General features: G+C 38.0%; 1 protein-coding gene across 2 annotated transcripts; it reads right to left on the bottom strand.

The window, feature by feature from the left end:
• Window positions 1-16851: 16851 nt before the first annotated feature.
• On the bottom strand, window positions 16852-62507 carry PIK3CB (phosphatidylinositol-4,5-bisphosphate 3-kinase catalytic subunit beta). 2 transcript variants are annotated; one of them, XM_009484300.2, is made up of 22 exons: window positions 62355-62507; window positions 59289-59514; window positions 57414-57637; window positions 54457-54639; window positions 54044-54214; window positions 53064-53141; window positions 48637-48888; window positions 47976-48072; window positions 46939-47069; window positions 43358-43411; window positions 41160-41348; window positions 35838-35959; window positions 33573-33716; window positions 32512-32611; window positions 29899-30077; window positions 29146-29255; window positions 28747-28825; window positions 21094-21261; window positions 20485-20608; window positions 19262-19407; window positions 17581-17713; window positions 16852-17092 (listed from the first exon to the last, which is right to left on the bottom strand). In XM_009484300.2, the coding sequence occupies exons 1-22, from the start codon at window positions 62505-62507 to the stop codon at window positions 16955-16957; spliced, it is 3201 nt and encodes a 1066-aa protein (XP_009482575.1). In that variant the 3' UTR covers window positions 16852-16954. The 2 variants fall into 2 exon arrangements, with proteins under 2 accessions (XP_009482575.1, XP_075572420.1); XM_075716305.1 differs by lacking the exon at window positions 43358-43411.
• Between the last annotated feature and the right edge of the window lie 9582 nt (window positions 62508-72089).

Below are 72089 nucleotides of genomic sequence, written 5' to 3'. Positions count from 1 at the left end.
TGCTTTATTTACAAATGCTCTCATAAACACCTACATACACCAAGACTGAAATATACACAGGTTAAGTTAAATGTTATCCAAGTTACTGCTTTGTGTCTGAACAGCTCAGATTGTATAACATTGCAGCAGTAAACTCTTGTATTAATCATTGAAGAACAGCCCACATACAAATAAAAGTATTTGATGTCATCATCTTGCTCTTGATATAAACACAGCTAGGCAACAGAAGCTTACCATGAACTGGCTTTCACTAGATAGAATTCAATTCAGTGCTTATACAAGGAATCTGCTTCTATATAGCATTTTTTTTCTACTTCTAAAGAGTTCCCTGCTTTGCAAACATTTTAGACAACATGTACAAAAGCTTATTGTCCAAGATATTATATAGGAAATAGCATTAAAGAAAAAAGCCAACATTTCAGAACGTGTGATTGTAGACTCTGTTTTGAAAATGCCTCATGAAGAACAGTTCATTATTGGAAATACTTTAAAGTAATTTAATCATAGATTGCCAGGACCATTTCCACTCCTCGTCTTGTCTGAATCAGTCAAGCTCCAGTTCTTCCACGACCACCAAACACCAGCAGATATTTGATCCCATACGCCCCGTGCGAGTGACTGTTTGTTTTAGACATCTCTGGCTGCCCCTTAGGAGTCGCTGGGAATGAGCAGTAAATTGAGACGACAGTAAAACGATGCATTTAGCTACCTGAATTCTTTTGTGAACAAACAGGGGCCTGAGCAATTCCTACTTACCTCAGCGCACTTCTGGTTTCGGAATTGAGTTTGGGGGTTTCATCACTGCCTAGCAGAGCACATTAATGCTTTCATTAATGCTGCGCGTAAAGACTCGGAAGAGAGATTTGAAGAGATGCAAACAAGAAGGAGCAGATTATTATCAAGCGCTGCTGACGGGAAGCCATTGGTACTGGAGATGGCGAGGCTGAATTGATCAGACAGCTAGTATCTGAGGGAGAACGTTTCATTAAACAGCGAAAATAAAGAGGACCCAGCAGCTGCGGATCAGCGGCGCTGCGTGACTCAGGCTGCCGAGCAATCCTGACTTGAACCTGTTGAGGATCTCGGCCCAGCATTTCCCTTCGAGTATTAACGCGAGTTAGAAACGCGTCGGTAACGCTGCGTGGCTGCTGCCTGGCAGCCAGGTAAACAGCAGCGGGAGCCCCACCTCAGCGCTCGCAGGTGGGGCAGGGGCAGGGGCAGGGGCAGGGCAGGGGCAGGGGCAGGGGCGGGCAGAGCCGCCCGGCTGCACCACGCCGCCCAGCCCCGCGCCCGCCGCGCGGCTGCCGTGCCCACGGGCGGCGGCGGCTGCAGACATCTTATCCCCGTCCCCCGCCCCACCGCGCCGCACATCCCACGGACGCCAAACCGGCGCCGGGCCCCCAGCGCTACCCCCCGCGCCGGGCCGCGGAAGCAACAGGGCGAGCCCGGCCGCCGCCGCCGCCGCCGCCGCCGCCAGGCCCCCGGGGCGGCTCCTCGCCCCCAGGGCGGCGGCCGGCTCCCCGCGCGCGCTCGGCCGCGGGGCCGCCCGGCACTCACATGGCGCGCGGCGAGCGGGGCGCGGCGGCTCGGCGTCCGCCGCCTCCCTCCGGCGAAGACGGCTCCGCGGCTCCGCTCCCGCTGCCGGCAGCCTCCTAGCACCGCCGCTGAGCTAGGAGGGGTAGGCACCGGCTACTGAGCATGCCTGGGCCTCGCATCACCGGGTAGGAAGTAGAGGCGAGGCCCGGGGGTGCCCCCTCCCCACGCTGCTGCCGGGCGGGGAAGGTCCCGGAGTGGCTCAGGCCGGCGGCTCCCGCCCGCCCCCGCCGCCTCCCGCACGGAGCGGGCAGCGCCTGCCGGGGGGGCGGCCCCCAGCGCCCGCGGGGCGGCATGCGGGTGGCAGCCTCTGCGTCCGCAACCACCTTCCTTCTCCCTCTCCTCTCTAGGAAGGAACAAGAAGGCGGGCGGCGGGGGGGAGAAGGAAATCACGAGAGGTGGTGCGGTTCAGTCCGCGCTGTCACGGGTGAGTACTTGCGAATGAAAAAAAGCAAGCTGTCAGGATCCTAATTCCTGCCCGTAACAGCGCAAAACCAGGCAGGTAAGCTGCTAGATCCACCGCCGCTCCTTAAGTGACTGTGCCTCTCGGATAAAATACGGCCCTTGCCAAGTCTCTGTGCTCCTGGCTTTGACTCCTTGCAGCCTTCACCTCGCACTCAACCTAGGTCTACGCATCCAATCTCCTTGAATCCCTGTCATTAACATTAGCACTCCTCTTGCACGTCCCCCGCCACAAAACTTCGGAAGCAGAACGCGCGCCTTCGCACTTAAACCAAGGCCATCGCATACTCTAAACAGAGGCCCAGGAAGAAGAAAGCCTACGCAGCCGGTTTTTCAAGAAATGGGAACATAACATTGCTGTCCCCAGTGATACCTTGTTCCATTTTACTTGTAGAAAGATAACTCCTTTGGAGTATGATGGAAGTCACTGCCTTCGCTGACTTTCCATCAACGTCGGTGACAGCTGACACAAGGGCACAAGCCTTTAAAACCAGGTATCCACCCAAGTAAGGCAAGGGCTTACCCAGAATGCAGAGGAGCTTCTACAAGTATCTAGACCTCAGATCTTGGGGTGCCTGTTGGGGATAAAGTAGAATCATAGAATGCTTTGGGTTGGAAGGGACCTTGAGAGATCATCGAGCCCAACCCCCCTGCAGTAAGCAGGGATTAGAACCTGCGAACTTGGCGTTATTAGCGCCGTGTTCTAACCAACTGAGCTAACCCAGCTGGTTTAAGTACATCACTGATGTCAGATCAGATCTGTATTTTCTGCACATGGAAGCCAAAGAAAAGACGAGTTGTTCCTCAAAGCAACCAAGGTACAGGTACTACAGGTGAGCAACGCATCAGCCCCAATTTCTAAACTTGTTATCAACCAGTTGAATATTTTCATGGAGGAAGAAAGTAACCAGGGAGTGAGAAGACACCCACAGCAGCGGTACACAGCCCAGACAGACACTGGGAGACAGGGTTATTGCCTAAATCCAGGCTCAGATGCTACCACAGCCTGATCCACATGCAAGCCACGGGCTATCAGCTCTGAAGGGGAGCCAGCCCCTTGGGAATGGTGGAACACCTCAGAGCAACTTCGTCACGGGAACCTCTCTTCCTCCTCCCCCTACTGCCTGCGAGCTTGCTCACTGCATTAAAGACTCATCATACCTACTGCCACTGGAAGGTGATTCTGTCTCTTCTACTGAAGCTAATTATTTGCATACATAAATAAACATCACTTAGGGCAGTACTTCGAGCCTTAGTCTTCTACATTTGACCACATCACTAAGGGCTTGCTCACATAGTACACTCGTAACAGCCTAGCCCTGGGAAACTTCCTGATAGAAGTAAAAAAAAAAAAAAAACAAAAAACCCAAACAAACAAAAAAACCCCACTTCAAACAGGATTTTTTTGGCTGGAGTTTCAACCAGCCAAAAAAAAAAAAAAAAGCCGGAGTTTCAACAATTGACATTCCCTGATGACAATCGGAAGATTCCTGACTAGCTTTAAGCTTTACCCATCCACAGACCACTTAGCTCAGTACTTCTCATCTGGAATTCCTTTATAACTCTTACCTCCTGAGGACAGTTTTCAGATATCCTAGACAAAGACACATTTATATGATACCCCTGTAGCATACAGCCACACCAACAGCCACACATAGACTTAAGCCCAACATTGGGACCACCTGCTACCAGCTACATTACCATCTTCATCCTCAAACCCAAACCCCATGGAATACGGAGGAAGTGAAGAGTCATGCATGGCTGGCGTGGCCAGGAGCTGGGGCAGAAGGACCTGCTATCTAGGCCTTCCTGCCCTTTCTGTGGTATCACTTCATGTTCCTACTACATGGAGGGTGGAACAAGTAACTATTGTTGCTAGAGCAAACCTGGTAAGACTCAAAAAAATCCTGGAAAACCCCAAACCCAACATGAAACGGTTTTAATATACAAACTATCCAGAGCATGTGATACAGTGTTTATGGTGACTTCATGCCAGCTTTATCCTGACTGAAGGAGAACAGAAAATACCCACATAAGCATAAAGATAAAATGGCAGACATCGCCTGCTTTAGCCCAACTATGCCAGTACAGGGATAATGCTTCAAACTTTGCGAACATAGTACAGAATGAGCTTAAGCTAGATCAGTGCACCACATCATATGGCCACAGTTTTCTTTGATCTGATACGGGAGAGCTCTCAAAACCAAATTAAATAACATCCTTAGACTATAGCCTTATTTGCTGAAGAAGAATTTCCTACCAGCTAATGAAGGCATCACCATTCCATTCCAAGAAGGCTCATAATCCTGAAGAAAATGCACAGCTAAGCTGGGGGATGTTTTCCTTTAGACCTACGTTCCCTCAAGACTGCAGCTTGCCATTAAAGGCTACCAAAGCCTTTGGTGTAAGAAGAGATGAAGAGACACCCTGTGGTGGCAAAAATATGATGATCAGAAATAGTTCAAACAAATTTTATTTAATTAAGACACAGAACTGGATCAGAAAAGCTGCATCCTGGGGACACAGAGAAATCTTTCCCAAGTTGCTAATCATGTCATTTCCTCTCTCCAGACCTCCTTTCCTGTCTGGCATCTTTTGCCCTGTGAGTTTGCATGACACTCCCTGCCACAAAGATTTTACCTCTTGTTCTGTTCAGTTCTTTTACCCCAGGGGATATCAGCTGGGTCAGGGCTGCTGTGTGCTGCTGCAGTTGGAGGGATGGCTGTGGAAATGCTCTGTTTCTGGCAAGTAGTTTCCTGCATCTTTAACCTGCCAGACCTGGGTAGGGAAAACTATCAGTCTCATTTGCAAATTGTTGTGGCGTTTGGGGTTTTTTTTTTTTTTGTTGTGGTTTTGTGGTTTGGTTGTTTTTTTTTTTTTACCTCATCCATAATTCATATTTTGTCCTGAAATCATATTTACTAATATGAAGGCAGTTACAGAGGCACCAATATGCTGCTCAGGTAGTCCAGGAATGAAAGCAGTCAAACAGCAAGCATCAGTGCAAAAAAAAAAAAAAAAAAAAAAAAAAAAAAATCAGTTTTGACACCTGAAGTCTTGCAGGTAACTAGACCTTATTTATAATTAACTAGAGAACCTACAGATACAACAGTGAGGTTCCTGAAAACGCTATCTGCTGCTGTTATGTGATCTTCATCTGAAGGAAATATATTTTCTCCCAGATCTACAAGTAGGATTTCTGTATTAAAGAGTCATTATGTAATCTATAGGCTTACGGACTGACCACGTAATAAAGTAAATCTCAGGGCTAGGCACAATAACACTATTATTGGTTACTTGAGCTCACAAAACAAAAAAACACTATTCCTGTTCCTAAGTAAGAAAGGTGAAGGCAGTTAATTGGTATACTGCAAGCAACGGTAGTCAAGTTTCACAAGATTTAAGTGGAGAAGAAAAGCAAAGCAAAGCAATCAATTATTCAAATACTGGGTATTCAAATCCTCTGACCTGGCAACACATTTAAACATACAGTTAAAGTATAGGAGGAATTCCCCCTACATCATTAGGATTAATTACAGTAGAAACTCAATATAGCCAGACAACTTCATCTCTAAAAGAAAGGAAATTAAATACTACACATGTCCAAAGTACAATTTTTAAAAAATTATTAACTGAAAGGCTTTAGAAAAGACCCCTTCTGTGCATCTTCAACTCTTTGTCACCAATTTCCACATACTTACATCTGTACTTTCAGTGTTACCATTTTCCTCTCTTGCTGTTATAGACAAGATGAATTAGCACTGAGAGATCCTGCAGTGAGAAGCCTTTGAAGCTCACTTCTCAGAGGTAAGGTAGATTCCTGCCTCCCCAGTTGCTCATTTTTATTAGCCACAAATCGGTCTGTTCTGGAAAGCTTCACCCTAGCACTACTGTATGCCTAAAATGGATCCTGAACTTGCAGATTATTTTGTCACAAATAAAAAACTGAAGGGGAGTCTATAACTGAGGTGTGTAATTTTCTTTCATTCACAACTTTTATTCATTCCTTAATAGCACAGTAATACTTTAGTAACAGTTTCCTTTTACAGGTCAATGAACTGTTTGTAATTTCTTTCATAAAAAGTCTTTTCTGCCATTTCTGCGGGAGAAACAGGTCCAACTTAGCTAGGTGCTGTTAAAAAGCTGGGTGTCTCATTAACAAGCATAAGTAGTGAGGTGTGTCACTGTTCAAGGTATTTATAGTTTCTTCTTAATGTGTGTCAATATATAATTTCTGCAAATAATTACAACACAATGAAAAACTGTTTCAGGGTATGATCCTGCAAAGCATTTGCACGGTGAGCTCCCGCTGCCTGTGTATATCCTACTGTAAGAACTGCTGAAGGAGAACTGTCCTTAAAAGGCTGGTTTGGGGCAGGAAGAAACACAAAGAGTAAAATCAGAAAAGTGCGTAGTTCAAAATGGTTGTCAATTTTGGTTTTAAGCCTACAAACTTCGTGTGACTTGGTTTAGATGATTTGTGGAAAATATTTTGAACAGGTAGGAACAGACAAGTGCTTCCAATCATTAGGAGGGGGCGAACGCGACCCTCCAAGTCAAGCAACCAAAAGTTAATGCAATTACTAAGTAGCAAATGCAGAGCAGAGAGACTAATTCAATTGGAGAGGCCAAAGGGATAATTCTCAGAGACAAAGCAATGCAACGCGGAAATGCAGACTAATCAACTGCTTTATCAAAAGCGAAACAGTTTCCAAGCCTTAACTAAAACCCTGAGTTGGCTCTTCATCTTTCCAGGGTTCTGGTTTTTGCTTTGCAGCGTTTGTTCCATCTCACATTTGGTTTACTGCTTCTGTTCTCTGCGCAAAACTGTTTCATTGGCTCCTCGTTCTTTGCTTTTATCAAATGAGCCGCCTCCTCTCTTGGTTTTCAGCAACTAGCCTAATCATGAAAGAGAGCACGTAGAGGGAAATACTTATTATATTTAACGTTCAAGCCTACTTTCCATAATTATGTGGAATAGTGGTTGAGTAAGAATATCCAGAGTCGCCTTGCGTCTGCAGGATTTTTCAAAGCAGGTATTTGCTCCATCTGATGATAACTCTCGCTGCTGCTCGTTGGTCTCAACTAAACCTGCATAACCAGGACGCTTACAGGTTTGTAGAGTAACAGATCCAGACTTCACCAGGTGCAACGCAGTGAGGCAGAGACTTGCGAAAAGCTACTCGGACTTCTGCTTTCATCTCAGAAGGTGCTGTTGTTATGACAGATAAAATGAGCTGGCAGAAAGGAAAGAATGAACTCACAGAAGAAAGCATAGGAGATGGGAAGCACAGCCGAAAAAAGCGAGAGCGACTATTTAAGAAGAGATTTTCTGGATTGAGCCTCTTCTCTAGGTCTCCTAAGAATAAACCGTAAGTACATCCAAGATTATATTTTGGATACATTTTTAACCAAGACATTTTTTAAGTGTTTCCAGAGCACCTTTCAAAAGACCCACAGGCACCTTTGTTATCTCTGCTGTATTAACTATTTCACAAACAAGGAAACAGTTACGGGCTAATTAAACAACTTGACCTAAAAACTAGGAAGTCACTGGCAGAAGTAGGTATGAAATTAAGGTCTCCAAACCTTGTGTGCCTGCATGCTTATCTTTTAACCATTTCCCTATGCTTCCTCCCACCCAGCAAGAGAGATTTGGAGGGGCAGCATCTCTATCCCTCTGCATACACACACGCGCTGCCAGTTGTGACAACCCAGGACACTGTTTCTAACACGAACATTGCTGCAGTTTTTGTTGCACCAATATCCCTAGCTCCAGGGTGTAACGGACAGCGGTAACCTATGGGCAGCAGCCAAAATCACTGTTCAACAAAGTTAGTGCTACTAAGTTTCTTGAATCAGAGCATAATTATTGCTTATGTTCCTATAATAATGCCTTTACGCTTACTACTTTTTAGATCGAAGAGAAAGAAGGAAAAAAAAACCCCAAAGACAAGCAATGCAGAACTATTCTTTTTTTAACCAAAGTAAGCAAAGAAGCAAAAATTAGTTTGAGATTACTGCTTTGTGTGTGTATTAGCTTTGAGTTTTCGTCATCATTCTTACAGGATTTGAAAGACTCTTCTTGGGTCTTTGTACTTGATATTATTCTTCCTTAACATGAGGTAAACTTACTGTATGCATCATGCTAAGATCAGGAGTATTTTCCAAAAAGTATCTTTTCTCATCTGTTAAAAGAGCTGTTTTCTACACAGATCTCCTGAAAAGAGTCTGTCTTTGATAATTATCATGAAATTACCATCTTAGCAGGAAGTGCAAGTCTCAGCAATTACTCAGCTAACTACATTAAGCTTGATAGCCACAGCAGCTGGTTACAAGCTCAACATAAGATTAAAATACACTACCCAGAAATGATCCTGAGTGCCAGATTCTTCTCTCGGACTGATCCAATTGCAGAACAACTAATACCAAGGGCTCTGCTTTGGGATTTATCTTGCTGCACTGCTGAGGAACTGGACTGGAAACACAGCTGAACATCCAAGGAGTTAGGGAATTACAGCTGTGAGTTTTCTCTGTTGTCCATAATTTCATCGCAGCATGCATTCGTGAGGCAGACAAGTGCAGCTGAAGCAGTAAAATCCTGCTTTCTGGGCCTTAATCCTTATTTGTGATGAATACAGATCCCCCCTCCCCCCCAAAAAAAAAAACCCAAACCCAAACCAGTAATATAGCATCCTCCTCCCATGGTACTCTCACATTAATGGGCAGAGAAATCAGTCTTCAGACTTCACTGGCTATGTTTCTACAGATACATAGCATGGCAGTAGTTCTTAAAAACATTCAAGTCATCACAGCCTACAGAACTTTCAGTGGTGTAGCCAAATCAGGTCATCTCCGCAGCTCAGCGCTGATTTGCAAGCTCTTGTAAGGGAATACGCAGGTTAGTGTCTTAATTTTGAAGTACTGTTTTATATAAAATACAATGGTATATAATTCAGTCAAGAGTGCTTTTCTTTCCGCCCTTCCATCTCTATTCAAGGCTAGTGCAATATAGCGCTTAACTACTAGCCAGCATAATTAAGTGGAAAAAGAACCTTTATGATAGTGTAGGTGAGGTCTACCAGGTCAGAAGCCTGTAATTTAGATACAGAGCTGTATAAAATTTGTCTTCATGCAAACACGAGGCTCATGCCACGATCCCCCACAGAAAAGCTGCATATTAAAGAACTGAGCAGAAAGCTCTTACCTAGCTAGTTGACTCATTTTTTTACGTTTTTGTTTAAATGGTGACAATCCTTTTAATAATTCTATGTTCGAAAACTAATGGCTCGTCACTGCCATCACAGCACCAGAGCTAGACTCTCCTTTTTCTGCCCATTCCTGTTTTCTGCAGGTGACCACACAATGCACTTGCTCCTGGTGTGTCATAGGTAAAGCCTCAGGAAGGGTTCATAAACCACACAGTAATCGCTTCTGTTGGTCTCATTCATCTAGGAAGAGCACAGGTTAAATTGTCACCTTTCTCTCTGACTGTTCTAGCCCTCAAGGAAGAAGTCAGCTTTTTGAAGACAAGAGGAGATGTTTACACAGGAAAGGTTCCAAAAAGCTGAAGCCAGCGCGGGAGGAAATATGTTCTTTAAGGCAGCCACACTCTGGGAAAATGTGTCCGAAATGTGAAATTCTCATCTGCCAAAAATGTGAGACACTGCATTCAGAAAGCAGCTTCATTGCCCACAGCCTGCTTGATCACTACGACAGAGGAGGCGGCGCCAGCTCTACTACATTGATTGCAGAAAGTCAAGTACATAGAGGTGATTAAAGATTTGGCGTGGGTGCCTTGTCGGTACCTGACTACAGCCAAAACGCTAAAGCTTGGATCCATTCAGGCTGACTAGATCTTCGGTCTGCGCAATCTGTATGCAGCATCAGCAATTACCATACTGTAGTTCACACTGTAAGTAGCAGATGCACATTCACTAAGTTAACTAGCATAAACTCTGCAAGCAAAGATTTCTAACTAGGAGCTAAAAGTTCCTCAGCTATTAAGAACAGGGAATCGTTTCAGAAGCATTTTCAAAGAGTGTTCTTTTTCCTCTCAAGGAAACAAGATTAAGCCATTGAGCTGCAAAAGAGAAAGCGAATTTTAACATTACACTTATTTGAAATGCCTAGATATGTTTCAGTGTTGTTTGCCATCTGGAATATTAAACTTGTTATTTATTTTTAAATTAACTAGCATGGGTATGCAATTTGATGGGGGAAGGGGGCTTCTAAAGGCTATCCTGGCCACAAAAATTGCAGATCACATTCAAATTCCTTTCTAGAATATCTGAACTTTTACAGACTTTCAACTCCTAACTTATGATCCAGCACCTCTCCTTAAAAGGAGCAATAACGATCGCAACTCACAAAGTATTTTAGCCTTCTTTGGGTTTAAGATCTGTGTAGTACAGCACCAAACAAAACAGTATTCAAAGTTTAAGCATACCAGTGGAACCCACACCTTGCGACGTCCATCTCCATCCCCTTCGCAGCGCAGGGAAGGACTTGCCCAGCGACAGTCGGGAGAGCAGCATGGTGGCTAGCCAATACACAATGGTAGGCGGTGGGTGGCATTAAGGTCCAGGCACACGCAAGACTATTTACCTTTATGGAATTCATAAATACAGGTTAAGGGTGGAAGTAGCCTCTGGAGCAGATTACCCCAAGCAGCATGCATCTTTTCCTCCCATGCCAGCCGGCACAACTCTACATGCAGGATGAATTCCTTGTTATTTGGTAGGGAATGGGCTCAACAGACTTCATCTCCCATAGCCATTAATAGTAAGGGTTCTTTTATTTTAACCAAGCAGACAGAACACGGGCTGGGAAGTTTGGACCTCTGTTTCATCACTCCTATTCCGAAGTTCCCAAGCCACTAGTCCATAGGGGAAAGGAGTCTGTCTCTCTGTCCTTCCCGCTCCCCTTTTGGAGCTGTTCCATTTTTGCTCCAATGAATGTTTGGTAAGGGGACTGGAATCCAGATTTTCTTTCTATCCCTAGGGAGTACTTTAACTGAGCTATGTCATCCATTCTTGTGTTGCTCCCCCCCCTGCCCATGGAAAACGGTTGAACAGGAGGAATTCAGAGCCATGTATACAACATTCCCGCACTCCAGAGTATCCTGAGCAATACTGCTCAGCTCCCTTTGTGATACATCAAACGAACACTCAATGCTCCTTAGGCAAAGGAGGTAAAGAGACAAATTTCAGAAACTAGATTGAGCTGCTTTCCCCATGTCATACGGGTGGTCAGATCACAAATGCGCACCCAGAGAATGCTCACAGGGCAAAGCCCGTTAGGTGAGATATGTAGGAGAAAACCTTAGGCAGGATTCACAAATAGGAATGATCCACTATCAGGTTCCTCACTTCTGCCCAGACTTTAGTGGTTCTGGGCACTCCCAGCAAACGCCCAGACTTCCTGCCCAAATGCAGACTTCTAAAGCCAAAAAGTAGATCTTACAAACATCCTTGCACTACAAGGGTTGTAATCCCTCAAGAAACCACGTTTCCATGGTGCTTGATTGTTGCTTCCGCTTATTTGCTTCATAAAAGCCAAACAATGCCTCGCAAATCAGAATTAACCTTTTACTTTTCTCTATGACTGCTATTCTTAACCCGGGGTCCTTCACAGTTTTCCCAAGAACAAGCCATGCCATTACTTTAGAAGTATATATTCATCCCCATCCCTCTTCATCAAGCAATCCATGGGGAAACTTCTCCAGATAATCACCTGAGGAGAAGCAAGGTGACAGACTGAAAGGATGAAGGACTAACTCATCACAGCAGCATTATTTTAAAACTGACAGTGCAATACAGCAAAACCTGCTAAAATAGGTTACACAGTCAAGCCAGGTTTTAACCCCAGTGTTCTAGAGGTGACATAACAAGTAAAGATCTATCAGCATCTGACTGGTACAATTTTCCCTTGTGGTTTGCTAGAGGACAGACAGCAAGTTCCTCATGGGGGCTATTACTTGGAAAGGCATCCAAGTAATAGTAGTATGCAAACCCAGCTCATTAAAGGAAAAAGCGTTCTCTTCACCAACAGTTAATGCTATTTTGCTACGCTGTTTGAGGAACAGCTAGTAACATGAGCAGGACAAATAAATTCTAAGCATGGTACTGAAGTTTTCTCAGTAGCATTAGCTGTTAAAATTACCGCCCCTTTTCTGGATTGGCTGCTGAAATCCACTTCAGAGATCTGCTTGGTACTGCGTATTCCCGAGACCATGTTTGTTCCTTCTGCGCACTCAGGTTTACATGAAAGAGTCTCAATGCCCCCATGAAACATTAGAAAATCCAGCTCTGCTGACTCCCCAGCCCCTCAACTAATGGATATTTAGCTGTGCTCCTTAAGCGACCCATGTGGGCATGAGGTTACGCATGCTGTTCCCACAGAAGATGTCAGAGGAAGCTTTCACATCCACGCCATCTAAACAAATTTGCTGAGGAAAGGCAAAGCTAGTTTTCTGAACTGACATGCCAAAATATGAAATTTGAAATTGAATTTGAAATTGAAATTGAATATGAAAATATGCCAAAATTTTATGATTATGATCCTACTGTGACTGATTTGCAAAGATATTCCAGTTACAGAAATAATTTCACTACCAGCCTTATGCCCAGACTATATCCACCAACAGTCAGTGACAGACAGATGTGCCTCAAGCAAAACAGAGTTTTGCACTGGAAATAGTCGTCAGTGTGGTATTGTGGTCAGGCAATAAAACCACTACCTTGAGCTTAGTCTGACTTTTATTTCAGGAGCCAAGGCAGAATGAGGTGCATTTGTCTATTAAAAAAAAAAACAAAAACAACAAAACCAAACCAACCAAACAAAAAACCCCCACAGCCATATGTTAACTGTGAGGTCCAACAGCAATGCACCATTGCCATCTCATATGGTAGCACCTACTAAAACTTGTGTTCCATCGAGACAGCTCTATTCCCCCATCTCTCAGCAGTATTATGCCGGACAAGTTATTTTAAAAATTCTTTTAAGAAAACTTGCCAAAAACTGGAATGCATTATGTAAGCACAGGATTTCAGTTTTAGATTTTAAAGCCATCTCAGACACATAATTATATTAATGCAATATATTGTGAAAGAGTAACAGTAGAAATACTGATTACATACTTAAAAGATTTAGGCTTGAAATCATTCCTAAAGAATAAAGCTATGATCATAGCATGACATATTCATTATTAAAAGCCTGTACTATTTAATTATCTGATTTCAATAGCTCTAGGAAATTAAAGAGGAATATTGGACCCTATTATATTAAATATATGAATAGGCTCTGTCGAAGGCATTCACTAGAACGTGAATGACTTAACAATCAAACACACCACTGTCAATAAAACAGATACAAGCACAAAAGGGAAAGGAAGCAACTCCACTGGTGAGGAGCAGATCCATGGGAGCTCTTTCTTGAAATCAAACGCAGGACAAGTAGGAGTGTAAAAGCAGCAGTTGCCACCATTAGTCACAAATCAAATGATACAAGGTAAAGAAAGGAAACACATCAAGTAATTGTGCAATCAAAAGAAAAATGGAACAAATTTATACAATATACAGACTACATATACCCAATTTCAATTGTTGTTTTTAAAGCACTCTAGGTATCTTTTTTCCCTCCTGTCAGATACAATGAAGGCGTTGAGAAGCAGAGTTGGTTTAAGAAAAATCATTTTTCCAGTGGAAATGTGCAGACCAGATTAGAAGTAGACTTGGAGAAAAGTAATTAACATGAGACCATCTGAACTGAAGGTGGTTTATACCAAAGTCGTAGCTTAATGTTTCTTTTCTACAGGTGCCTAAAGCTACATCCTTTCCAAAGATTCCACATTTAAAAAGGTTATGTTCCTACTCACTGTTATGAAGAAAATCTTTAAACTCTTGTATTATAATCTGACCATTTGATGCCTTCTGCAAATGGTCTAAAATAATGGCTCAGAAGAAGAAAAAAAATATGATCCCATTCAGCCCAAATTAACCTACTATTTTAACACTATAGCTGGATATTGGGAAGTAAGTACAGAAATAATTAATGGACTGATATGACAAAATTCCAGTATTCTCCTCTTGGATGACAAAATGTGGAGGACAGACTGTCTCTCCTCCTACTTTTCACAAAGCAGTTCATTCATTTACTTACTTACTTACTTTCTGAATTAAAACCTGTATGTCACAAGCTGTAACATGGATGATGGAAACCCTGGGAAAGGGGTGATCTATTTACTAATACAATTCAGCAAACCAGTGCTCCACTCAAAACTTAACATGAAGGTATCACAAAATTAACCTGGGTGACCTTATAAACACTGCTTCATGGAAGGTTCATCCCCAAGAGATCAACCTGGAAAAGCAGTCTTGTGAGATGTGCTATCCTCTCAGCTATCTGAAGGCCAAGGAAGTTCAATTTACACGAGGAAAACGCATCATTTTCTTTTGCTGCCAAATATGAAAATACACCATTTAACAAGCCTCTAACTTTCTTTCCCCGTTCTTGCCAATAAATTGTCAAGAGTAAGCATAGCAAAAGTAAAGACAACCAAATACCCCACACCCCATTCAAGGACTATTAACCAATGGAAACACTGAGCAGAAGTAGTATTTTCTGATCATCTCTAACCACTAGCTATCTCAAAGAAGATGGTGAGGAAATCACCTGGCCTACCTCAAGTATTTTTATAACCTGAATTAAAGTGACATCCAAAAAAATCTCACAACACAAAACATCTTTACTCCATGCAATATCCTGATAGTAATAGAGGGAAGATGTTTCTACATCTGGAAGTCAAGGTTACTTCCTCCATTTTGTAAATGGGAATCTACAGCAGAGACTTGACTGACTTGTTCAAAGCCTCATAAGAAGTCTGGGGTGGAACATGGAACTGACTTGCCTTTTTAGCTACGGATATAGACATGCCATCATGCTCCCTCCTATCACATACCTTGCACACCAGCCCCAAGCAGCCAAGGTGAACTTGCCAACTTTGTCTCGAGTTCTGGGAAAGGTTACATCTCCCTCAGCAAGACAACATACCAGAGATGTCCAAGTACTCTGTCTCACAGAAAAATATAACATGTCCAGGAATGGTTACTTATGCAAATATATATGCTGTGAATCAGCCGAGGATGAAATTACTTTTTTCAGAGTTGTCACCTGCAAAGTAGTTTCTTTTTACCCTTCCTCCCGTCTGCTTTAAAAATAAATTTAAAAGGGAGACATGGCACACTTTAAATGCCACTATATTATAAAAAAAAAAAAAAAAAAACCAAACCAAAACCCAAACCAAACCACAAACCACTTGTTACTTTTACAATATTCTAGAAGCAGAGGTCTTTTCAGACAGATGAGCCCCAAGGGTGAGGACAACAGAATCAAAACACTACATAAAATCCTATCCTGGCTCCAGATAGGTTCTTGATCTTTAAAAGAAACAACAAAACCCCAAAACAACAACAAAAAATAATAAATTGCTCTCAAAGTAAAACCACCTTTAATTAAATTCCTACAGAAAACAACATTTCTATGCAAAACAACTGCTTAGTCAAAAAGTAAATATATATGTTTAATTCTCTTTCAAATGTCAACAACAATTGAGAGCTACCAGTGTTCCTTGGAGAACAAGCAGTAGTTAAAGTCTATCTTGCTGATGTTCAGAAACAGTATGTTACATCTTGTAACCAGCAGTTCCCTATTGCACGTAACAAATTTGCTCTCCATTTAAGCACCTAAAAGCCTGGTACCTCACTAAATAAATTAAAACAAATCCAGTTTCTTCAGCAACCGTCTTCAACATACATATCTTGGTAAAGCGACATTACTGGAAGCTTTTAATAAATACAGAAAGAAAAGATTAACAGCTTCTCATTGGTGTTTTACGGAATGATCTTTTCCCAAACACACCTGCTTCTTCAAACATGTGGGGGTTTTGGTATGTATGCTGTAAAAATCACTACAGGTAGTATATTTAATGAAAATTTTCCATACGTAAGTCAGTACATTTGCATGGCACAACTAATCCAAGATATGAATTTCAATGTAAGGCTGTAAGGAGCTTCTTGCTGAGCCTTAAATGAACGTGCCCCTTAAGGAGTTGAAAACAAAGCCCCAGAGGCCAAATGGGAGACCATTACCAATGAGGGATTCTCAGACACATTTGGAATTGGCCTAACTCTCCTCTTACTGAAGGGTTTCTTCTACATTTGTTATGTCAGGGGAACAAAATTGTGGAACCCTGAACATCTATCTGGATGCTGCATCATTTTCAAAGGTCTCTCTCCCTCCCATCTTCCCCCCCCCCCCCCACCTTACAAATAACTACTCTTCTTTCGGCAGCAGTACAAGACATTAAGCAGCTCCCTGTAGTACAATGATACTGTGGTTGCTATTTACAGTAGAATTAATGCATCTGTGCCAGTAGGGCAGAGTTCATATGAAAAATATACACAACATGGTCATTTTTAGCCAGATTAGATATAAAAAAAATTTTTACTCTTCAAGTCCCAACTTTAAACAAAGAACAGTTCTGTCAGAGGTCTTCAAACCTCCTGAGTATGTTAGAGTACATTACCCTAACATACAAGAACAAATATTTACACCTCCATAAAGTACCGAAGAATTTTTAAAAATGCCTAGTAGCTCTCAGCGTGCAAAGTCAGCAGGAACTGATTATCCAGGATGTTCACGATTTGTAGAGACAGTCTTGGAATCAAGCATTCAGAAGCAGAGTGCAAGAGACTTGGGAATTATTTCAGCCCATTTCTTTTTGTTGTTGTTTTGTTTTCTTTCTTATTTAAAATAAGTTTTGTTGGTCCATACTACAGTTCTCCTTTAAAAACACTTATCAAGGTAACATTCAGCTTAGTGCAAATGCAAAAATCTTCTAGGACCTGTAATCTTTTCGAACAGTGTGAGCCATCCAGTTCACTTTAGTAGTCCAACTTTCCCGGAGTGCTTCATCAAACTTTTGCTTAAATTGTTTTAGTGCTTCTTCCTCACTCTTCCCTAAGGCGAGAGAGTCCTAAGATTGACAGGAAAACAAGCACTGTTAGGAATTTGAGAAACCACAGTTAAGGCCTCCTTCACCTTTCAATACAAACCACATTCCATTTTTTTCTCTTTTGACACTTGTTCCCTGTTATTCATTGAGCAATACATTAGTGGTATTTTCTGGGTTTAAAGATAAAACTAAAGAAGAATTAAAGCAAATAATTTTCACCTTTACAGGTCTATGCTTGTGTATGAGCCAATAAGTAAAACACCCCTGAAATGATACAAGACGCAAGGATGCTGAACTCATTATAGAATGGTTGAGAGGAACATATATTCATAGTTTCCTTTGACCGCTAGGACTGACTACAGACCTTGTTCTACAGAGCTGAAAAAGAAAGCTTTGAGAACCATATGGAAATTTTGAGACAAATGGAAAACAAAATATATTCATCTTAGAATCAAAATTCACGTACTGGAAAAACGCTAAGTCCTGCTGAGCTGTAAATCTTACTTTACCTTGAGATACTGGATGTCCTTGACAGAGGTTAGCTCTGGAAGCCCTGCAGTTAACATCAGTGCAAAGAGTGTAATAAATAGGTTTCCGTGTTTTCGCAGAATCAAGTATGCTTCTTCACAATACTGGCGGAACCTTCATGTTCAACCACAAAGCACATGCAATGAAAACAATACATGAGAACTTACACAGTTGACAAATGTATGTAACAATTTCCAAAAATTGTTATCTGACCTAACACATGTATCGTAGGAACACAATAACAAGAGGGAAAATGGATGTCTACAGAACCTCCAATGCATTCCCACAAAAATATCCCATGCCTCTCCAACAGGCCCTTAAAACACTGGTACAAAAGACCAAAAGCTCAGAAAAAAAGTTCAGAAAGAGCAGAAAATGCCAAAGGTAATGCCAGTGTTCCATCTCCCTGAGAATTTGTTAGGTGAAGTGCCCTGATGATCCTATATAGCCAACCTACAGAGGAAAAACAAAAGCCCTATAGCAGTCCCTACCAATCCAGCCTGTCTCTGTAAGGTAATTCTTTCCTGCAAACACAGTCAAAAATTGATCTGACTCACAGATCTGGCATAAAGAGCCATCATGCAGACACCTGAGAACTTGCTCAATGTCCCCAAATGTGCCATTGCCCAGTGTCTAATCTGTACATTTCTGCATGAAACAGGAAGACCCCTTCAGACTAAGACGACAAGGTATACTTCAAAGAATAAATTCTCTCCTGGGGCATTTTTCAAGTGAAAGTGGAACCCTACTGCCATTTAAAATACTCCACATTCCACAGCTCTTGCAATAGCACAGTCACCTAATAGCCTTTACTTCATGGTTTTAAAAATGGAGCTACAGGTTGATTTGCTCACTCTCCAGGAGAGACATGGGTCACTGGCAGTTGTTTTCCATTTTTCATATACACACCATTACAAATATATGTACAGCTTCTTCTACCAGAAGTAGCCATAAGGTTTGTCAAGCCATACCCAAGTACTTAATTTTGTATCTCCGTCAATAAACTCTTCCTGTGAAAATTGACAGCAAACTGAGAGCAAAACATTCAGAATGACCCTCCTGTCAATTGGTGAGAATGATGCAGAAGGGAAAAAGAAAAATCTGCCTCAACAAGTAGGATCACAGAGGGTAGTTTTCCCTTGTCATGTGCTTTTGTGTTCCATCGTAGCTCTCTAACCCAAGATGGGAAGCGGCAGGCAAAAGTGTTGGATTACGAGCACATGGCTGTATGTGTCTAAGCATCCAAGTAAGGCCAGGATTGATTAGCACACTGAATGTGCACTGACAGACAGAAAGGGCAGAAGGGAGCCTGGTTTTAAGTCCAGTGCTTCATCTCGCTTGAACAACAGTCTGTGGAATCCCTCCCTAGTGCCCAGTGCTGCTGAAGGTAAAAAAACCAGGAGAACCTGCCATCTCCTGCTGGAGGAGATAAAAAAAGGAACTGCAACTTTCCACTGCAGAGTTGCAGTTTCTGATGTATGAAGTAATTTGAGTATATACTCTAGCTCAGATAGAGAAGTAGACAGGATTGTAAATGCATGTTAGCACACTTCCACCCAAGTACAAATGAGCAAACCAAACCCAGATAGGTTCCTGGTGTGCTGGAAATTATCAACAGATACCACCTCAGTTACAAAAGGAAGAGATCAAAATAATACTCACCGACCAAATTTTTCAGTGTTCCCTGTTTTTCCTTGTTGAATAACATGAATGAAATCATAGGTGAGTATGAAAGGTACCCGTTCCCTTTTAATTCCAAACTTGGACTTGAAGTTTCCAAGAATATGCCCAAAATCTATATGAAACAGCTAAAAATAAACAGAAGTGAAAATTAATCTCTCCAGTGAAGTATTTCACTTCTCTAATATCTCTACAGGATGCTGGTTATCAAGAACAGTTAACTCATAATGCTACTCTTCATAGCCCATGGTTTCAACCCTTTGGGAGTATTTAGTTTTAAGACATTTCAACACATATTTAAAGTCAGTGATAACATCCACGCTTTTATGAGTGACCACTGCTACAAGTCAGTGTGCAAAAGATTATCTCAGTTTTAAGCTTCTGATGTCTGCCAATAGACATCTTGTGGGTAATATCGTACAGAAAAAATGAGCCCAATGATGAGCCCATGAGGCTCAACCTCATCGTACGCAAGGGCTTCCTACATAGAGTCAGGAGCAAAGCTAGTAGAACTTACATTAATCTCAAGGAACCTGTGACAGTTCTCCCATTTTAGAATCAAAGATAAGGTCATTTCAGCTTTCTTCTACCAGGTAAAACTTAAAAGAATACTGCAAATGTCTATAAAACTCTCACTTTTATAACTAGTTTTATAGGCAGAATAATGTAAATAAAATCAGACAAGTTACAGTCGAAAGTAACAAACAAACAGGAAAACACATTTCTAAGAGTTTACCTAGGTTCTCAGTTTGGACACTTAGTTACAGCATTATGCTGGTACCGAGTTCCATATGGGAAATTTCTGCAGAGGTGGGCTGTAGAGACTAACTTCAGGAAAACTACGTTGCTCAAAACTGCAATTCATGTATTTTTAAGGATTGTCTTTTGCAAGATACTCTAAGACTACTTTCATTCAATGAACCTGAACCATTAACAGGCCTTTTGGATCTTCTGAAAACTGAAAAAGTTCTATAGAATGGCCTCGCTTGATATAGAATTGCTTACTAAACAGGCATTGGTCAGTCCTTCCACTAGTCTTACACTTCCTTTCTTTGAAGCTCTCTGCAATTCTCAGTAAACAAAGACATCAGTTCTAACAATGTGGGGATTCAGTTTTACCAATACACTAAAGAAATTAAAAGTTCTTAAGATAATTCTTGCACAACAGAGATACCATAGTTATTCTGCCTACATCAGATTTTTACCTGACCATTTTTTCTGACCATGATATTGTCACTGTGTCTGTCACCAATCCCCAATACGTAAGTAGCTACACAGTAGCCAGCACAAGACAGAGTAAATTCTTCAATGGCTCGATCCAAGTCATCTCTAAAAACACAAAGACAAACAATATTAGTGCATACTACTCATAATTCATGTCATGCCTCGACCTCAAAAAGGATTTTTGCTTGTTTAAACCAGAAGCCCATTAAGATGCTCTGAAACTAGACTTACTTGAAAGAAAATACTGTAAAAGGTAGCTATGCCTCGAGAATAGGAGAAATGCAAATATTATGAAATGCAACAACATCAAGGCTTGAGACCTATGTAGTTTTCTTGGGTTTGTTTGTTTTGCCAAATCTAGTATAACTTACTCAACAACACACAGTCAAAATGCTGCAAATGCCAGAATTTCAGCTGGATCGTTGTTTGAATTCCAAGGGCCCCATGAATCTGAGTCAGAATCTGACATACTAGAAAAATAAGTAGTAACAAACCTGCCAGAAGAGCCACACGTTCCTCAATATTGAAACAGAAACTTACAGGAATTTTGTAGCTTACGCTATAGATGAGAAAACAACTGTCGAAATTACCCTAAATTGTATTCCTTCAGCCAGTTTAAGAGAGCATCTTTGTTGAAGGCAGCAGCAGCAGCAACATTGCTACTATTTAACTGAATGTCCGCAATGGTTTCTGAACTAGAAACAGCCTCAATAAGGCCAGAGTGATCTCCAGTTGCTAAACAGCCATATGGCAATATCCTGAAACAAAACACAAATTCACATTAAAAATAGTAAGAAAGTTTCTTTAGTGTATCAATATTCTGAGAGGGCTGAATACTCACTCTCAAAGGTTAATCTACAGATATTGTTTGCAAAGTTAAAATACCAGCAATACATTTAAACCATCAATTTTTCCTATTACGCACATATACGTAAAAAAAGAAATTATAAGCAACCCTAATTTTTCCCTTCTACTAAGGAACACAATTACTTGTAATTTTACAGGAGAAACCATAGAGGGAGCTCTTTATTTTCATCTGTTAATTTACTGATTAAACAGACAGTAACTTACACTCGTGTTCATTCTAGACTGAATTCTTTGTATAAATGGAAATGAGGATCTTATCGTTTTTCCCCATTCTTCCTACTTCAACTTAAAATGCTGGAAATCCTTTTCAATATAAACAAAATACAATATTTTCCAAGTCTTACTAATTTTAAGCATAGCAGCCTAATGAAAAACAGGAATACATCTTTTAACCAGCCTGGTATGTAAAAATATTCTCATGCATTCATATACTATGCCTAGTAAAAATATCTACAACAATATCATTGCATTAAAATAAGACACAGATAAAGATATGAATCAAGGAGATACACGTCTAAATAGATAACTGTATTTTTCCAAAATGTTTCCTCACTCCAGATGCTTAAAATGCTAAACAGAATGGCAACTTAGATGGGAGCTCAATGTATGCAATGGAAATGTAAAGCAAACTCTTCAAAGGCATTGCATCACAAATCGGGGTGTCTGTTCTCACGCTAGGCATCTCAGGTCAAGAATATTATCTCAATTCTGGTCATGGATCCATGTATAAAAGAATGGATGCCCGTGCAAATCTAACTCCAGTACACAAGCTATAGGCTAGCACTCACTAACTTACGAAGTTCTATAAAAAGTGCAGGACATATTAAAATTTGTGTGTGTGTATATACACACATGGAAAAAAAACGGCTAGTGGAATTGTCATCAGTATTTATATATAAAACAGATATTAAGTTTGATTGCTACAAAGCAAAACAACATCTCTTAACTGACACAGCCTATTATCCCAAGCCATAGAAGAAAAACAAAATTCCAAATGAAATTAATTGGAACTTTTGGGCATAACAGCTATTAGGTAACTGAACAGTTTCTCTACCTCAGTGATAACACACAACTGAAGCGGTGCAAGTACTAATAATTATATAGTTGGGGATTCTTCTCTACTGGCTACAAAGCAAACTGAAAACCAGATTCAACAGGGTATTTAGAGAACTTCAAAACAAAAACAAAAGACGTGCAGATTTGGAACCTTCTTCCCATTTCTATTCTATTTCCCAATTTAAAACCCCAACTCTCTAGACCAGAGAATTCTCACAATGAACAGAAGGGTATCTGTAATTACCGAACACCAGCATTCATGATGCAAGGAAGCACTGCCCATCCTTATCACGACACGACAAATGTAAGCCAAATATTGCCAGGTTAAAGTGCACACTGGCCTTCTTCCATGGCATTTCAACCCACCCTACTTGCAGCTTAACTGGGCACATGTCCAACAACTTCCCCTTCAAAAGCAAGAAATGATGAAAGCCTTCAGCCCCTTGAGGGCTGTGTGCTTACAACTGGAGGAAAAAACATCCTTGTCAGAGAGACAGTTTGACAGGAGTCAAGTTAGGGACAAATCCTCTGGGCCCTTTCCATCTCATCCTGGTCTTTCTGACTTCAACATCTGTGAGCAGGACACGCTCCCTGCTTCTTAATGCCAGTAAAGACCACAGACAGATCAATGCAGCAATCCTGGGCAGGACAGAAAATTTTCTTCTTCGCTCCATTTAATACTGTTCTTTATTTCAAGAGTTTTATTCTCCAAAGCAGTATCTTCCCAAATACAACACCAAGTTCTGGTAATTTATCAACACATTCTCTAACTTTGGGTCCAATGGTTTAAAAATAATGACATTCTTTAGACTCGTAACAAATACATTTTTCAATATGTTTGTGAATTTTGATTTCATTCATACACAGCCACTTAACGTCAGACTTCACACACGTTAAGGGAGATGAAAATCAAAACTCACTATAAATAGGCAGTGAAATGAAAAAGTAGTTTGGAGAACTCCCTCTATCTGTCCAAAAAGTAACCAAGTACTAAATACTGTTACAACAATTTACCACAGCAAAGGTCACTCAACATAGACCAAACTCCTCAAATTTAGGATTTCCTGTTGCTCTGTTACTTTACTAATTTCTCTCTTAACACAATGCTGTAATATAGGTAAAGCAGCAGAAATACTTTTTGATGCAAGGATTACTCTCCTAAGAGGTGCAACACTGCAGACCCCACAGCATGCTTGGGAAGACAGATGTTATGCTCCTCTGCTGTGACATACATTTGTAATATTTAAACATTCCTCACAGAAATAATAGAAAGTTATGTAATCTACTATGATATGCCCATACGTGTGACTTCAGATGCAGAATTTTTTAGAGCAAAATAACTTGAAGAGTTGTAATTGTTCAGGGGTTTGAACCTCTGCAAGTCTCATTTTGTCACTCTGCAGATGCAACCTCAATATAAATATACTGTTTAGCTTAATAAGTTTGTTCCATAATTGCCCATATTTAAAGTACAAGAAACAACTAGAGATAAACTACAGAAAGAACTGAGGAAGTTTGGCTGCTCATACTTATTAATGTCTCAGGCCAACTATTTCCTGCTCAATTTTCAGGTAATAGTTTGTCTTAGAAATGAATAGGTATGGGGATTAGTTAAAGAATATGCTTTTTTGGTTTCCTCATTTCTCTCTGGTACTTGACTGACTGACATCTAAGGTAAACTGACCCTGAGCCAGACTTCTCTAAATGACAGAGCAGTGTTCATCTGGGGCGATGGTCTTTGCTGTCTAATGGTTGGGTCTGTACCAAGAAGCACATGCAATTTACATCTGAAGTTTTATTCAGTTGTGCACTCCACAGTCCATCCAGTGATAGCCCAGGATGAAGGACCTACTGGAGCGCGCTGCTGCATCCTCCTGCATACACATATTTCCTTTTCTGATACAAAACCTGGTCTTGTTCTGGTATTTAGTCAGAATGCACACACAGAAACCTAGACAACAAAACAGACCATGTATGAAAAAGGCCAGTTTACCCATGAGACAAATTAGTTGACAGTTAAACAAACAAACGAACCAACCAACCTTTCTCCTCCTTCAGTTTTGGAGATCTCAAAACCAATATATATTTGGTGTTCCTTTCCAGAGCTGAGAAATCCCACTGGGAATATTGTGCTTGCTTTAGACACAGACTGGGCTAAGATTTCATTTTAAATTACTACTAAATAACTCACTGCAGATTGCAGTGCAATTATAAGGAAACTGATCCTGTCCTAAACTCCTCAATGGCAGCATATTGGTTGCCATTTGATCCATGCTTCATAGAAGCTGTACAGTTTGCTTGTGGCAAGATATTATTGATTGGAAGAGAGGGACAAACAGCAAGTGCTTCTGCTCTTACACTGGTGAAACAAGTGAGAAGCCCTCCTTTCACTTGAATGGAGTTATCAGACTTTCTGTAGTGGAAAATTGAAAAGCACAAAATCCTTTATGCATCCACAAAAAGAAAAAGGGAAGCAACAGCTTCAGGGAACCTAGAGCCTCAAAGGATGGTACAGGGCAAGAAGAAAAGACTCCACTCATCCGTATGGATGTATGAAGCTGTGTTTTTCAGGAAAGCAGATCTATTTGACACCACTTTTTCGCCCGACACCATGTCTCTTACCCAAGCAAAAAAAATAAGCCAACAAGTCGGGACGCTTGAACAAAGCAACAGAACTCATTACCACTGCTGTTATTCATAGATTTTGGAGTTGCCTCTTCTTGAGAGGCATGTAGACTGTAAACATGGAGACCACAAAGTCTTGCCCTCTTAGCTGCATCCTCGTGCTTCAGGCACTTGGAGTGCTGTTTTGTCCAATTCTGCTTTCAATTAAGGCCATTTCAGAGCTTTGCAACTGCCTGGTTAACCTCTCTTTGACAGACATAGAATTGTAACCCTGCCTCAATCCCAGAATTTTATTTGATAATCATAACTATGGAGAGGATGAATGGAAGGAAGATGCTCCCAGTTAAGTAAATAAATGGAAGAGGCCAATTATAGAACTTCAGTTCTCACTAGGAACTTCCCCTTTCTACTTTTTTTTTTTCTTCCGAGACTTTTAAGAAAAATCTTGGACATCAGAGCCACTTTTTGGTTTTCCTTTGTTGAGTTTAAAAAAATGCCTTAGTCAGGAAAAGCATATTTGATGACTCATAATCACTATTCCTGTTTGCTAGGCACGGTGTGTGGCCCAGGCTGGAACCATAAACTAAGCTTCTGGGAAGGCAACAACCAAAGAATGCCTCATCTGGAATTCCACAGCTGCCAGAGGTTGTCCTTGCCCCTAAATGCTGGATCAGTCTCCTCACAGTCTACTTATAATGACATAAATTATCTAAAGTTTCCTCAAATCAGTGTTCAACTTAACACACACTCAGCTACCTCATCACAAATATACACTTCCAGAAACAATTTATTATTCACATTGCTACCTTTATCCCATACTTCACTCAAAGGAATCTTTCTGTAAGCAGCATAACTAACAAGTTTATAATTTTACTTATCTGTGCAGGCTGATGTTATGTGCCTTATGAAGGTCCAAATATTGTGCTTGAACCACAAAAATTTGAAATGAGCTCACAGAATCTAAACGAAGTATGTCAAGTAATATTTAAATAAGTACTTCTAGCCTTATAAACAACACTTAAAAATTAAACCACAAATGATTACAGCTCTTTCACAGGCATACAAAATTGAATTTATGGCCTCCAAATGATTTACAATAATGTGACACCCAGTATCTTCTTTAGAACTATTTTTCTAAAAAGAAATTAGAATTTGAGAATTATATTAGCTAAAACTGGTGCACAGATTTGGCTGGAAAAGTTCCCCATGTACTATAGGGTTGTATGATAATATCATACAATGCCTGATACTGTTTCTTTTTAGAATAATCTAGTATTCCTACAAAGAAGTCATGCTCATCTTAGCAAGAGTATGAAGCTAAGAAAGCTGCTTTGCAAGAGACTTTGGAAGATACAAAGATATTCCTGGTCTGAGAAATGTTTTCTGACATCCAAATAAGTGTTTTATCAAGAAAAGAATGCAAAGTGGGACTTCAGAACGTATGTGGCAGACGTTCACAATGACTGTAAGTCTCGGTGTAAACAGCCATAAGGACTGCTCACAGCAGGAATAAAAAGTGGCTACTACAAAAAAAAAAAAAACAAACCACAAACCCAAAACCAAAATGATTAAAAAGTGACTACCTTACATGGGAGGAGATATCGCCCTAGAAACTTGACTAATGAACTAATAAATAAATGAAAATCCCACAACCCTCCTCATCATTCTGAAACAAGTCTTCCAAATGCTGGAAACTCCTATACTCATGGTATCTTGGAAAGGTTTATTACTTCATTTTGAGAGAAGTGGCTTTGCAGGAGCAGCAGAGCAAATGAGAAAATTCTCCTCAAAGAGAGTATTTCTGTCCTAACAAAATACTTAAATTATGATTTTTCATTTCTACTGTAAGTTTACAGCCTCACAAAACCTGTCCAAAGGAAGCAGAAACAGAAGCTTGAGCATGAAATACAGGCAAGTTCACTGGGAAGCTTTTTCTCCACTGACTTTATAATGGCTGGGTGAGAACTACTTCATTGAAATGGCATTGAAAAGTGAAATTCTAAGGAAGCTGCAACATATTTTTTTTTCCCCCAATATAGTAGCAGCTCTAAATATATCACCTTTCCTGTCAACCTCATCTTACTATAGAATCTTGTCTTACTCTTGAATGACTGTCCACTATTTATCATGATTCAAAAATACAAATGAAAACATGCAGTAACTGAGATTAGCAGGTGGAAGTACTTTTTCTTATATACATACTTAAACAATACAAGTCTTTCACTGCAGGAAACTGACAAGGCTAAGAATATAAAAATTCCCGTACAGACTCCAGTGATAATCCACTTGTCATCAACCTCCAGGCAGAGTATGTAGTTGTCCACCCATCCAGACTGTAACATCCTAACTCAAGAGGCAAGAATATTATAGGAGTCAGACTCAAAAACCTTGCTAAAGTCAAGGTAAGGACATCCACTACTATTTCCCTCCCTCAAAGAAGGAAATCGGACTAGTCAGGCATGGTTTATGCTTGGTAAATCCATAGTGGCTGTTCCAATTCATCATCATTTTCTTTGTGCAGCAGCACTCCTGGAAGACAAGCACAAGCAACTAACTTTTCCTCTCCCAAGACCCTCATCTTCATGAAGCCTGTTATGTAATTAATACAAGACGGACATTCCTCTGTTCATTTTTGTAGGAAATAGATCGCAAGTATCAAATTTATTTGGACAGCAGTGCATTCATTTGTGGCCATGGCAGCACAAACCATACATGTCCTTAAGAAATAAAACAAAGAGAAATAAGAAAATGTCCAAAAGAACCACCTATATTTGTGCATTCCACAATTCTGGTAATTCTCAATCAGATAGTGAACTTATGTTATGAAGAATCTCAAGCCTCCTACTCCCCCGCCCCCAAATTACCAGTGCTTAAAGCTGACTAATTTCTAGAGAGGGTTTGGCCAATTAGTTCTACCTGTTAGATAATCTTGATGCTGTATTCCAGGTGCAATCCTCAGCAGCCTACTCTTGGCCAGCAGATCTGTGTTCTATGTTTGTACCTCACTTGCACGTGTGTATTGGAACTTAAGAGTTGCAATTCCCGTAATCACTAAGTCCCCATTTTTGCATATGTCTGGAAAAATCAATGACCATTACTAGGTACTGCTAGTGGAGGCCTCATCCCTGGAAACATTCAAGGTAAGTTTGTTACATGAGGCATTTATGAAACACCTTTGTTTGGAAAGGTCACAGACAGAAACAAACCAAAAAAAGGCACAAATCCTGCTTGCTGGACCCTTAACTCAAGGAATGTTTCCTGACCTCATACAATGTTTTTTATCTAGATAACTTTCAAAGGATGAAAACAGTAAACTATACAAGAGAACAGTGGAATGTATAATCAGCATGGCAATTTAGATAAACAACAAGAGATATGGTGCACCAGGAAAAAATACTCTGCTTGACAATAAACAAAAATCCCAAAGTTTCACTTCTTCCATTATTTCTTTTCATGGCTGAATTCTTTTATAATGTGGGCCATCTAGGGAATGAAATGCAAAGAGAAGCCATCTAATTAGTTAAGGTAACTGCTTTCTATAGCCTGTTCACCTTGGCTATGACAACTGAAACCTTTGGGCGTTGATAGAGATGTTTAGAAAGGGGACAGTAGGGAAGATATTTAAAAAACAGGAAAGCTTTACTGCTAAAAGTGGACTCTCCATCCAAATAAACTAGCCCTCAAGAAATCCTTACCGGAGATCCAGACCAGCTTCTTTCCAAAGTACGTCCATCAAACGCAAGATCTGGATCGTCAACATGTCCTGTCGGAGATCTATAACAAAAGGTTGAAACTGCTATTTTAATTTCTCGGTGTGTTGTAGACAAACTTTCTAATGTTTATAAGGCCTTCAGAAAAAGGTATCTAAAAATACTCAACAAGCCTAAAGGTTAAAGTGGGATTAACCATAATTATATCATCATGACTGATAATGTCTATACTTTGAAACCCAGTCAGAAGATGATGCTTAATTTGTTTACCAATGTTAGAGTAAACCATGTTTATATTATGGCAATACAGAGCAACACAGCTTAAGCACAAGTGTGGGAGTGAAGAGGGAAAAGGAAAAATTAAAAATTTTTAGCATTGCTTACCATCACCATTTTTAAAGATGATCCCTACAAGATCTCCTCCAAACATTTTATTGTTGTATACTATCCACAGAGGCTTCATTTTAGAATCCATATATCTACACTTCTCAATACTAGAAGAAAATAAAACAAAAGTTTTAGAATAATTCACCTGAAAAGTTCTAAACATTATTCAAGACACAACAGAACACATAGACTTCCAGTCTGGAAGTACTTAAATCTTCTTTCTGCTTTCATTCTGCTGCTATGCTATGAGCGCTTACCAAGTTATCAATGTACTTGTTACAAATGGAATGTATTGGATACTGTGACTGGCATACACATATCTAATGCTTAAATTAAGCACCTGCATTTTCAGAGAAAATAGTTTTCTTTATATCCTTTCCCATCAATGTTTAGACTTTATATTTAAGAGCTGTTAAAAATTTCAATGCTTTTTGTGCTTGTTATAAACAGAAGCCAGGAATGCAGTCCAATTCACTTTCAGGCTTATATTTAAATATATTTAGCCACTGTAATGCATTGACTAAGACAGTATTAAGTTTCATGGTGGATCACAAAAATATTCTAACTTAACCGATATCTTAACCTTAGGGAGATTCCCAGCAGACCTTCTCTCACTATAGAAAAAGTTCCATGTGACAGCCTATCTGCTGAACAATACAGCCAAAGGAAGTGAAAGCACGTATACGTTTCTGCTTTACTGTTTCCATGCAAAAGCTACAGTGAAATTTTATTCACTCATTCTTAACTTACTGTAGTTCTGAAAGTATAACAGAAGGATTCAGAGGAGACTGGAGGTCAGAAAGCGCTTCTCTGTAAGCATTTTGTTTCAAACACGTATGCATTGCATCTTTTCCTTTTGCTTTGCTTTGCTTCATGGCATTCAGCTTAATTAGACTATTTAAAGTCTTCATTTTATTAAGGGCTTCCACCTGAAAGAGATATTTTATCTTTAAAAGTTATTGCTCTGATTTTACACATAATACAATGTAAAATCCCATTTCAAAACAAAGTATTAATTCTACAACTTCTTTAAAAATGGAAAAAATAGATGGCAATTAAGGTGTCATTCCTGAACAGCCTTTACTAAGTCACTCATGTCCCAGAAATCCCATTTTCTTAAGTAACAAAGACATTGACGGGATGAAAGCTCCTAAGCTTTGAGTCACTTTTTGAAGCATGACTTAACATTTCCAAACAAAAAAATGAGGTATTTTAATGTATGATACATTTACACAAATTCCATCTTCAAAATACAGTTTTTGTCCACTAATTCAACAAAGCACAAAACATAGGTGCCTCTATCCATACTGAAGTCAACAGAAACACGGACTGCTTCATACCTCTAACAAAATCAAACATTACTTGAGATAAGCTATGGATGCAGATACTTCATTGTACACATTCAGTTAGTTGCATTCAATACAATATGGCCGTATGACTACTTGCAGACAATTTTCACATACATAACTACATATACTTAACACTTACAGAGCAGAGTCTTAATTGTTTGTTCACTAAAATCCTGCTGAAATTAGGCATAAGGTAAATGCTCTAATCAGCTAAGGTGTTCCAAATCATAATATCTCATCTAAGCAATACTGTTAACTTAAAAAGGCAATGCAATTATTTGCAATCAATACAGGTGGGTTTAACCCTTTTTCCCCCTTCTTCTGTTTTGGAAAGTTTTCTACCGGTACATAATGTCTAAGAAACAAGTAAACTAGTGATGTAAATGTACATAACACTAACAGAGAAAAGCCCTTTAGTAACAAACCCAGATAGCACATACAACAAATACAATTTCTACACTGCATCTACATCTAAGCAACTTGCTTAGCCAAATATAAAATAGTTGTAACAATCAGCTGTATTGGCACTAGCCACAGTTAACATGCTCAGTAATACACATATTCTCTAGCAAACAACATCAATTTCATAATTACAAAAGTTGATTTCTATACAAGGAAGCTTCAGTCTAACTTATAAGGCGCTGAGTCAAAACTTACCACTTCTACAGACAGACTGAACCCTGTCAGGCAGGATGCTGTGGAAATTGTATGCAGTTTGATTATAAAACTGAGGCAATGGAGACCTGCCAGGTCAGCCATCTGTCAAAACCAAAAGCGCTCTGCTTTTCCACTATTCTAGGAGCTGTACAAACATCAGTGACAAGGGAACAAAATGGAACCTGTGTTGTACAAACAGGAACTTTTTGAAGTATTTCTACTTTGAATTTCTTCCGTGTTTGCACAGTTGGGAATTTTTTTGCCCCTTCTTTGATTGTACTGACATTTGTTTCCTGTGAAGTGCACAAAAACTTTACTGACCTTAGGTGTATTGCTTAAAGCATTTCATCACCTAATCTTTTTATGATTTTGACAATACTAACAAGTACACATGTGTAAGAGATGGACTTTTCAATGTCCTGTGAACTGCAGTAATAGAGCATAACAGTATATTCCCATTCCATATGTGTCTCAAAGCATAGTTTCAACGTAGACAGTATCAAAACTGTTAGAAATAACACTCAAACAAGTGTCTACTGAGTTAGTCTTTGTGGCCCGATACAGCAAATACATTAATTCCAGAGAGAGATAATTTTTCAAAGATTTTTATGGTCGCAATCTAAATTAACTTGCTAAAACTGTATTAGAGACTTCAAACATGGTTTGTGAGTGTCTTTTAATGATCTGCTGATACACTTATTAATGTATTTAAAAGCAAACATCTCTCTCTCTTTGGTTTGGTGGTGGTCTTTTTTTTTTTTTTTTAGGGTAAATATAGATGTGCAGCTTACAAAAAAAAAAAAAAAAAGAGTATTTGGTTTACTTCAACACCTCTGCTTCCAGGGAGTACTACATTATACTACAACTTCAGGGGTTTTTGCATCACCTTTTAACAAAAGCTAAAGCTGCAGGAAGCAGTCCTGGAGTCATCTAGATAAAGTTTAGATAGAAAGGTAATAGTTTCTAATGAACAGGCTACCCTTACTGGGGGGAAAAGGTCACAAGTTTCAAGTGCACAGAAACCCTTCTTCAGTTAATAATCCAGACAGTTTACTGTTCTTTCCAGAGTACATGCATGCTGCTGAAAGTACCTCAAGCATCTCAGAAGACTATAAAAACAGCGCCATACCTCTGAGGCCCCACAGCACTAGCTGCTTTCCGTGCTGGGGGGACTGCTCCATCATCCAGCTACTGAGCCCTTTTATTTCTCTGTCTCACCCATGCTTCCTTCTCTTCCCCACTCCCCAACAGATGGACTTTGTCAAGGTAACCAATATGCCCCATAGGAGCGATGGAATAAGTATCTGAGTTACAAGCTAGGATAATTCATGATTTAAAGGAGAAAGGAAGGCTATACCTGTTTAGCAAGCACTTTCATATGAGCAACACTTCCTCGGCAGTAAGCTTCAAGTATCAAACCAAACTGTACTGAAACAGCAGGTATGTGAACCTCTGACCTGTAGGAAGAAAAGCTTCTCATCAGACCACATTTACAGATTAGCATTCTTCAAGTCATTAAAATAAAAAAAAACAAACAAACAAAAAAACCACCAAAACACCTCATGGTCACATACATAAAACAAAAAGCCAAATTTCTGAAGAAATAAGAGAAAACTTAGGTGCTGAAGACTATGAGAACCGGCTGGTTTCAATGCATGCCACTTGTTTCAAGGTCTAAGACTGTTCTGGAGGCAGTAATATTAAGAAGTATTGATTGGATATTTGTTTTCAGGAACCCCTTTTATTCAAGAAAGTAGTATTGATAAGTCAATAGAAGATGATATTGACAATCAGGGCTGATGTTAAACCATGTGTTTGCAAATCTTTGTAAGGGAAAAGCCAAAATTTGCCTGAGGGGGAATACTTTGAAACAAACCACTGAAGCTTATACCACAGCCAGTTATCCTCAAAAACATTTTCATGTAGTACTTGCTCTTTTTATTTAGAAATATTAAAATAAATTGTACTTTGAAGACAAAGTCAACCTATAGTCCATTCTGCAAGGTTTCTGCCATTCATGGAATTGGTCCTCAAAAGTAGCAACACACAGAGCTGCTTTTATTCGCTGTTAGACTATCAACAATAATATAATTTTTTCCTAACTGTGAGGGATAAATATTGTGCTTTTACTGCACACACAGCCAAAACAAACACTAAGGTTATATACAAACCTAACTTATCAGATAGTTAGAGCTGACTGCAGTTTGGAATACTTCCGTCAAACAGTAGATTACAAACCACTGTAATATATTTTTAATTGCAGGCTTGCTCTGATCTACAAATGCCAAAGGTAAAAAACACAAAGAGAACTTGTAGGGGACTATGATAATGGCTCATTTAGAAAATACTCAAGGAATCGTATCTGAAAGTCTAATCAGGCTCAACAGTTTCAGAAAGATGTAAGGGAAAAACTCCTACCTTAGATGCCAAAACAACATCTGTCCTATTCTCCTATTAGCGAGTGCTCTCTCTAATAGAAATCTGGAGAGTGCACAGTCAAGAAAAGGTTCATATTTCAGGACTTGTACAAGTTGAAGAAGATACTGAGAGAGCTCTTCATCACTAGAATAAGATACATAAAAGCAGTTAGCAACAGAGTAACTAGATTAATGACATTCCAGACATTCAGATGTATATTGCAAATGCAACAATGACAGACTTATTTCAACCACGTCTCCCAATTTTTCAGTTGCATGGAGAAGGACAATAATACCCAACTTAGTGCAATTGCCAGATTGATCAATTCATCAGTAAGTTATACCTCTAACAGAATCTTAAGGCCCTCAAACTTGTAAGTGAAAACCCAGAGTTCTGTCATGGGCTTTTACAAGATCAAGATCTCGGCCCAAGTGCTAGGCTAAGTATCCCGGAGATTACTTATTTCAAATTATTTCAGACTGGACATTGGCTCCCTTTGACCACTCAACCTCTGACTGAGGAGCTGGACCTTTGGAACCACATAAAGAACCACTGTAACCTAGCAGTTAGCTGCAGTGGGCATGTACTGTGAGAATAACTGCATATACCTATCAAAGGCACTCAGCTTACAAAGGGGGAGAACAGTATTCATTCCACTGAAAGCAATTCAATTAACATGTCTTGAAAAGTTACTACCTGTCAGTTAATAGGTGTTAATTTATGAAGATACACATACAAAGTGATCCATTTAGCCAAAATATTTGGGTTGGGGTGGGTGGGGGGTAGGGGTGGTGTTGGTTTTTTGTTTGGTGTTTTGTTGTTGGGTTTTTTTGTTGGTTTTTTTCCTCTTTTTTTTTTAATCATACCAACAGCATGAAGGTTTTTAGAGGATAAGGAAAGGTACATCATCTTTGAAAAACCAAACGGTGCCCAAATTACTCCTACTTCAGAAGTGCAAATTTAAGTATTTAGCCACAGTTCATAAACATACCTTTGAAAAGCCTCTATGCTAATTATCTACTTCAAGTAATATTCTGACATAATAAAAATAATTCCAATGATTTTCTATAAAATCGTTTATTTCCCTCCCCAAAAAATCCCTCTCACACTTGACAATTATGTTACTCTAGAACAAATGTGAATGTTCCTTGACTTCTTATATTTGAATATCTTCTCTCTTATAAAAGGCCTGCAGAATTCAAGTTCTCTGCCTAAGATGGAAGGAAAAGAGCAGAAATCCTTCTGTCCATCACTTGAAGACTTCAGACATGCAAATACTGAATTCTTTCATTCTCTTACTCCAAAAAACTTCAGTAACTTCGTAAAAACTTTTAATTATGCTGCGTTGTATTTATTTTTGCCTTCACCTTTAGGTTACAGTTTTTACCAGCCGCCTACATCAGACTTTTAAAGATGATGAAAATTGATTTCTGATACCCAAAGGAACGTGATTTTGCTTCAGAGCCAATTCTGGAAATAATTCCAGATGTAACAATTCAGTATTATTAGGATAGCCCAGCAGCTGAATTGCTGTTTGCATTTGAAAGAAGTCAAAATACTCTTTCTTTTTTTTTTTTTTTTTTTTTTTTACCCCAAAAGTCTAGCCTTGACCATTAAAAAAATTAATCATTAAACTATTTGCCACAGAGAATTTAGAATTCAAGGACAGGAAATATGCAGTAATGCTGCAAATGATAATGTTATACAAATTTTGCCCTAGGTTACAGTGAAGAGCAAAATTATATGTGATAAAGGAAGAACAGCAGATAGCGCAGGCTACTGTGAAGAACAAATAAATCAGTAATTCTCTATTTTTTTATTATATAGTACAGCTTACATTTCTATTAAATGATACAGCCAACACCTGACACAGAGTGTGAGGTAGCTGGATAGCAGTTTTTATAGTATTCAACTATTGTAATATTTTCTCCCTTTGTTATTAAAAAGTTCTTACACTATGTTGCTCTGCCTTTGTCCAAGAAGGAGCAAACACACAACCCTCTCTGGGACAAAGGTACACTGGTGTTCTCCGAGCAACATGGAAAATAATCATTGAATATAAGATGTCAGAATAAGAAGGTTTTATTTGGCTGCCAATGGGCCTATCTAGAAATTAGACTGCTTGATTTGGCCATCTATTCATGGTAGGCAGTGTGTTTAAATCTTTCCTTTTTGGGTTCTTTTTTTTTTTTTTCCTATAAACAAACAGAATGCAGTTTTTCACCCCAGAAATCCTTGCATGCTGAAGTAATACAATATACTCACCTCATTTGCTTTAAACAACCCACTGCATATTCTCTGACGTACTGGTCTGGATAATTGAAATCCAACAATTCTAATGCTTCTCTAGGCAGCAGCTTCGGCCATATCTGAAGGAGAGCCTGAAGCTGTTTTAAAAAGAAGATTATTAGGTTACATGTAAGGTAACTGTTTAAGAAAACAGCTGGGTATAACTGCCCATAAAAGCATTCATACTAACAGAAGGAGGTTACCAACTGGTTGGAAGCCCAGGGGGAGAGAACTAATTCTGGGAAAGTGAGCCTACTTCTGATTAAGTGTCTTACCCTTTAAAATGATCCAGATTATTTTGGCATTGGGTCTCATTTACACTTAGTCTGAAAAATCTGTTTCTTCACACACAGACACAAGGCACAGTAAACAGAAATTAGGTAACCCCAGATATGTATGTTTTGGAAACAGAGTTTCAATAAAATTTAGATAATGTTTTGTAAATGCTCTCACAAATATATAAACATTTTGGTAATAGTAAAGGTTTTCCATTTAAAAAAACAATTAAGGAAGGTTTTTGTTGAGAGAGATCTCCACCAAAAATATTTATCCACCTCAACTGATAGAACCTTTTCCCACATGCACTGTGAATATTAATGAGCTTAAACTGCAAAAAGGATGGTTCAGGTTTGGTATTTAAAAAAAAAAAATTCCTGATATTGAAGACAACGATGTCCTGGCAAAAATTACAGAAAACACTAGTGCATTATTTTGGACTACCAAGAACAACAACATCTACAGTTCTCATAAAATAAACTGGTTCATAGCTCATGATAAAAATACCCTTTCCTATAAATTAGATAATACAGGTATTCCATATTTAAAGAGCAACTTATAAAATCTGAATGATTAGGAAGATCTTATTTTCCTCCTGATTTAGTAATACTTTTATACCAACAGTGACAAATCTCTCTTTCTACTATATGTTCAACTAATGCTTCCAGTTCAAGTATGACAAACACATCTGAGTTCACAGTCTCAGCCTGCATTTAACAGGCATGTTCATAATGCTATTTAAACATCTAAGGGGCCAGATTCTGAACTGGTTCATCTGTGTGGTTTTGTGAAATTCAGAAGGCAAGAAATAGGCACAGATCAATCACAAAGCAAAGCCAGTCGCTATGCTACAATTCCAGAAGTGGAGGAAAGAATCAACTGAACTGTTTTCATGGGCAAATACTGGTATGAACACATGCAAGATTCATAACAATATGAAGTAAAATTAAAGATGTTTTTAAATATAGATGTCATAATCCCACAGAAATATACACACAAAAATTGATTCAATCCATAGCCCAGTAAGGGTCAACAACACCAGTCCTTACGTCAAGAACTACAACCATCAACACTTACACATCACGAATACATGTACCGAAATTCTTAAAGCAATACTAACACTGAGCATATACTTAATATCATAAAACAGATGTTGAAAATGCAAGCTATGCTTGTCAGACACACAGTAAGAAACCTCAAAACAAATGTTCAGAACTTCTAGACAACCTACGTTAAATCAGGTGTAGAACCAACAAAAATATAGAAACATTTTGTTAATAACGAACGATCAGATGAATGGAGAAACTGAAATACAGTCTAAAAAGACAAGTCAAAGTCGCCTTACACACCTCACACATCAGGCAATGAATTTTGAAGTTATGGTCTACAGCATGTACATTAACTGTGAAGTTTATTTGAAGATACAGACCTCCTCACTTTGCTGAAATTATTTCAGAGTTTATTACAATGAGAAAATGATACGAGCTTAGAGGAAGCAAGATCTAAATGACCTATGAAACAGCCAACAAAATTCCCCAAATACCTGCTGCTCTGTTCACGTTCTGCCTTAGAACTTTAATTATGAGAGAAGTGCAGTCCAACTAGCTCCACGTCCCATGTGCATCGCACACTTCTCAAGAGTGCAGGTGAAAGGGTATCGGAAATACTTGTTTTATTTGGACAAAAGAAAACTTGCACCATGAAATCCTCATCTGCTTTGGCAACAGAGGGGTACCCCTGAAGAACTTCCAAGTACATCTCATTTGTAAAGAAATTTTACATTTAAAAATATGTGTTTCGAGCTCTTAAAAATTTCCCTGCAATATCAAACATGTTAAAATGCGGCACACATGAAATACTGTGTACTTCTCTCACACAGTTTGCAACTCCTGACAAGCTGTGAGAAAATGAGGAACTTCAATTCTGAACAACAATCTAAAGGTTTAGAGAAAACTCAAAGTTGGCCTTGGTATATCAAATTTTTTTTTCTATAAAGAAATAACCACAATTTCTTTCCTAACAAGACAAGTTTACTGTAAGAGACAATACAACAAGACAAGTTTACTATAAGAGACAATACAATCAAGCACAGGCCACTATTTTTATTCCAGTTAGTTCAAGCATTTCAAAAATTAGCTGTCCTTTCTCTAGTTCTCATTAATGATGGTGTCACTTCACTGAAAGCAGGTGGATTTTTTTTATTTTTTTTTTAATAACAGCTAAGTTCTGCTTTGAGAATAAATACTGCTTGTGAATTCTGCTAACAAGTTCTGCCACCCTACTACTGTGCTGAGCAAGGAGATTATGGCAACAGTAAGGGCAAACACCTTCAGGATTCCTTCAGTGCAATTATTCTACCAAAATACTGTAATACAATGAGAGCTTGGATGAAATCTATATGGTAAACAATACAAGAAAGCTGCTTTAATCCATTGTACATAACTTTCTATTAGTTCGGTGGTCCATAAAGATAGTCTACAATCAAATATAATACTCAATTTCTAAAAAAACCTTACTACTTTTGATCTGCATTAATAGAAACGGGAATAGCCAGCTCATTTTTCTTTTAAACAGCTGGTGTTTGGCTGTTTCTTGGAGGATTTTTTTTTTTTTGTCTTTGTGTTCAGTTGGTTTGGATTTTTTTTTTTTTCCAACTTTCTGCCTTAAGTGTCAGACTTTCACTGAAATACAGCTAACAATAGGCATTAAAAAAACCCTTCTAGTCGCACAGCACGCATGTCGTTGTAGTAGCACAAACATTGCAATGTACAGCTAGTGCTATATATATTTAATTTTAATGAGAGGTAAATTATGAGGCCTGCTAACGTTGAAATTAATAAAATTCATGAGGCTGTCTTGCCTCACCTCAAAAGATAAGTCATTGGGAATACTTAAACATCTATGTATTACAGAAATATTTGGCATGTTTAAGGATAAGGTCTCATTCTTCAGATAGATTATTCTTGCTTCCAAAAACTATTAAAATATAATCCACACTATTGTCTATACATAACCAAACATAAATACTACATTCCCTCCAGAAAGTACACAGTAACAAGCAAGATGACGTATTTTCAGCCATCTGTTTAAATAAAATGCTTTATGCATATTTTTAATATTCCCAAATTTAAAGGACTTTTAGCTGTCAACTAATATCCATACTGCAAATAACTTTTCAAAACTCTGCTACCAAAGGCCATTGCTAGCAAGCAATCAGAATGCCTTTTGCTTCACATATATTAATGGGTAAACAAATACCTGCTTATATTTCTACAGTTTGTATTTCCAGATAACTTTTAATAATTAACAATAAATTCAGAAGCACATAATGGAATTACTAGGGAACAAAGGATTCTTGCATGTGAAAGCACACAAGTGATCAAGGAATATCTGGGTGCTACATTTTCATAGTGTAGTGTTCATGGCACGGACAGTGATCTAGGATGAAATTCCATTTATTTTTATAAGTTCACAGAACATATACATCTAGCTGGTAGGAAGGATGTAATAGAAAATAAACTCTATGCTGGAGACAAACTAAGATTCTGATTGACTGGATAAATCACAAAAATCACACAATGAAAGTTGAGGTTTCATGGAGTGGCTTCCTTTTCTTCCAAGAAGACCTAGTTTGTAACAGGCAAAGGCCAGAATACTAAGCAAGAACAGAAATTTATACTATCAATCATAACCCTTCACAGAAAATACTTTTTAGCTCAAATATTTTTAAAAATGAAAAAAATTAGTTTAAAATTTAAAAAATGAGACTCGTGGAAGGACATAAATATTATCTCAGTCTGCAAGAAGTTGAGTGTCATTTAAACATGCAATTCTGTCAGGATAAGCAAACAAACAAAACAACGTCTGGGTTCACCCCTCAGAGTGAGTACTGCACTTTTTAACACTGGACAAATTTTTATAGTTTTGCTCAATCTGCCCTGTACATGATCAGACTAAAAAGTTTCAATACAAATCCAGGGATCTGTTATTTTATTATTTTTAAGTCAGTCTGTCAAGCAGGAATGGTCTCACTATAAACTCATATAATTTTTACTATATCAAGGTTCCACCTATTCCCAAAAAGCATCACAAGAGTTGCATTTTATTTGGGTAAATACAGAAAAAGGCAGCTACACCAACTTCTTCAAAGTATAGTGAAATAACCTTGCACATCTATAGAGCAAACTAATAATACAGTTTTACTGAAAATGTAATCCTGTATCACAGCACCAGTCTTCAAGTCCTTAATTACTTACAGTTACTTTAAATGAGACCCTATTTGGTCAAACAGTCAACATGATGAGAATGAAGTATTTTGTACCACTAGTGTGTATCATATCTCTTTGAAAAATCATCTGCCTGCCTCAGTGAGTTTTAATTACCCAGTCTGAGACGTGGATTTTTATAGTCTTTGAACAGTTTAACAATTTCTATAAGAAGCTTTATTTCAGATCTTGATTTACAAACTTAAACTTTTTTTTTTTTTAAAATTACCTTATAAAAGAATTCCTTACTGTGAGGGCAGTTAAACACTGCAACATGTTGCCCAGAAAGAATGTGGAGTCTCCATCGGTGGAGATACTCAAAACTCCTCAAAAACTCCTCAAAACACAGTCCTGCTCTAGCTGATCATGCTTGAGCACAGGGGTTGGACTAGATGATCTCTAGAGGTCCCTTCCAACCTAAATGATTCTGTGATTCTATGAAATTCCCTACATTTACGATCAAAGTTGAGCACAAGATTTTTAAATTAGCCTGTATAAGTAATTGCTGTGCTTTTCTCATCATTCAGAGGACTTCTGAAATGCATTTGGGGGGTTGTGTTTATTTTATGGGTGGTTTTTTTTTTTTCCCCCCCAGATAGTAAGTTCTGGTTTATGTGTCCAGGCCACAGAAGGTATACAATGAACTTCAGTTCATACAATAGTACCATTTTAAAATGTCTATACTTGGGAAAGAAACCCTATTTACTCATGATTTGACTCCAGCATTTTTCCCCACCATCATTGTCTTTTCCCTTACCTGAGCCACATCTTCAAGTTTGTTCCATTTTAAAGACAGCAGCAGTTTTGGCAACGACTGTGGAAAATTTTCACGACAGTCATATCGCAAAGTCCAAATAAGATCCATTTCATTTTCACAGAGTTGAGATAAAGGATCTCTTTCCATTATTTCTTTTAGCACAATATAAAACTTCTTACCACCTCGACCCTAGAAAATAAGAAATGTATAATGTTTTGATATATGCAGTAAGATTCTTATATTTTAGCCCAAATACTAGACATCCTACACCGGAAGAACCTCAGATAAAACTCATGAAACACAGGGGAATGACTGCTATGCCTTTCTTTCAGATTTCTTAAGCTATAGGAACTGTAACTAATAGATTCAAAATTCAGTGTACAGAAGTTTCTGAAAAAGTAACTAAACTTTAGAGGTAATGACACTAGATGGCAATATTTCTATTTTCCAACTCTAACATGGAGAACTTTCGTTTAGGATGCATATACTTTCTCCTTTTGTTTTTCAAGGGAGCAAATTTAATATATATAATTTTTTTTTTTAATTAAAAGCGAAAAAATACTTTTTCAACAATAACCAAAGAGAACTATATTTGCTAAGTATACACGTATTTTTTTATCGTGTAATCCAGACTTGTCTTTTCCAGACATTTTGCTCCTTTTTGTATCTCTGAAACATTAACATTAGTACTGATTCTGTAAATCAGTTTGTATGAACGAGTCTTCACACTGGCTCAGTTAATACCTTCTGTCCCCAGCCATGCCCTTAGACAAACTGCAGGGGCAGAAATTAAAGCAATGATATCAGCAACAATAGTATACCATAAATTAATGGGAGACAAAAGAAGCTGCTTCTTCTGGGTAAGGAGGTAGTAGCTGAAGGGAATAAATTAGTTTCAATACACGTTTTGAAAAAAAAAAGGGGGCAAGCTTTAAATACCGAAGCCAACTCTATCTTCACAAAGCTGAAGAAGTTTCTACATAACTAAGAGGTAGGCCAAAAGTCTTTACGTTGATGGAAAATAAAAAAACAAAGGAAAGTTCAGAAGAAGTGGTAGTCAAAATCAATTAGGATTCATAGCAGAAACAAACAGCTTTCATCAAATAATGTTCTGCACAGGTTTCCCACCTGACAAAAAAAAAAAAAAAGAGACCCAAAACGAAACAAAAAAACCAACCCACACATCTGCTGCACACAGAACTTAAGTTTAGCTTCTTCTAGAAATAATAAGTGCCTGAGCCTTGTATTTTGCTGAAATGTATTAACTAAATATTTTCATGTAAAAATACCACCTAAGTAAATATTCTTTAGGAATGAATAGACTTTCAAAAGCTAGCGGAATTGCAATGCTTGTTTGGTAAAACATACTCTGTTTCTGTATCAATGTAAGTAAACAGTCTTGACAATAAGGCAATTCTTGTACCTGAAAATGTTAATCTTTCAAATTAGAAGTCACAATAGTGTCAAGATGGCATGCTGCTATTTAAGATTTCCAATTATTTGTACACTAAGCTGTTTGCACCCGAAGTAGCAGTGAATTTTCACTTTTCCTGAGCACTTTAGGCACTTGGTATTGTAACTGACATATTTTTCAATTAACTGCTTTATTCTTACATAAAATGCAGTTAGTAGTGTTGATCCGACTGCGCTTCACCATCTTAAATTGCAATCTTCTGAACTTTTTTATATAATACAAAGGAAACACCTTCATGTTTTGGTGATCTTTCCAAAATTTGTCCTCAAGTTAGAACTATCCAATTCCTCAAGAAGAGCAAATAATCATATTTAAGAAACATCATCTTATAGATCAATGACCATTTGAGAGTGCTTATTTGGAAACACCTGATAGTCAAGCAAATCATTGTACTTGATAAAACTGAGCAATTTACCAGCAATATTTTATGCAGCCTAGGAATGTTTTCCAGATCCAGATCCAATGCAAATCTTAGCTGTGCGCCATAGAGTATGTAAAGCAATTGTGCTTTTTGATAAAAAATGGCCAAGAAGTCCAAAAAAATCGCAAAAAGTGGATATATATACCTGAATTTTAAGGCAGTTCAAAGTGAATTACCTAAGAAAACAGAGCCAGTAGAACTGTCGTTGAATAGTTGACTTATTTATTTCTAGATTCATGTAGAAGCTAAAACCCAAAATACCCCAGAAAATTATTTTTAAAATAGTCTTTAGCAGATGCTTACCGCCATTGCAGCATTGTCACTGCTTCTTGCAATCTCAGCTGCCTTTTCAAGTATCTGCAAAAAGACATTTTTAAGTACATTAGATTTAAAACCAAATCTGACAGCATTGAAAGAATAAATGTTATAGAAATTAAGCAGATATGGAAATTTGCTATCTTTTAGATAATTACAACACTTATTTTTTAGATACAGTGGTATAACATGGACTTCTATGCTGTGTCCCTTTTCTAATATGCAGGACTATGGAAATCAGGAATAGGAGTGCTCATGATTACCTCCATTTCCTTCTTCACCACTCCTGGGCTAAACAGTCTTCCCTAGAGCATCTTATTTTCTGTTTCTGTTTGTATTTCTTCCTTATTTTTCAGTACAGCAAACCAAATCCTCAACTCTAAATTATCCTTTGCTTTCTCATCTCTGCTGCTGCTGTTTGACGACACTGCTTTCCTAAGTCTTACCTGTTACCCACAGATCCACACTTCTAGCCCTCTATTTCAGTATGAATCCCCAAACTTAGTCCTTTCACCATCCTCTGGATCGCCCATACGACCTCAATCAGTGTTTCCAGTTACTTCTCTAAATCTAGGATCTTCCCTTGTGTAAGGTCATGAACAACCAGCTCCCAACAAGAACTCATTTAATGATAAAGTGAATATTCCACCAACAAGCCCTCAGCACCAGTTAATACACAGCAACCCTCAGGAACAAGGACTGCTACTTTTGTTATCAGCAAAGCAACATTTCCCCAGAAGCTCAGGTCTGAGTTACTCTTGTTCCTTTTTTTCCTGGCCTTTTGAACATTCTACTTGGTTTCTGAAGTTCATGTAATAAATCATGATGGGTAGTTAAGTATAAATGTAAATACAGTTCTTCAAACTAAATTCTGCATACTACTGCAACCAACAGGATGTGTTAGAATGGTGACTGCCTAAGCTAATTAGACCAGCTAAGCTGGTCAGGTAGGTATATCTACAGTTGTCAGATGCTGCTGCTTTGAGGAAAAATTCATGAAATGAAATATCAGTTAAGAAAGTAGTCCAAGGAACTATACCATCTCCTTTCCCTCAGAGGTCTGCCTCTCCCATCACCCAGGAACGTAACACCATGCCCAGACAGTTTCAGCAAAACTTGTATTGTCTTTACTCAGGCAATATGAGAAACAACAAAAGACTACAATAAACAGAGCATAAATACCCACCAGCTAAAACCCTTAAAAAGGTATACTAACTTGTTTTATTTCTTTCTCTGTATGAAATGCTTATTAATACTATGTAATACATCTGCTACTTGCCTACAAAGCTTGTTTACATACTGTGCATGAAAACATACATAAACAAAACCACAACATCCTAATTCTGTTTGATGCTTGCCTCCTTGTGCTTTTAGAGTTACTCTGATCACAAGCAAACTCTGAAAAGTTTCTGTAAGTCCAGCTTTGTTTAACTGAGCTAGGAGCCCCTCAGTGTGTCAGCAGCACTGATCATTAACCAGCCCAGTATATGGCTCCTGCATTAGACAACAGTTTTCTTATCAATTGTCAATGCACTTTTGCTCACTCAGCCCCAAACAGCTGTTCACTGCAAGTGGATTGATGTTATGATTGAAAACATTCATCTATTTTTGCACATTATGTTTCCTAAAATAAAGATTTGGCATCCAGTTCTCCGTTTTCTTGGCAGAAACAAGCAAGAACACTGTGAAAATACACCAAGCAAGTTTCATCTACACGATTTTGAAAAACAGATTGTCAGATGATATAATTCATGCAGCTACAATGTTACTCCTGATTCAAAAGGACCCTCACCAAAAGAATCTTTCTGAGATGGGGTATCTTACTCTCTTTTCCAAGGGAGAAATTTCAGTATACCCACAGAAATGGACTGAATTATCAAAGTGTTTAGAGCTCTAATTTTCCCTATGATACTGCAAAAATGTTTCGGAACTCCAAGGGAATTGCAAGTAGCAAAAGTTACCGGGGGGGGGGTGGGGGGGGGGGTGGGGGGGGGGTGTCAGAACTACTAAAAAAAGGGACATTTTGTAGCATTTCCTCAAAGTTGAATGCTTTCAATGAATGTTTCATTACCAGTTCTGCAATCACTTTTTAAAGATGCTCTGGGATTTTCCTTTACCTGATATGCAGGATTTCTCAGGTACAGTTCAAGAAGGGGGAAAAGCCACAAAATAAAAAAAGCCTGCAGTGAAATGTAAGTTCCAAGTGATAGTGAAAACCATCAGACACTAGCTTAATGTCAATACATCAGATAACTTAGAAAAATCTTTTGTCTGTGTTCACCCCAGCATTTTAACAAACTGAAAACTTGGTATCACAGGTACAAATAAAAGGAACAATAGAGCTAGAACAAATATGTGATTGCTTAAGAAACATACTTTTACATAACATGTCCGTAACATGCACATAAAAGCAGCTTTTTTCCTTTAGAAATTAAATACCTACAGCGTACTGAGCAAAGAACTTAGAGCATTACAAGTAAAGCAATAACAAAAATTACTAAAATACGACCAGTATGAAGAGTAAACTGGTCAACCAAAATTAAGGCAGCAACTAGTCAGTACTGTTTTAGCTCTTAAGGCATTTCCAATGCTGTTTTAATACAAGAATGAGTACTGTGCTGACAAGGCGGGGGGTGGGGCGTGAATCCCAAACCAACCCAAAATCAAACAAACAAATAAATCTATCTTGGTTTTTCATTTCCTTTTGATGAACCTTAAACGCAAAATCCCTCTTTGATCAAGCTGATAAAACTTGGTGGTTTCTGTCTTTTTGTTCATGCCCCCCAAAGGTGCAAAACTCTCAAAAAGACGACAATTTTCTCTAAGCAGTTATTAACTTTCCCAAAAACAAAATTCAGACTAATGTACATATGAGTTAAACATTGTTTTTTCAATGGATCATTAGCTGTCTGTTTTATCACTCATTTTATTACCTGTTTCCTGATCTTAGCTTTATTTGCTGGTTTGTGAAACAACTTGCTATCTAGTGTTCACACAACAGACATTACCATGTGTATTCCAAATACACACTTCCTTTCTAGACAGACATTCTTATCCATATCTATAGAAAACTGCAGGGCAACTTAAGTGGATTTAGTTCAAGAGCAGACCTTGAGAAATCCCTTTTAATACAGTTTTAAGAGTCTATTTATTCCTAAAAGAATTTTAGCTTATACAGGAAAGATGTGTCTCAAAGAGTGGGTAACATACATTTGTACAAAGAAGTAACAAATCTTTATAGATCACAGGCAAGCACAGTTTGAAGGTTTCCAGAATGGCAGATAAGTTTAGCTTTTTTTAAGATCACCGATATTTGAAACTGATTATGCTTCTGACCCTCAAGAGATTATGTACAGAGTATTTTTAAAAGTATGTGTCTTCAGAATACTATCTGAAGACCCTGAAGTCAGAGCACTGGCACTCTCATGCAGTGCAAGTTTAAAAAACTGCAGTATGTTAACTAAAAGGCAGGAAGTGGGGAATTCAGTGGGAAAGGCAGTGTTGAAAGGAAAGAAGAAATAGCTATTTACGCACAAGCGTTCATGACTGCTCTTTATGTCATACCTTACCTTATCAAAGGGAGGGTAATTAATAGGCTGCTTTGAATATTCTTGAAATCTAATGTGCAAAGCTGTTGCATTTTCAGTGTAAGGGTTAGTCTGGACAGTTCCCATTGGATTCAACATTTCTTCAAGTTCATCTGAAACATTAGACAGAACAATTAATATTATAGGCCAGGCATGTGTTAAAATTAAAAAAACCTGAAAGGCAAAGATGCAATAAGAAATTGCTTACTGTATACAATGGACAGAAGCATGTTTTGTTGCACAGCACTTTAACTACAATGCACTGCATTTCCAGCACAAACCACCCATACCTTCCTACATTCACAAATGTTGGATTATCATGCAGTGAGAAACTGATTTTCTCTTTCCAAAATAAACATAACAGGCAAGGGAAGCTGAGATATCCCTATACTGAACCAAATCCCAGTAAGATCTGCAGCTTCTGTAAACCAGTATACACACCGCCTCTATATCAAATAGTATGAAAAAAAGAAAGAGGTTTAAGCCAGATTCCTTTCAGCACTACAGCCAAGTTGATACAGGGTTTCTCAGGATGGAATGAAGAGTGACATGGAGATTTCAGACTCTTACTAATCAATCTGAATGTCAGGGAAGGAAGACAAAAAAAAAAATCTAATTCACATTTTTTGCTGACTTAAATATTCTCACACACAATATAGCTTATCTATTCAGTTTAGGATGCATGTCACAGGGAACCAAATGAAACCTAAACTGCGCCTTAAAAACAGGTAACACTAGATATAACATGCATCTATTTCTATGTGATTTTCCTTCCATAACAGATAAAACTTTTAGAATACTATTTCCAAGCAGACTCTTGCCCTTCCTCCTTCCTGATACACAATACTTTCAGGAAAGAGATTAAGACCTTATATATTTATCCACATAAAAAATACAAGCAGTAAAAAGATTGTAACAGAAGAATTGGACATGCATACAGTAAATATTCTACTATTTGATACTCCTCCTCTTTAGTCTTATAAGTATTTAAAGTCCAAATCTTAAAAGTTAAACTTTACCAGGAAATGATGACCAGCTGTGCAGTACCAGTTCTCCATTCTTCAGCTGTCCTTTATAGTCAAATACCATGGTATTTACCCAGGCTACAGGATAATGCTGTCAAAGGAAAGAATTTTTACATGGCAACTAAGATGCCAGTGACCACTACTATGCAGCAAGCACTACAATATAAGTAAAATTGAGAGGGTTGGGTTTTTTAAACTGGTGGTATCTTTCAGAAGAGCAGTTAAACACATGCATAGTTTTCAGTATGTACTCCAGTACCACTGAGGACAATACAGCTTAATTTTAAGGGTGTCACTCTACCAGTGTAAAAAATATACATTTCCCTGAATGTGAGCCTAGATGCTAATTTTTTTCATCTTTTCCCAATCACAACTCATCTAGAGTTCAGAACAAAACTGACCTTTTAAAATACAATTCTTTAAATGGCCATTTGCCAGCTGGCTTACAACCAAAATTGTCATGCCTTTTTCAGTATCTGAGAAGTATGGAAAGTTTTTTCGTACAAAGATTCTTAATATGTATGCTCTTTTTATTCCCCCCTCTCCCCCCCATTTTGCATTCTTGAACACTAAAGTGAGGACAATGAAAGATTTCTGAATACTCATTTCAATATAACTCAGAGGTACACTCAAGAAAAACGAATGAAATATTTACCACTTTTCCTGCTTTCCTAATGGTTTGGTATTTAGAAGGATTTATTGCCTTGGTTGACTTTTTAGTTTTCATCTTATCCATCACAGCATAAACTGCAAAGCAGAGCCTTGCCATTCTTGGTAGATCACAGACATTTATTTCAAACTCTAGTACTTCATTCCAAACGTGGTCACTTCTCCCAGATATTTCTGTGCTTACAATGGTTTTACAAAGGAGCTCTGTACCATGGAAAAGGCCAGCTCTAACATGAACCTGCAATAAAGAAATAAGAAATTTTAGGCTTGCCACAGAACCTACAGAATTCTGCACAGAATATTATACAGAACATACATATATGCATCTCATTAATATTTCAATCCTAAAAGAAATACTAATTTTGATGTTTTAAAATGAATGAAACAATTTTTGAGAACAAATTCTTTTTACTTTGCTATTCATGTTCCTGACCAAATCAAAATATATTTGTTTAAATAACATTGGCTACCAATTTTTTCAAGTACCAAATTACCTATATTACCACATATGACGAATAATAACAACAACTCATTTGTAGTAACGAATACAATATATGGACACACTAATGCTTCTAGCAACATACTTAACATGGAAGCAAATTGTAGGAAACAAACAACTAAGCAGAATGAAAAAGGCAAGACTATTTTTCTGAATACAAAGTCTAACCTCCAGGTAGAACCAATTTGTGTTTCTAATGGAGAAAAGTTTTCGGGTTTTTCAGCTTAAGAAAAAATTCATTTTTTTACTTAAACTGTTTATAAAAACGTACAGAGGGAACACTGCTGACCCTGACATCAGAAATTACCTGTAATAATAATAACAATAATGTACATAATTGCCAGGAATTCTGTTTTGTCTTTAGCACCCAGAAACCAACAAAACCAGCTAGCTTGAACCATAAAAATAAGGAACAGGAAAGGACAAGGGCAAGAAGAGAAAGAAGCTGCAGTTATTGGCACTGAAATTAAACACATCACAGGTCAATGCTAAGATGTGGCTCATTTCTGCATTTCTGTTTAATAATGTAAGTACACAGAAAACCACATGTTTCCAAGTATCCATACTCTTAAGACGATTTCAACAAGAATGACAAGGAGGTCTCTCTTTGTTGCCTGAACAAACAACAAAGAGAAACTTGTCAACTTCTTTCAGGTGACCTTCACAAATGTAATACTTTGGTCAACACCAAAAAGTTCTCATTTTTACAGCTAAATGAGTAAAAGGTGAACTGATGTTTCAGGTTCCCTATGCTCATCAAACAACCTTCCCAACGTTCCCTTTAAGCTATCATTATTTCTGAGCACTGTAAGGGAAAGGCAGAGATGTTCAAAATATGGTACAGGTTTTGGACAAAAATAATTCACCTTTGAATTCCCAACTGACACAGACAAGATCTGTTCTGGGAGAGAAGCCTATCTTTCCCTCCTTCAAATTAACAACAGTGTGATCAAAATCAAAGCAGTCCCGATCTCAATATATCTGTTTTGGCTACACCAACTACTGCTCAGTACTAAGTTCTCCATTCATAAACTAGCTCAGATAAACTAGTCATTGGCAAACTGTAATGCAGTTTAAATGAAGTCATGCTAGAGAGCAAACCTGTCTTCAGCCCAGAATAATCCCTGGAGAAGGCATTAGTAGCATCAACAGATGGTCTCAAAATAACACCCATTCTGATCGTTCTGGACTTCTCTGAAACAATTGCTACCACTATCAAGAGCTGCTGTCACAGCATTAGCATTGGCAGAGGTATTAGATTGTGGAGAACACACTGTTATGGGTTACACTCCTCCTTGATACAGGTGCCATAGGAACATCCATTATTAAACTGACTCATTGACTTATATATATACAACCCCAATTTAATTTCCAAGCTTACAATCAATCATTGAAAGAAAAAGTTCAGTTTAGAAAACTACATTCACTTGAGTCCCAGCAATATGCATAAAAACCACTATTACCTACTTTTGGCATGCACAACTTCACCACTATGAACCACTGTGAGTTAAGAACAGCAACATGAACATCCAAGGAACAGATCACATGAAAGTAATCTTACTTCAGGAAATCTAAATGTATACACACTACACATGTCTGTACATACGTATATGTAACAATATACACAATCAAAATTCTTGTTGATTACATTTCCAGGGGTTTTTTATTTCTCTGTAATTAAAGATTGCAGCCTTATATTCTTCAAAAAGGAAATACTGTGGCTGATGTCAGAGAACTGATTAAAATAATTTGGTTCATAACCTTCTGGAAACAATTCACCAGATGGTCCTTTATTAATTCATTTGGAGATTCACTGTATGTTCAACTGAATTTATAATCACATTTCTTTGCTGATTTAAAGATATCTTATGGAAATATGATTACATCTAATGTATTATCTGCTTGTGCTTTAATACCAGCAACAGTAAATATTCTAAAATCTGCTTTTTTTTTTTTAACCAGGGCTTTAAATTCACATTTGCATAATTTTGAATATTGTTCTTTGACTTGCTATCATCTGATATTATAACTACATGCTACTAGACTTCCCTGACTTTTCTTTTACTTTATTAATATAAAAAGTGTAAGTGATCAAGTAAAATTTGATAGTAACAAAGCATTGTATTGTTGGAATACACGGCTATTTTGCTCGCCTTTTGGCTAGTTCTAATTCTATGATTTCCAATCCTGTTAATGTAAGGGATTGGATCCTAATTTTATTCTTTTCATTCTGACACTCCCCTTTTACTAATGAAACAGTGTGTACTGATGGTGCAGCCAAAGAGCAAGACAAAAAGAAAAGCAAATTCAATTGTTGTGTATTTGGAAAACTGGGTGTTAGACAGCTGAATGAAGTCACTTGTGTTCTAGGTAAAAATACTCAATCCAGCTCACATTAGTGGAGTGCTATCCATCTGACAAATGTTTTGTTTCCCCACTACAAACACTGCATTTATGAACCCTGTTGGTGGTTTCAGCAAAAATGGATGAATATTGGCTTGATCCAAAGCACAATGAAACTAAAAGAACAAATGGCAGTGAGTTCAACAGCCTTAAAATCAGGACTAGGAAACAAAGACATTCTCAACAGTAACAATTCCATAATAGCATAGACAGACAACGCAGGGAGCCATGCACAAGAGCTTGCAAGGTTACTACATGCATTCTTGTTCTTGGGTAATTACAGGATTTTAAAGTTTTCAAGACTAAAAAGAATTCAAAATACTAAATAATATTTAAATAGTGTTCACAGGCACCAATACCAAAGAATTATCAGTTTTTGCTGTTTCTCCTCAAGCTTGCAATCAACATCTTTTCTTTTTCCTCTAAAAGCATACTGAAAGTAATCAAAACTTGCTTTTTGAAAGTATGGAAAAAAAAAAAAACAAACCACCTTGATAGCTATGTTGATTCTGGAATCCACCTTCTTTGCCCTTCCCTTTTCTTTTAAAAACTTTAAGACTCTACAAAATGTACAGTTAAAAAGATATTACATCCAGCTAAATAATGGTTTAGACAAAGAAAAGGGAAACATCTGTTTTTGCAGACATTTTGACAGTCACAGTGTCTCAGGCAGTAAAATTGTAAATATGGCGCATTTAGCTATGTAGTAAAATGTAGTATTGCTAATATAGAAGGAGGTTCTAACAATAGTTTTGAAAGAAAAAAATGCACTGAGTATCCTGAATAAAGCAACAGAACAGCAAACTTGAATGGCTAATTGAATTTCTTCCTCACCTACACGACTAGCTATTTAATTTATCGATTGCCAAACAAAATACAGGAAATGAATGTTGTTCTACCTCACAGGCAAGTGTCTTGTAAGGTCTTAAAGTAGTGTGCAATAAATTCTCATGTGTGAACAACCTGTGGTCTGTAAAACAGTCAGTAGCCCAGTCGTACATTTTTACAGGAAGTGATACTACAGCTTTTTTTGTGTTCAGCATGTTTAGAAAATAAAAACCAGATTGTATAGAAGCATGCAGTCCATGCTTAGACACACATAGAATATATTCTGGGCTACAAAAATACCTTATGTTCCATTGAAAAATGTTTAATATTTAATATACTTCTGTTTGTCAGATGTTTAATGACAGTTTAGTTTGAATAAGCTTATTTCACACCAATATCAGTACTTTACAGATACCATCTTAAAAAAAACAAGTACCATGTGACCATTCATGCCATCCATGATTATTGATAATGTTCCAATGCACATATCCAGCTTCAGAAAATAAAGTAATACTTTAGCAATAAAGCAAGATTTTAACCAATACTACCAATACAACTGAGAATAATTACAAGTGCTTACACTTTTGCTGAACTGAAATCTGTATGATTTTGAGTTCACTAAACACTGAAAATCATTAAAATGATGAACAGAATGTCTTCTGATACTGGGCACAGTTACTTACTTTGGCATTTTCTTCTGTATTTAGTTTATTACCCTTTAATAGAATAATCTTGAAAGGGTTGGAAATATCCCATACACTCTGAGAAGGGAAACAAAGATACAAGTTCATTCTTAATCAATGTAACATATTGAGACCTAGTTTATAAGCTAAGCATTTTAAGCAAAAGTCATAAACACAAACTAGAAAGATGTATTTTTAAAAATATACATTTGAAATCTTAAAAAAAAAAAATGGTTATCATAACTACAAGAGCATACAAGATGCCCTAAAGGGGGAAAAAAGTTAGGAAAAACACTGAGCTGAAAGGGGAGTGGGGGTGAGAAAATACATCGAGTACTACCTGCTGACAATTCAGAATAACCCTTCAAATTTATTGTTCATTCTGAATATATACAGAGTCTGTAACAGAGCAAAGTCTGTCCACATTTCTTAGAATGACAGTACATAAATTAAAACTGTGCTATAAGGCCATAAGTTTAGCAATAAAGGAAGCACCATATTAAAAGGAAAGTTAGAAGTGTATTATGGCAAAAGTTGCCATCACTGAAGTGGCAACACCATGCAAGGTATCTGGGCTAATACAAGAGATCACAGAGCACTACTGCCTAAGCTAGTGGAGCCTACACATTGCGTTGAAGCTGAAGAATCCAGGTTCTCTGCAATAACTTCTCCAGTTGCTGGTAACAGATTATTATTACCTGCTCTTCTGGGTTGTGAATAAAAGTAGAATCAATAGCAATGGAAGGAGATGGTGGGGAGAGGAGGAGGATGGATAAGGTGAGGGAAGGTAAGGAATTTCAAAAAAGCCTCAAAGTCTGCTATTTCTGATGTAAACCTCGCAAGCAACAGGAGCCTCTGAGTAGACCCAGGTGACCTACACGGGAAAACAGTAGTAAGTGGCACAAATCCCAGGCGTTGTGATTTCTATTCCACAAGCCACTGTTCCTTTTGGATATCAGATATTCTCCATATCAACTTACAGTTGTTGTTCTTGTTTTTTTTGGTGGCAAGGGAAGAGGAAGGTTGTACGATTTTCGGTTTATGGCAGCTTCTATGGCAATCATCTCTTGCTCGCACATTTTCTTTATGGTGCAACACTCAACGAGAGTCAGCTGAGGAAGAGTCCTGTTCATCACGCAGTTGCGTATATACTGAAAGCCCACAGAAAACAGTTGTTATCAGCTAGCAGACTATTTCTATGGCAATTTTCAAATCGAAGAAACAATAATATATTACAAAGATACAAAGGAAATGGTGCACATGTATTTTACAATTGGAGAGGGCAGCAGACATGAGGAGGAAGTGTATTACTGTTCAGCACAGCTGACCAAGGTCAAATTTTGGACAAGGCACTAGAGAACTGTTTCAGTAAGTTCCAAAGAGCTTTATGTACCTGAAACTGAATTAGTGGGTGATCACCAAAAACATATTCTAGCCTTCCGCTAACTTGCAGCACATAGTCAGCAGGATCAACTTCTTCATCTTCTTTTCCATGGATAGTCAAACGTTTTCGGATTGCCAGCTCATTCAGCTTGATGGGATTCATGTTAGGAGACACCTGAAAACTAAACACATCCTAACAAAATACAAACAGGAATACTGAATGTCAAACTTGTCGTAGTCAGACCTACAAGGCTTAAATCACAGCATACAAAATAAAAAAGGCAGAAATACTTGTCTCTTTAAAAACAGTCTATTCTAACACTTGCAGTTAATCTCTACTTCTTCAGTGCAATCAGAGCAATAGTCACCCTAACAGCTGCAAAATGGTCAATTCCCAAATTTTTTCAGTATCAGAAATACTTTTAAGAACACAGAACTTTATCTAATTGATTCAGGAGTGATTTGAAGACTTCTAGATCAGGACATTGATCTAGAAGCTTGTATTTTAGAACATGAATGAGGGAGACAGTAAATCATGCATACATTTCAAAGTATTTAGTACTACTAGATGTGTTAATTTTTCTTCTTTCTGGCCAGCTAGTTATCCTCTTCCTAGGTAGCACTGTACTCAGAAGAAAAGAAAGCTTCAAGTAATAAAGCAGAAGAAACTATTGGTGTAATTTATGTACAAAACCACCATCTTATTTGGAGGAGTGCAGAAAAGAGGGGTAGCAACAAATACCTGTAGCATTCTGAATACAACATGGAAAGACTCTGCATTGTCAAAGAAAATTTTTAATCAAACCTTTAGAGGCTATCTACATATTTCCGAAGTATCTCCAATTTGGATGCATTCCAAAAATGTACAGGTAAGACGTTACTTTCTTTTTTAAATTAGAAAAAAAAGGTCAAATTAATCTAAAGTTCCTAATGTAAAAGGTCATCTGTGAAATCCTTCATCTCCCTTAATCTACCACATTATGCTCTGCACACATTTATTTGCAAAGGTTGATTCAGTGAGTTCTGGGGTTTTGTTCTGATTTTTTTTTTTTATTTACACACACACACACGCTCCTGAAGATGTAAGCATTCTAAAAGCAGTTATTTACAAGCGTGAAGTGTTGTCTGGCTTACATGCTTTTGACTTGTGCTTTACTTTTTACAGAAGTTTACTGGTAAGAAGCCAAGCTGCCCTAATGGAAAAATCTACCTCTGTAAAGCCAGGTAAAATTAATTCTGTATTTTCTCAGTTTCTGCATGGCTCATAACAGCTTCCCCCTTTCAGAAAGCTGCCAAACCGTGAAGGCTTTCTTCTCCTATCATAACGGATAGCACATAGACAGGGAAGGACACTTTTTCCTCCCAGGAAGCTGGTGCTCTATGATGGCTGCCTTACTTCCAAATTGTCGGTCTCTACACGTACGTCACAGAAATGGGGATCAGCCTCTTTCTCTTGTTCCAGAGGCAATTAGGTAGCTTTTACAGCTCACCCACACATTCTAGACAAAAAGTACTTTAATATTCCTTTCTCTCAATCTTGCAGCATTCCCACTGAAAGAACACAACAGTCCCCATATTTTCCTATTTAATTCTCCTGAGATGATTTTTTAGTACCCAGTGCAAGTAGTAAAGTCTGGAACAGAGTTTACTGCTCTAAAAAGCAGCTCAGAATTGAACTGTTAATAGCTTTGAAGGTCAGAACTGGCAGCAGAAGCATTCGAAACATTTGAAATGTCAGCAGCCTAAGCTATTACAGTGGCAGGCAAATGCATTCTGCAGCAGCATGAACTTTTGCACTGCTTTTGTATTGTTATCATATGCATATATATACACAGTATCTTAATCAAAAGCTGACAGGCACACAGATATTCTCACTCCTGGACAACTATAACTCCTCTAAGCCAAAGAGGACTGGAAAAAGGTTTTGTCATAAAAACACCTATGCATCCAACATCAGCTAGTGTTACCACGGACCTAATTTAGTATTTACCTCTGCATTTAGTGTTGCCAGAGTCAGAAATTATTTTGCCACTTTGGATTTTTTATTTTTTAAGTTTAAAAAAAGATAGTATCAGAAATAATATAGATTTAAAAAAAAAAACCACAAAACAAAAAAAACCCCACACCAAACAAAAAAACCCCTGCTGAATCATTTGAAAATCAGGATCTAGCATCTAGCTCAAAATGGACACCAAATACAGCCTGATATATTTACACACTGTCAGATTTTAAGGTTTCCCATGTCAATCCCTCACTGTTATCAAAAAGAACACAGTGCAAAAATGAATAATGGGAATGCTGGACTCAAGTAGAATCATAGCAACTTCAACATCAAAAAAATGAAGCTAAATCATTTTAGGTGGAAACTAAAGGGGTTTTTATTTTAAAAATAAGCTGTGGGTTTGTTAGCTGAAACAAAAAAGGTAACTCTCAAGTCTCAGCTAGTGTTTTATTTGTCTATATGCACATCTAGCATAGGGAATACTAATTCCTCTTTTATTTTTTTAAAAGTATTGCTCAACCTAATTAGCAGATCAACCCCAAAGATGTTCAACAATAAATCACACACAAAAAGAAATGTGCTGAATACGGTGCCTCCCAGTCCACCAGCATCTCCTGAGCCTGAAATTGAATGCTAGTGAAGCAACACAGTAACAGTTGGCCAAAAACAGTCCTGACAACTTTGAATTATGTTTTAAACGAATGCAAAGTAATACAGAATATACAAGTTGTACATTTTGACTTTAGAAATAGAACTGTAATTTGACTTTAGAAGTTCAGTTCACAATGATAGGTTCGCATCCTCACTTTCTTTCAAGAGTCAAGAATCCTGGTGAAAGAATTTGCATTTTAAAGCAAACACCACAATGTTAGTATTCTATTTCATTTACATCCTTGATCAATCACGTGCTAGTTCAGATCAGGATCAAGAACAGTACATGAAACGTGATGAACAACCATTCCTACCTGGCAGTTATCAAAATGAACAGCCACTACAAGGTTTCCACTATAGAGCTTATCTTGGAAGCTCTCTGGGATAACAGGTTCCTGTTCTGGTGGGTAAGTGTGCTTCAACCAGTCCATCCAGGAGAGACCCACAAGCGACTGAATCTTTTCCTCACTGATTCTCCGCATTTTAGCTCGGAAATCGTTCACTTCAGGATCTTGTAAGGCATCAAACTCATGGAGACCTGAGAGAATTCAAGCAAGCAAAAGGATACATATCTGTACAAATACTGCCCATCTATTTACTATCCCACTCATACGTTTATTATCTTTAAGTTAAGGTTACATAAGTGGTTTTCTTCAGACATCCCATCCAAAATGGGTGCTCGAAAGCGAGTTGGGTTCTACATTACTTGTACAAGTCCCATGCAACCTGGCATGAGATTTTAGTTTAAACAGCAAGAACAAATGCCCGTCTTAGGTACTATCAAAAGGAAAAGCCAAACTCACCCTGAGTTCAAGATAATTTGAAAAGTCTGAATTCTCTCCTCACGAGCAAATGCAAAGAAAGCACAGCAAATGCATCATAGAGGGGAAGAAGTGTTCACAAACTATTTTTTTTTAATCCCACAGAAAGACGACAGCATCTTTTTTATTTTGTTTAGAAGTCAAAAAAGAAGGATAGCAGGACTGTAGACACATTTATTCCTGAATTTTCCTTGTGATTAAAATCTTCTACTCAAGTCAAAATGATAGGACTGAAATTTCAACCAATCCAAGACCAGTAAAGTTCTTTTTCCAAACTATGTAAAGAGAAATACACAGTGGAGAGTCCACCAGCTGTGATTCTTCAGTACTTCAGGAAGTATAGGGCCTGCTAGTGTTTCTTTCTTTTCTCCTGAACTTTGAAGGGCATTGTCCAAATTACACAAAGCACTGAACACCTTTTCAGAACAAAACACTAAGTTTAGAAGCTTAGACAGGAACACATTTTTTCCACTGCTAAGGTACAGAATAGACGCTGCATAAGGAAGGATCTCGTACAGCTATAATAAGCAAAATATTCAATCAAAGAATGTGAATCTCTCAGAATCTGTCAGAATATGTCTGAATGGTTAAACTGGCTAACTGTTTCCATTGTCAGTTTTAACAAATAGGCAGACAGTGTACTGCTGAAATCTAAACAAAACCTGCAGTCTTTATGAAAGAGCTAACAATGGTTCATTGTTTTAAAACAAGAGGTATGACCTCACACGACCCTGTCAATCTTGATTGTATAACCAAGCAGAGTAGATTTAAAAGCTGAAAATTCCGAAATAACATCAAGAACAAGTTACTGTGAAACCTTTAAAAATAGCTTTTCATTGTTTGCTGAAAATCAGTGCCACAATTGAGAGCAAAAACAAGAATCATATTGTTAACCAACTCAGAAATCATGTACAACAAAACCATAGTAATTTCTAGTTCCTTCTGTGTATCCAGTTTGCTGTTAGGCCATTTATGATAATGCTTTTCAGGGATTACGCTTTCCTTCACTTAATAATAATATTATAGATTTTTTCCCTCATCTAGTAAGATAAAATTTGTTCTTGATTGATGTAGTAACAGAATACAGTGCCAAAATACAATACAGAAATTAACTTTCAACAACTTTCAAATGTTTTGAGAAAGGGAAATTCTGTCAGGGAAATACTTAATTTTTTTTTTTTTTTTTTTAGGTTTGGGGGTCTTTTGTTTGGTTTTTTTTTGTTGTTTTGTTTGTTTGTTTGTTTGGGTTTCTCTTAGTTTTTTCCACTGTTACCTACCCAGTTAAGGCCCTCATACAAAATAAAGTTTACCTTCTTCTTTTTTTTTTTTTTTTTTGGGGGGGGGTGTGGGGGGTGTGGAAGTAATTACCTTTCCCAATAAGGACACCGATTTTCGAATCCAACTTTTCTCCTGGATCACAATTTCTTGTCACTAGTTTAAGGACAGGAAGAAAGGGTCTAACATCACAAAGTCTCCGTGTTTCATCCTCTAACTCTTCATGTACAGCAGTCTGATTCACACATGAGAACATGTAAGAGTCAATCTCCATGAGGAGATGAAAGAGTGGATAGGTATGTGCCTGCTTCCATAACAGCTGCAAAGAAAATAAATAAATAAAACAAGAAAGCATGGACATATCTTATGGCACTGAAGGTAACATTAATTTCCATTTATGTTACCAAAAGAATGTAGGAGTAACATGTTTGCTAACTTGGTTCATTTTTATCCCTATATATCATTATATATTTACTTTGTCTTGTTTGTAGTCTCTATCTTGAGGTTATTTTTAAGCAGCAACTTGTGTGCATAAATATCTCAGGGGTAAAAAAAACCACATAGGAACAAGTACTATGAGTTGATGAGAGAAGGGCAGCACTAACCCTCATCCTGACACTTATCCTGGGATTGAGCCGATACAGTCCTATTTGCAGTAAAGTTGCAGGACTGCAGCTGTCACTACAGTAACAAAGCACTTACTGATTTTGGAGGCCGATGTTCTTGACACTGACCAGCAAACTGTCACTCTCCTCCATCCATTCCTATAGCTTCCCATCAAAATCCTTCTCCCTCAAGACACATCTATGCTTTCTTTTTCCTGTAATTATGGTAATATATAGACAACAAGTTCCTACTACGGAACTAATTCCTGAACAAAAATTCCCTGATGTCTGGAGAAGCTTAAAGTAAATTTATTTGTAAATTACCAGCAGGCCACTAAGACATGCAAGTCACCCACAGAACACTAAACAATGCTTTACTGAACTTAATCCATAAGTAGCAGATTACACCTTAAGTAACACCAATATATCAAATACATAAAATATATCAAATCCTTTGCAGAAATCAAAATTGAAAGCAAGAGCAGCTCTCCCAACCTAAATACTATTCAAATCTTTATCTGTGAGAATATTTTTGTCCTAATTTTAGAAGTTTACATATGCAATGGCAAAAACCTCTTTTCAAACAAATGAAGCTGAACTGAACTCCTTTTGCTGAATTGAGCATACCGGCATATATTTCATAGATTTGTACAATAAATTCTGCCTTCCAGAAACGTATTCCAGTATATTTTACCTAGCTGAACGAGAGCTGAATCCAGCAATTACCTTTGGTGTAGAGCAAAAATTCCAACTTTGAAGGTATCAAAAGACTAAATCTGTGTTCTTCTCCAGTAGTTATAGTGATTAAAAATCTGTACCTAGCCCCCCCACCCCCCGCCCCAAGTTGTCTAACTTCAATTTCCAGCTACTGGTACTTATTATATACCTTAATGATTGTAAAATTTAAAAAGTCATAAAGTCTCTGAAACCAACTTCCACTGAAAGCAGCCATTTGCCATCACACAAAGTACTAGCCTGGTAGAATTATAAAGTCTACAGAAATGAAAAATTCTTCAGTCCTCAAATAATTGGTTATTTTTCTTCTGTTCTCTTATTTTAAGCTCAACAGTTTCACGTACAAGATAAACTCCTTATATTTGCTCTAAAGTCCTCCATTTATACATCCAAGGAAGGGTCCACAAATTAGGGCTTGTCACAGCAACATGGTGGGAGCAAAGCTACTAATACAGTATGCCATGAAAGTTTTCATTTTGTTTTGTTTTCAAATACAGTGATTTCCATGAAAAACCTCCCTAACGTAGGTATGAACAACATTCCTTTTCTTTGAAAAGCAGGTAAGTATTAACAGAACCTATTTACAGCATGTTAAGCATGCTTAAGTTTCAATGTGTCACAAGCATCAAGAAAAACAGACAGCTCAGTTTAAGTCCCTTATTGTAGTCACTCACACACTTGTTTTTAAATTTTTTATCAGTTGAAATCACCCTTAGCTATTCCATTATCTTACCCACCAACTAACCTGTAGTTAGTTGCCCAGGTTACCCTTTTCCTAAAACAACAATGGCATTTTTCCAGTCTAAATTATTTCAAGTATTTGAGTACAACACAAAACTTATTTGTTGGATCCAGTGGCATTCTCATTTGTTCTAAAATACTAAGCGGTCCACTGCATTTTAAAAAAAAAAAAAAAAAAAGGCAAAAACACACCACACCATTGGTGTCTAGAAAGTTTCAAATTAGAAGTACAATAAATTATATGAAGCTACGGCTGATACAAAGAAAATAATTTCTATAAACAAGTGAATACTGTCAGACTGAACAGGAATGAAAAACAATGTACTTATTTACCAGGCAATGCAGTGTAATGAGATCTCACACTTCTTTCTTTTCTTTTAGAAGTTTATTATGCTTAAGGAACAGATTACTTGGTGGTGTAATTCACCCACTACCTAATCCCAAATTAACTTGCCTAAACACCCTCACATGGCCATTATTTGATGAAATGGTCAGTAGATTATTCTTCAATATCTGTGGTTATTTCCCTACATGGTGCCCTTCCTTTGATTTGAGTATTCCCTACTTTTTAAGTGATGCCCTAAAAAGGTACTCGTACACAACCTTTAAGAAGTGGCATACATAGTTTTTCAAATGTCCATCTCTGGTGTCAATCAAAAGAAGCAGGAGCACAATCTGTGACCTCTATATTAAAAAATCAAATTAGACACAGCGTCTCCTGTTTCCACACCGATTAGAGAAATGTTAAATAAACATACGATGTATTGCCAATGTGTTAAAAAAGGTTTAGATGTAGCAATACAGCATTAATACAGAGCTAGTAGAATAATCTCTGCTGAAGTGTAACCATAAGCATGAATTCCTCCAAACCTTGCCATCTGCCCAAAAACATTCCAAACCTCCAGACACACATATACATTGTTGATTAATCAATCTGCTACGCACACACCTTCAATACATTATTTTTTATGCCTACTCAAATGCATTACTTGATTTGCCAAAAGGCACATAAAAACCAGAAACAGCACTGATTCCAAATATAAGTTAACTTTTCAGTTAATTGACCATTTGGTATTACCTGTTTAATATGAGATATTGTGGCGTCTCGAGGGACATCCAGGTTGATGTAGATTCCAGTGGGCAACAGGAAGTCCACAGATATCGAGCCATCAGCACCAACCTGTGAATCCACTGCCCAGATGTCAAGGCTGTCTGTCACGGCAGGAGGCATTATGGAATCTCAATAATATCATAACCACATGGCCTTCGGGGGGAAAAAAAAAAAAATTCAGTATACGTAACCTTCTATAATTAGACACACATTTTAAAGCCTTTGGAAAGTTTACACAAGCCCGCTTGTGCAGCTCAGCTTGCAAGTCTGAGGTCTCAAATGCCAGTATTACAAACACATAAGCATAGTTTTATTCATTAATTCCATTTATGCCTCGTAAAGTTGAGATGTTTATATCATTAAGACAAAGTAATAAGAGAAAAAACTAACTAATTAGACATTAGCTAAAACAAAGTTAGAAATTAATTTTAGATTTTCTCTAAAACTATTTACCTGCATAAAATACAAAGTAAACTTCTCGGACAAAGCATGAGAATATTTAATATGAAAATACATGATCAATTTCATAGGGTTTTTTTTTGCAAATTTCCTGTTAATTGTCCACAAACGTGGTCAGACTGACATATTCAACTTGAAAGTCTATATTAATAAACAGGAAAATCACCTTCAACACTATTAGAAAGTGACATTTTCCTCTAAAGACATTTATCTCAATTTACTCTCACCCTTAAAGAAAGATCATCTCCTATGAATTCAACCCACTGTGTAAACTACATCCACTGCAGGGTAAGGGGAAACCCTTTGTATGATCTGCTTCAACTCACTACACTGGCTTCCTGATTACTTGTCCTTTGTATCTACACCTAATGCTACCACTAGGTTTTCCGACCTTCCAAGTCTTATCTTTTGATTACTGCTCTCTAAAGATGAGTTTTCCCTTCAGTCACTCTTCACTGAAGTATTACCTTCCTCTTCATCCACACAATGCTCTTGAGCTGACAAAGAGATGTTAAGTGTTGTAAAACACTATTGTGAAGTACTTCAATAAAGACAAGTTATCCTTACACCTTTCTAATTCTTGTTGGACATCATGAGATGTGGGAAATCACCATCTATAAAAAAATAAGCCGCTACTATTACAGCTTTCCACTATCACTCCTTTTATCACTCCTTCCATTCTCTTCTAGATACCTTCCCCGCTCTGAAGTCAGGACTGTTCTGCTTAACTGAAGGTATTTCCCCTACTACAGCACCAGCAGAAAAAGCAGGATGTAACCAATACACTGAGCTGCTGTTCTTTATACATCACATAGCAGGTTCAAACAAACTCACCAGCAAACAAACAAACAAAAAAATTAGCACAACAGCCTTCTGAAATCCAGTCACCACTGCTGACTACATTGCTAAAGTCTGTTTGACACACAGTATTTTCCCCTTTGATAAGACAGTAGGCAAAAGCCATTATCAAAAGGTAATCCCTTCTACAGCTGCCAAACCTACAAAGTATACCTACATACAGTAGAAGATTGCTTAGTCATGCCATGGAATTACAGATAATGATCATGCTGTGCAAACGTTCCCAATGTGTATACATTTATGAATACAGTTTTTCAATCCCGAAGCACTTTATTACTATTTTCCCCCAAAACAAGCAACCACGAAGTCTTTTTATAACACACTATAGTTGAACTTGCCACAAAACTCCAGGAGACCAACTACATCATAACAAAGGTGTTTTGTTCCCCTCCCTCTCCAGCTTATCTTTTTTCTTTATAAAACAGCTTAGTTGGGCAAAGTCACACCACCAGCTAGTGAATCCAAACTTCCTGATATGCGGGAGTTAACACTTCATTTACAGCAAGTTAAATTTGTTTGATATGCCTATTTCAGAAATTCAACTCTTTAAAATTCTTAGGCTTTTAAACCAACCAATTCATTGGCATATGCATCATAGTCCTTAACTGACAAGAACAGAAATGCAAAAGTGGTACTTTAGAAAGCCTCTTTGTAATCCCTTGCTTTATACAGACAGCTTACAGTGAAATAAATAAATAAGCAGCAAGCATAGGGGAAAGCTGAATGTGCCTACAATTGATAACAGGATAATGGATATATGATATACCAGCAGCACAAAAAATCAACTACTACAGAAGCTTCATTTTTTTATCGATAAACAAGCCACTAATATTTTGTACATATTACGAAGGGCTGTTCAGTGCTAACTTTTACTGATCTACACTGTTAAACAAACAGAACCATTTAAATAATCACTAAAATACTCACAGTCCATCTGCGCCTCATTCCTCAGTATTGGTTTCTATCCCTCCAGCTACCATAAATATATAAAATGGCTCATCTAACATTTGGAAAAATTCAGGAGATTAAAGTCTCCAGCAAAGAAAGGGGGTTGGCTAGAAAGAACTGAAATCTCCTAAAGCTTACCAGTCACCAGTGGAATGGCAAGTCCAGAACCCACATGGGGCCCAGCTAAATAGTCAAAGCAGCTATTTGGTACCACAGTTGTGCTACTATCAGCTTGCCAGTTCAAAGCTGCCTTAGATATGAGAACACACTTAGGTCTCACCTCTAACTGCCATGTAAAAACACTGAGTAATGAGACCCGAGTAATTTCAAAACCTTTCCATTCAGCCTTAGCAGAGTTGTGAGGACCCATGCAAGCATGACTGCTGCCAACACATCTTGTTACCACACTAAATATGTGAATCACTTAATATTTTGCTTGCATTAGGTAAAAATATAGTAGAATTTTCATTAACAGCAAACAAAAAACCTCAAACTTTCAGAAAGCATAAATACGTAAGGAAAAATATTTTTCCTCATTAGAAGCAACAATTAGGGAGCTCCTATCATGACCATTATCAAATAATAGTTTATCATCATCAGGTCCTCATTCCCCAAATAAATCCACTACACTGCATCAGATTGAAACAAAACAAAAAGAACTGAGGGGTGGGGGTGGAGACCTGGTGACATTAGACAAATCAGGTATGAAAATATTCTATCTAAATTACCAGATCTTTACAAATCCATCCCTTCACTCATCAATAGGTGTGGAAAGTTTAGCATGGTGCATGCTCTCTTAAATTGTCTAAAGGAAAGAAATAAAATTTAACCCCACCATGCAACACAGACTATACTATTAGAATAACACAGCATCTACCCAAAAAATCTTGAGAAAATGCATAGTTCCTCATTACCAATCAGTGTATCTTTAACAAGACACTATTTAAATGGGATCTTACTTCTTTTCTCCCATCCAGCTACTTCTAGCCATAAAAACTTGGCTGCAATTTTGTTGTAACTGAAATAGCAGACACCGAAAAAATCACTTGAGTTATGTAAAACTAAAGATTTTTCATACTTGGATGAACACACAGCCTATTTTCAGGTTATCTTCTGTGGTCATCATAAAATAAAGTGGTATCGCCATTATAAAGCATTACTTTAACAGGTACAGCAACAAGGAAAACATTAATCTGTTCTATGTAGTTATTTTGTTCATAATTTCTATTTTAATTCAGCGTAAGGTCTTTTCTATTTTCAGCCTCTTTCGGATGTATTTCCACATTTGCAATTGTTGAAACCACTTTAGTGCACCAATCAGAGTTTAAAATGTTCACCAAAGCAAGCCTGAAAAATGTTGCTACATACCCTATAACCTAGACACCACAATGCATAGAGTTATAAAGTTCTTTTAAGATACTTGTTTATAATTACGGACTTCCAAGACAGACATCAAAATCTTTTAAAATTTCATTTACCTTTTTAATTAAAAGAGAAGAGCAATCATCACACCAATCTGAGCAAGCTAGGAAGCTATTCTTGCTTTCAGGCACTTACTTAATATTTCCTTCCTCAAGGAAACAGGTTAGTGTCTTTTACAGCCAGCTCTCAGTTTCCACCAGTAGCTGGCATCACAGGGGTCAAGAGAAAACAAGTATTTATACTGAGAATAACACTAATTGCCAATATAAGATGGCTGTGAGAATGAGTCATGGGCCAAACTGTAAAATGTGTGGTAGCACTAGTGACTAACAATATCACATCTAGTAACTGAAACAAAGGCAGAAAGCCATCTGGATCAGGAGCAATAACACAAGCAACATTTTAAACAACTTCCAGCTAAAGGAAAAAAACAACAATCAAAATAATAATAAAAAGCTGTCTCAGGCTGTTAACCTCATAGCTATTCTTGTCTACTGTCATGGTAAAAATAAATCCTCACTCAAAAGAAGGAAGTAATTAAAACAGTACTTCATCTTGGCTACTCAAGTATCTAATTGATCATTATCTGAATTTAATAGCAGCAAAGCCCAATACTAAATGCTTTTTTAAGTCACAGGTACATAGTATTGATAGATAGCACACAAACCTTCCCATGTGAAGTGTAAATTCGCTCTAAACTTCAATTTACACATTTTGGATTCGTGTATATGTGCATGTATATATACACACACACTTAATCTGAAAACTGCTCAATTTGTATTTTAATAGACCAGCTGTTCTGAAAGAGATGCTTAGACTAATGGAAAGAAATGGAACACAGATTAGTAGAACATCTGCAGAATAAGAAAAAGAAAATTTAACACTCATCTTTGTATTCACTTATTTAATGTACACAAACAAGAAGCCCTACAACAAGGTTTCTCAAACCAAGACAACTGCCTGCAACTTTTCTATCTATAAACCTGTACATCTGGTAATGTGCACCAAGCATCAAGACTGAAGTAGAACAATTATCACTACAACTCGTCACCATCTAGATTGTAAGCCTCCACACTGTGCCATAATATGGTTTTCATAATATAGTCCAAGTGAAGCTGTGCAGTACAATGCCATGCTCACTGATAGCTAGAGGAGAACGCCTGCCTCCTCCCTGCGGCTCCCCCTGCTCTGGGCTGCCCAATTCTGTTCCCCTGCCTTGCACCTGCTTCAGCACACGTTGAATCTCCTCATGAACTGTGTCAGCTTATCATCCAGGTGGAATCAATGAGTAATTTTCTTTCACATTATCTAGCTGAATCAAGTCACAGAAGGATCTAAAGAGTGCCAGAGCCTCTGAAAGGAGAAGAATGGAAGCAGGATCTTCTCTTTTCCTCAGCACCAAGCCTCCAGATTGTGTTATGCCACTTCAGGTAACTACAGCCTCAAGATGCAGTTTTACAACTGCCTAAAACTGATAGAAGATCATACTGTCCTTCCTGTCAGCAAGATCAGAGCACTGATCCAACTCAGATCTTAGGTGTTACTCCTCTTTCAAGTCAGTGTTCACTCAAAACAGCTTTCTGAGCAGGCACACTGCATGAACACAGAAAGAAGGTGGTGGTAACAGCTGAGAAGAGGGCAGGACCATCCCTTCTGACAACAGCCCAGGTTTTGAGCAACTTAAGCAACACATGAAACAATGTTTTCATTTGCTTTCAACAGGGAGAAAGAATTCCCAAATAAAAGATAATTAAAATTCTAAATGCCTAAAGCAAAATGAATACTTCACACTAACACAGTTCCAGCTAGGTAAAAGGGGAGGGAGGAATCTAGTGAACCATACAGTAAGTTACACAGATTTTCATCACTGATGTCTTCCATAAATATTCACTTGTCTTGACACCGCTTCACCAACAGATCAGACTGACTGTTGGCAACTGCGCTTCACCGCAGAAGCAATGTAAGCTATTTTTTCTTCATTATGGATTCCTGCAGAGGGTGAGAATTTCCTCTGTGAAATCAATGTGAAAGTTGCAGAATTTAATTTTGTCTTTCCTCTGTATTGTGACCTTGATCACAAGATAATCAGGCATTTTAAGCAGAGACGCGCCAACAGACCACAGTCCCTGAACAGCTATTGAGAACAGCTATGTGTTCCCAGGCGCAGGGTTCCTCGTTGTTCTTGTTTTGTTGTGGGGTTTGGGGGGAGGGTGTTTTGTTTTTTAAAGGACTTACCATCTCTAGGCAGACAGAACAATTTGATCTAGTGTCAATAGCCTTATTCCAGAAACCAAGAGACCTTGCAGCTTCCCTCCCACCCCCCAACAAAAGTGTATCTCAATCTCAGAGACCACTAGGAAAGGAGAAAAGGAAAAAAACGACAAACAAAAAAAAGGGCTACCAGAAGCAGGCTGCTTCTTCACTGATTCCTAGAAGGGTTTCAGGAAAGATGACAGTCAAAAGTAACCTACGTATGTTTTTCTGTGGATTGCAGCCCACTCATTTTTTTTCCTCTAACCAAAACACGGAACTGGAACCATGCAAGCCTGGGCTACACAGAACAAGTACAAAAGCAATCTGTAAAAACAACACAGGCAACACTTCCAGCAACTGTCAGTCACCAGCAGAACTACTGGAACATTACACAATATTAATTAAAACCCAGGCATTCAGAACATCCCCAAGAGTTAGAAGACATATTTTACACTAAAGTATCAGCAGGGTTTCAGAAGCTGTGGTCGCAAGTTGGGGTTGTGTTCCCTTACTAAGCCATCCACTCGGAATCCCATTTTGCTGAGAAGGCAGGCAACACCAGTTTGTGGCAAACTCAATTCCATCATGACTACTTCAGGGCAAGGCAGCACTGAGAGCCCAGGACCACCCAGCTGCAATGGCTTCACACCACTGCTGTGAGAGTTGGTGAACTCAGTTTTACCCATGTCAAGTAGTTAACTAGCTCATGTAAAGGAATTAAATCCAGGAGGTGCACATATCTGATATAAAACAGTGCCAGCCAAGAAGATATGAAGGACAAAGTGAAGCACAAGAGAGATTTCTTAAGGTTATCCTGAAATTAAGAGCTGAACAAGAGCATGCTCAGAGAGCGCAAGCTTGTCTGAAGGCACTGCAAAAAATTACGACATGGACTAACAATGCAATGAACAATGAACAAAGCATGGTCACAGCTCTCTCAGGATGAAATAAGTATGCTATCCCAAACAGATGTCAAAAAATTGGGGGGGTGGGGGGGGCAGGGGGAGATGAGAAGAAATCACTTGTGTATGATGAAGTCAGATTCCTTAAGAAATAAGTTTCTTTTACACCACCTCTTTCAAACAAGGGTGCATTTTAAGGGCACGTAAATATCTACAGCTCTTCAAGTTAAATACAAACCTGGATTTATTTTTCTTTTCACTAAAAACGTGAATATTTACATAAAGGACAAATATCAGAAACTAGCTTGTTTTCATTATGCAAAAGCTAAGAGCACTCCACTTATCCAGATTTTTGCTTTATATAATAAGTTATTACAACTGTTAAGCACCATATTCAAGATGATCATCTCTGTGATCAATCAGCTTTTTATCTACTGCTCGCTCTGGCATGTGGCAGTCAAGGGGCTAAAGGAAAAGAGGAAAGTCTTGCAGCAGTGAAAGCAGTTGAGAAGGGCCACCCTATCCAGACACAAAAGAACACTGTTTAAACAATATCTTACTGTCCAGAACAGACTAGATGACAGCCTGACCACAGTGATTTTCTAGGAAACAGCAGCAGCATATCACATAGTCTAAGTAGGAGAAACACTAAGCACTTACACAATACAATCATTGTAATCGTTTTTCTAACTACGTAAACATCTAGTACTATAAAAAGATGAGCAAGCTATAAAGGAAATATTTGAGAACAAATAAGGGAAAAGAATGTAGCAGCAAAGATGGAAAAGGACTCAGAATATGCAGGAACGTTTATGTCCTATAAAACTTTTTAAAAAAGACATTTTAAAAAAAAAAAAAAGGAAAAATTCCTCCTCCTTTATATTTGAAAGAATTCTGATTTCTTCTGAAGACTCTTAAGTCAAATATATACATTAGTATATTAGCATGCCAGTTCATGGCTCTGTAGAACTACATTCTCTTCTATTCCTAAAATTGTAACAAATTCACAGCTGCTGCCACAGCCTATGAGCTTACAGGTTCAAGATGACTGTTCTGCAGTCAACACACCGGCAGCAGTTTCAGAGCATCGCATGGGACTCCCATTTGCTGACATCCACTGTATTTATACTGACTAAACAGGATCACTTCAGACACTAGCTTGACTCTCCTAAGTCACTTTGTTTCATGCATGCAGTTTCACCTTATCTGTAGCTCACTATGAGGGCAGTCTACAGTCAGAAGCAGCACTGTTACGCTTTCCCCTTTCCTTGACTCTCCCTGACCTCCCTAGCCACACAATGGAAAAACAATATGAACAAACATTACTAGTTTTCCATCAACTCAGGGAACTACCTGCCTCACCCTGTGACAAGCAGGCACCATATCTGAAGCAAGGGTGGGGCGAGAACACTGTCATTACTCTCCAGCAGTAGTCACAGGATGAAATTAGGTGTAATGCAGAACTGCAACCTAGGCTTTGTTTCAAAGTTTAATGTGACAAGAGAAAGCACCTATGCTTTATGTTAACTACTTGACATGTGCATGTACACATGTACACACAACATGTGTACTACTAAGAACTGTATTTTCTGTTCACTACACCTCACAGTTCATAGAATCATAGAATGCTTTGGGTTGGAAGGGACCTTGAGAGATCATCGAGCCCAACCCCCCCTGCAGTAAGCAGGGATTGAACCTGTGAACTTGGCGTTATTATCACCATGTTCTAACCAACTGAGCTAACCTGGCTGGTCATTCACACAGGATCCTGTCTTTTAAAGATAGGATCTAATCCACTGACAAAGTTTATTCTATGTTATTTCATACCATGCCACTGAAATTCCTGTTTTGCCCTAAAGAGTGAACCCCCTCAAGGTTCTGGCCTTCTACGGCTGCACAGGCAAATTTCAATCTAAACTGCTTACAAATTTAAAAAGTAAATACAAACAACTTAATTATTAATACAAATGCCTAAAACAGCAAAGCTTTTTCCATTCCAGTAACGTTGCGGTTATCTATCTACAATAGCAAAGATTTTAAGAATTCAAGAGATCTACACTGTAGTCTGGGAAGTTATTTTTAAAGATCATGTGGTACGATAAATATTTCCCAGCAGTTTAGTTCAACTGCCACATGAGCTGGCCCTATGGAATGGAAAATTAAGTGTCCATTTAGTCAGGATTCCTCCAGAAATCAGAATAAAAATATCACCATTTAGCTTTCTAAAAATATCTATGTGTAGAAAACATGAAAGGCCTTATTTGAATGTCATTCCCTCACAGAGCTCAGACTGGTACCAAGAGTGGTCTCTCAGCTATTCAAGTCTAGATTCTCAAATTCACGTCATGAAATATGACTAATTTTCCACAAACAAAGAGAATTTAATCAATTTTTTTTCCCATGGTCTCTGATTATTTTGCCTGTTCATCTTCTGTAGCTTTATTCCTCTGCTGTACCCGCAGCATTACACACTGAGTTTTAAAAACTGAAGCCGGCATTTCAAAACCACAATGAATGGAGTTTCTACTTTGATATTAATGCTTCTAAAGAAAAGTGGCCCAGTTCTCAAGAAATGTTGAGCACCTGAATTTGCAATTGACTTCAACAGGACTTAGAGATATGAAAAAATGTAAATATGTTAACTGGTTTCAAATTAAAATTTGATTTAATTTTAAGCAACTTGGTTTGAACAGATGGTTAGATTAGATTACCTCTGGTCATCCCTTCTTGCGGAAATTATCCTATGATTCAATGAAAGTATAATTTTAAAACTAGCTGTGCATGAGATTATTGTCTTCAGAAAATTTTTCCTGCAAAACAAGTCTACAGGTAGAAAACAACATTATTAAAATAGTATTCC

This window comes from Pelecanus crispus, chromosome 9 (genome assembly GCF_030463565.1).
Source record: "Pelecanus crispus isolate bPelCri1 chromosome 9, bPelCri1.pri, whole genome shotgun sequence".
NCBI lineage: Eukaryota > Metazoa > Chordata > Aves > Pelecaniformes > Pelecanidae > Pelecanus > Pelecanus crispus.
Note: the sequence above shows the minus strand (reverse complement) of the source record. Positions and strands in the feature narration are given on the sequence as shown.

Bases quoted from the DNA above. Each gene is read 5' to 3' on its own strand.
- PIK3CB (XM_009484300.2), bottom strand. From the start codon at position 62,507: ATGCCTCCTGCCGTGACAGACAGCCTTGACATCTGGGCAGTGGATTCA. The intron at 53,142-54,043 runs GTAAGTTGATAT...TTCCCTTCTCAG, and splicing joins AAAAAACAAGAACAACAACT to AGTGTATGGGATATTTCCAA. The intron at 35,960-41,159 runs GTAAGGGAAAAG...TTTTTAAAACAG, and splicing joins AACTTGAAGATGTGGCTCAG to CTTCAGGCTCTCCTTCAGAT.